Source organism: Cannabis sativa, chromosome 8, assembly GCF_029168945.1.
Source record: "Cannabis sativa cultivar Pink pepper isolate KNU-18-1 chromosome 8, ASM2916894v1, whole genome shotgun sequence".
Lineage (NCBI taxonomy): Eukaryota > Viridiplantae > Streptophyta > Magnoliopsida > Rosales > Cannabaceae > Cannabis > Cannabis sativa.
In genome coordinates, this window is record NC_083608.1 from 38,927,947 (window position 1) to 38,999,744 (window position 71,798).

The following is a 71,798-nucleotide window of genomic DNA, read 5'->3' on the forward strand; positions in this document are numbered from 1 at the left end:
ATGAACCCACCAATCACTTTCACAGAGGAGGATGCCAAACATATGTTTTTTCCTCATCATGACCCCTTGGTCATTAAAACTTGGATAGAGAATAAGAGGGTGCCTAAAGTCCTTGTGAATAACGAAAGCACCGCGAACATCCTGTCCAAACATGCTTTTTTAGCGATTAAACTCACTGATGAGTACTTGTCACCTTGTCTTATCCAACTATATGGCTTTAATGGGAATGCCCTAATGCCAATGGGGAGGATTCAACTACCTATCACCCTTAGAGGAGAAAATAATGGCAGTGCTTACAAGTATAGTACATTTATGGTAGTGGCTTACCCCCACGGTGTATAATGCATTACTAGGACGCCCTGTCTTAGTGGATTTTGGAGTGGTAACTTTAATAACCCATTTATGTATGAAGTTCCCTTGTGACAATGGACACATTGAGACAATTAGAGGTGACCAAAGGAGTGCAAGGGATTATTACAACATCTCTTAATGGAAAATTTTCATGGTCCGGGAGGAGGCACCGATTGCCCCTAGAATGAGAACTCATGCGGGGGTTGAACCTACCTAGGAAAACTTCTTAGGATGAGTTAGATCCCCATGTAGGGACAGAAAGAGTCATAGAGCCGGTGGAGGATGTGGAAGAAGTTAACATCTGCGATAAAGACCCCACCAAAACCATTAAGGTGGGAAGAAACCTGGCTCCAGCAATGAAAGCAAGCATCGTAGATACAGTCAAGAGAAATCAGGATGTGTTGGTGTGGAGCCATTCTAACATGACAGGGATTGATCGCAACATAATTTGCCACGCCTTGACCATCAACGAGGATGCAATACCAGTTCACCAAAAGTAAAGATCGTTGGACCCAATGAGAGCAGAGGCTGTAAAAGTGGAAGTGGACAAGTTGACCATCAATAACTTTCTCCAGGAAGCTCTATATCTAGGGCTGAACATCGGGCGGGTTTACCGGATTTTGGATTCGCGGGTTTCGAGTTCACGGGTTTTGGGTTCAAAAAAATAAAACCGAACCCGGACCCGAATAGGACACAGGTCGGCGAGTTACGGTTGGCCGGGTTGGCGGGTTGACTTGTAATAAAAATAAAAAAAAAATATCTATATTTCTTTTAATATTTTCTCAGTTAATATTTTGACAAGATTCTTGGTTCCTACAGTGCTAGAGATGAGAAAGAAGTTGCCCAATGCATTAATGAGTTAAACTCCCCAAGCTTCCACGCCACAATGGTATCTTTATGGGTCATAGACTCTTTCGAGGAGAAAGACTTGCAAAGAGATCTTTTGGCAAAATTTCTTGTTAATCTTAGAAAGTCTCACGGTGATACTTTAAGTCAGTCACAACTATTTAAAGGGTATGTGCTAGTTTTCTTGTATATATATATATATATATATATTTGGAATGTATTAATAGAAATTTGAACCCCTTTTGTCACTAACGTTTCTTCTAGGTAGATTTGAACTCCTTTTGTCATCATGGAGAATGTGGCTTCTTCAGGCGATGTTCTTGGAAACACCTTGGAGATTATTAGATCTGAGAAAGGAGACAACTGTGTCATAAAAAGAGAAGAAGAAGAGTAAATAATTCATACGTGACTCAAGTTAATATATATATAAACTATAATAAAAAAAATAAAAATATATATAATATATTTAAATTGTGGGTTGGCGGGCGGGTTGGCGGGTTCAACCCGAAACTCGGTACTCCTAAAAACTCAACCCGAGAACCCGCCTGAAGGGTACCGAGTTGAACCCGACCCACCCAAATATTTTTTAAAAAAAAAAACAAATTGCGGGTTCACCGGTTCGGGTTCGGGCGGGTTGCTCAGGTTCGGGTCAAACCCGCTCGAAATGTTCAGTCCTATTTGTTGCCCATCTAGTTGGCAAACCCAGTTATGGTCCCTAAACCCAATGGCACATGGAAGATGTGCATTGAATTCACAGACCTCGACAAGGCATGTCCCAAAGACTATTTCCCTCTTCTGTGGATCGACCAAATGGTCGATACCACGTCAAGGTACCAGTTGCTTAGCTTCATGGATGCCTATTCTGGATACAATTAGATTAAGATGCACGTTACCAATGAAGAGCAAACTAACTTCCAGATAGATAAAGGTGTGTATTGCTACAAGGTGATATCAATCGGTCTAAAAAATGCCTAAGTGACTTACCAAAGAATAGTCAATAAAATGTTCAAGAATCAGTTGGAGAGGAACATGGAAGTGTACGTCGATGACATGCTAGTGAAATCAAAGACTACCGGAGAACACTGTACGGACCTTAAAGAAGCCAGTTCTTCAAAGGTATGAAATGAACTCAATCCCAAGAAATGTATATCTATTGTCTTCTCTAGGAAGTTTCTAGGTTTCATTGTTAGTTTCCAATGGATCAAAGAGAACCCAGAGAAAATCCAAGCTTTCATCGACATGCCTTCTCCCCAAAAGCACAAGGAGGTGCAGAGTGTCACTAAAAGGACAGCTGCCCTCAGCAGGTGCATCCCCTTTTTTAACGTGTTGTGAGGAAATAAGAAATTCGAATAAACTAAAGAATGTGAGAAGGCCTTCTAGAAGCTAAAGGAGCATTTGACTAAGACCCCTATTTTGTCAAAGTCGGTGGAAGGGAAAGATTTGTTTTGTACTTGGTAGTGTTTGAACATGCTATAAGTGTTGTCCTACTGCGAGAAGAAGTAAAAGTCCAGCTACCGGTGTACTACGTCAGTAAAAGATTACTTCACTACGTCTTAAAATTTGACCTATCAAGTAAAAAGCAAACATTAAACCTAGAACTAAAGTGAATATAAATGTCAAACAAACATCTCTGAGGCTATTACAAATGGCCCCGCAGTTAGGGCATTACTAAATTTGTTTCCGCAAAATCCAAGTTATAAAAAGAGAAAAAAAGGAAGAGAAGAAGGGTCAAAAGTAATTCATTGCCTCAAGATAACGCTCAATCCTTGAGCCTTCAGGTGCTGCTAGATGGCTGATGGGAGGTCCCCCCGTGCAATCTCTCTATTGTCTCCCAATGATGCTCACTAATTACATGAATGCCTTGTAGGAGAAGAGCCTGCTCGCCATAGTTGACCTTCAGTAGCTCTTTCTCCTTCTTCAAGTCTTTGAGATCTCTCCTTAGAGCTATTTCACCTAGCAGGCCCTTGTTGGCAACATGCAGTTGTTGGTTCTCAGATTTTACATGCTCAAGTTCTGTGACAAGGGCACCTACTTCCTTAACAGCCCTCTCCATCATCAAGGCTGCCTAGTGCATGAACAAAATGTGAGAGAAAAAATAGTACATAGCAGTAAGAATAAGAATATAAAGGTCAAAGCTCACCCCCACTGCTTATTGTTTGGCGGCGTGGGAAAGGGCGAATGCGTCAGGGCTACAGTAGGTTGCCCATGTCTCCAGGGGCAACTCGGATGCATTGCTGGCTACCTAGTTGAGAAGCTCAACTAGAAAGGGTGCAACTTCCCTCTCCACCTTAAGTGCCACCCGCTTTTCTAGGGCTTCGATGTCCACCATTGGCCCAGGAGGAACAGTTGCAAAAAGATCTTCAGAGGTTTTAGCCCTCTTCATTGCAGAAAGTCTGTTTGCTCTCATGCGCAAATCCTCCATTCTTCCTCGTGTCACCTCCTCAAATCATTTTTGACATCCTTTGCCCTCTACATAGTGACAAATTCCAAAAATCACTATAACTCCCCTCAAGAGACACACTCCCACATGCGTGTGATGCCAACAATCACATGCATTTAAGATTTTGCCCACGTGCCACACTAATAATGCCCACTGCAGTGGCTCATTAACTGACAAAAACTCTTAGAATATGAGACGATCTCAGATAGTCTCACGTGCCATGGGTTTATCTCGAAAAGATGAGAAGGGCTACAAGCTCTCAGACCGCGTTGCGTCCCAAAAGCTTGGGGATAAATGTTATTTGTATTTATGCAAGACATGACACGTGGCTTTTAATGGAAAAGGCTCAATTGATCCTCCATTAGTTGAAGTCCTTTAAAAGGTGCACAGTAGGTTTCCCCGAGTTGAAGAATCATCCAGAGTAGAGAGGTACCTGGAAACCTTCTCGCAGCAAGATTTGCTGCCCAAGAGTGGGATAGGAAATGCCTCTCCCAAACTTGAAAGGGCCTAGTAGAAAGGCTTATTTTAGATGGCTCCCCAAATGCTCACTAGAGAAACCTATTGCGGATACCGACCATCATGGGTATTTGTGGATATTGACTTTTCTCATGAGCCAGGTCACCAAAGGAACGATTATGCTTTTCTTGACAAAGTCTGATCTTGTCACCTACATCTAGACATGGCAATTCGTGCACCCCCACCATCCTTCTACCTGACGGACATTATAGAATACTGCTTGGAAAGGAGCAAGCTTAGAGTGACACGTGTTTGTCACTTTTAAAGGTTGAACCTTTGCGTGACAGGTGTTTGAGTGGTACGAAATAGCCCCCATTATCCATCTACAACATGCACAGGTGTAATGTTACTCACGAGACCAACCAGCTAGCTCATTACCCTAATTGTGGGATTTGAGCAGTGATCCTAGGTAGGTTGTGGGGCGACCCACACCCATCACTTAGCCTATAAATACCCCTTCCATTTTCATGCAAAGGGGTCAAGCAAAAAACACACACCAAAAACTCTGCTAAAATCATCCTTGACCTTCTTCTTCTTCTTAGAAAAGAACTTAAGGAAAAAGAATAAGGGTTTCCTATATAATATTGTAAATTCATCATTATTTCCCAGCGAGGCTATAGACTAACTCGTGGACTAGGGTTTATTAACAGATGAACCACGTAAAAAATCTTCCTCTCTTGATTTTCACTTTACTATTTCTTTAGCTATTAAATATTTTAGTTTTCAAAAATCTCGATAAATAAAGATCACTTAGTCATTAGTAAAACAGTTAGCAACATATTAAAGTTTAGGAATCTTTAATCAGTGGTTTCCAGTATAGTTCATTGATGCCCGTTATTCAGTGCAAGTAATCTCGATTTTGATTACTAGTGTAGTATGACATTTAAGTGAGTGTGTTGTATATAATAGAGATTATATATGACAGGAATCGATATCAATAAAGTCGTCTTTATCAAACTTACTGTTTACTATAAAGACCTAATTCATATCATAAAGATGATCAATAGTAGATTGGTCTGAATCTTGAGTAATTATGAACTCATGTTCATATTATTAGTTTCTTTGATTTACTCATTAAAGTTTCTCAAAGAATATGATTCTTACAACTCCTGCTTTAGAAATATAATAATGTGGATGGCTGAGAACATGATCTACAATTATAGAATCTTAACTTTCTTAACGAATCGAATGTTGGTTACTCTACCATTTTACATCAGCAGCATATATATCAGTTATAATAACCGAAGACATATGCTTAAACGATTTATAACTGATGGTAAAATGAGATATTTTAGTAGTGCACGTTAGTGCTATATGATCATGCACCATTGTGTGGGAAATTTTTTGTAGTTGAGAAAGTTCAAAGGGAAAACTGTACAAGGATCATAGTTCGAGGGGGATAATCCTATATATTCTTTTCAAAGCTTACACAACGATTATAGAGGAAGTAATTTTTTTTAGAAAAAAGTATACAATATATTTGTAAAAGACCAATAGCCCATAGAGTAGTGGGGTGAGATGGGTCATCGCCCAAGGCCCCCACATTGGCCCAAAAATTTCTTTAGATAAAAAGGCTCCAATTATATTTCAAAAATACTATTTTAAATTTTATCACTATTATCACAATAATAAATTAGTTTTTTTAAATAAAAAAATAATCTAATTTATTTTTTTAAAATACTATATTTTATTTTTTATCTAGAAAAAGACCTGATTATTTTTGTTAAAGTATCATATATTCTAAATTTTTTATCACTATATTTACAAAGAAAAAAGTAATCAATAAAAGATCCTATTATTATTATTATTATAATAGGAAATTACACAAATTTTACCAGTTGTTTGCTTAAATATGGTATTTTTAAGTTTGACTAATTTATATGGTTCTTTTTTTAGGTATTTTTATAGTATTTGATATACCATATATATGTAAATTAGGTTTTCAAAGCCTATATTTAATGTTTTTATTTGTTTTGGTAATTTTATTTGTTACTAGTGCCGGAAAAGTCGTTAGAGTTTATTGTCGACGCTGGAAAAGTCATCGGAGTAGCTGTCGCTGCCGAAAAAGTTGCTGGAGTTGCTGTCGGCACTCAAAAAGTTGTCAGAATTAGCATTGTCGCCGAAAAATTCACCAAGAAATTGGTTTCTTCATGAATCAAAAAATTGGGTTCTTAAAACTGGTTTCTTAATGAATAAACCACTTTCTTGGTAATTTTTTCGGTAATTTTGCCAACGACAATGCCAATTCTAATGACTTTTCTGGGACCAGCAGCAACTCCGATGACTTTTTCGAAACCAGCAGCTACTCCAGTGAATTTTCCAGCGCCGGCAACAAACTCCAGAAAAGTCGTCGGAATTGGCTTGATGAAGAAACTAGTTTCTTGGTGATTTTTCCGGCGACAATGGCAATTTTGACGACTTATCTGGTACCGGCAGCAACTCTAACGACTTTTTCAACAGTGGCAGCTACTCCAGTAACTTTTCCGACACCAACAAAAAACTCCAGAAAAGTCGTCAGAATTGGCATTGTTGCCAGAAAAATCAGTAAGAAATTAGTTTCTAAAGAAACCAATCTCTTGATGTAGAAACCAGTTTCTTGGTAATTAATTCGACAACAATGACAATTCTGACGACTTTTCTGGCGCCGACAACAACTCCGGGGACGGTAGCTACTCCGGTGAATTTTTTGGCGCCGACAACAAACTCCAACGAAATTTTCAGCAACAGTGACAACTCCGGCGATCACTGTAATTTCATTTGTTTTATTTTTTTAAAAAAATATATGAAAAGAATTTTAATATTTTTTATGGTAATTCAAAATGACATATTCTATATATGTTAAGTTTTTACTTTAATAGTATATTTTTTCCTATTAAATTTTCTTAACATATTTATATAAACTAGCTTTATATTTTTATATTTACCTAAATATGTCTTATTATTATTATTGGCTACCCTTGTAACCAATGTGTGTTTTTTTTTCTAGAAACCAATATGCTAGATTAATAGTTCTCAATAACTCTGAATAAACTATAATTAGTGAGGTTATATATTTTAAATTTAACCACACATAAAGTATAATTATTATAGTAAGATTATATATTTTAAATTTAACAACTCAGAACAAAATAAGGTGCCTTAAATGCGCCCTTTACATTGAAAATACATAGTTTTGATATCAAAAACACTTACTTTTTTTTATCTAAAGATTGTGAAGTAAAATCTATTGAAGATGACAAAGATGATCTTAGTGACCAAGCCAAAACTTGGTTGGTTCGGTGACAATTGATGAAGACACCAATGCAACTGAATTTCCTTCCATGGAGTTCTTTACACTTTTCAAAGTACAAAATGTGTTTGATTAATATTTTTTAAAAATGATTTTTCTATCATTTTTTTATTACAATAATAATAATATTTCAATATTTCATATCTCAACACAAACCTTGACCAAGCCAGAACCTAGAAACTGATCCCGATACATGGACCCAAACACAAATCTTGGACTCGACCCTAGCCATACCCGGTAAAAATAATGTGAGAGAAAATGTAAATTATATATATTGAAAAAAAAAATGTTTTCTATATAGAAAACAACGTTTGATATTTTTTTATTTTTAATTTTTTTCTTTTAGTTTTAGTAAAACTATTTTTAAAAAATATGGTCAAATACCCTATTGTTTTTACATAGCAATTTTCTATTTTTAAGAAAAAAAAAATTGTTAAGTATAAAGTTAATACGAATATTGTATTACTTGGGAAATTTACATGGTATACTAATTTTTGCCTTTTTTTTATAAAAATATTGCCAGGCGGTATTTTTTACTTTTTTACTGTGTTTTTTTATAAGTTTCATACTGCAATATACTGTGTTAAGTTTCACTGGTGTTCTACTGGTGCTTTACTAGTGTTCTACTGTTGTTTTGAGTTATACTGCTTTGTGTTTTACTGGTGTTTTATAAAAACACAGTATTTTTGAAAAAATTTCCGTGTGACAGTATTTTTGTAAAAGTTAACCAAAATTCCAATATTTTTGTAAGTTTCCCTATTACGCTGATGAAAAGTAGTGACTTATGTTTGTGAAAATTTTAAAGATGGGCTGAGTTAAGCTAAAGGGAACGATGGTTAAAGTGGAATAGCTTGGACATGATATGTATGTTAAAGTCTTTGGAGTTGGGCTTGGGTTGTTAATAGTGCTTTTTCAAAAAAAAAAATATGATTTTTTTCACAAATGATTTTATCGAATTTTTTTTAATGGAAAACAGTATGTAGAATTTTTTTTAATATTGCTTATATTATTATTTTTTTCTGAATTTTCCCATAATACTTTTTTTTAAAAAAAATAAAGTTTACATTTTTGCATATTATATAAAAACTGTATAATTTTTTCTAGGGTGTAATCTAAAGTCCAAACATATATATCATAGCTCCTCATTCCAAAAAGAAAAATTTACATGATATGTCAAAAATTTGAAAAAATTTACAAAAATAAATTAACACGGAAATTTTTTTATTTTTACTCTTTGAATTTTTTTATTTACAAAAATATCACTTCTGTAAAAATACTAAACTATTTTTTTTAGTTATTTTATAGTTTATTTATAGTTGTATTATAGTTGTTATGGGATTTTCTTTTTAGTTGTTTTTATAATTAATTTATAGTTGTTGTGAGGTTGATTTCATGTTATTTTTTAGTTTTTTTTTTTATTATTATTTGCTAAACAAAGTGTATTTTTGTAATTTTAAAACTTTACAAAGAGTATTTTTGTAATTAATAAAATTAGACTGTAAAATTGTAAATAAAATATAAAAAAGGGTATTTTTGAAAATTCCCCTTCCAAAAATAGGTATTTTTAAAAAAATAGGTACTTTTTCAAATATTTAAATTTAAATTATTGTAAGGAAATATAAAATACGTATACAGAAAAGTAAAAGAAATATAAAATACATTACTCGATGTATTTACAATCTCCTCTCATTTTTTTTTTTAAAAAATGGCACTCCTCTGATTTTAAAAGAGCTATTGTACTCTAAATAGATTCAAAATTATTTATTTTCATATTGGGGAAGTATATAAATATAATAAAAAAGAAGCAACATTGGGCCTCTAGACTAAGCCCACTATCATAGCTGCTTAGATAATTTGAGACCTGGGCTAAAACTGGGATCTTAAGAAAGTATCAATCCCATATAGGCGTGAGAATTAACCAAATGGTTGAGATGCAAAATGGTCTTAAATTTGGAAACTAAGGTGCTGTTTGGTAACACTTTTGTTTTTTAATTTTTTAATCACAAAATGAAAGTAAAATTTTTGTTTTTAAAAAAATTATTTTTTAAAAACAAAAATGCGTTCTATAACAACTTTTGTTTTTCAATTTTAAAAACAGTAAACAAAAGTGTGTTCTGTAAAGTTCATTTTTATTTTTAATTTTTTGATTTTATTTAAGTCGGGTCTAGGTCCGGGGTCGGATTCGGGTTCAAGTTAAAAGCTGGGTTTAGCGCCAGGGCCGTAGGGAGGAGATTTGGGTCTGGGTCTGGTCGTAATCTAAAAGATTGATTAAGAAAAAAAAAACTGTTTAAAAAAATATTGAAAGTGATTTTTTTTGTTTTTAAAATTTTGATTTCTAATTATAAAATTAAAAAGTAAAAACAGTTTTATAGAACATGTTTTTGAAAAATATTTTCACTTTTTTACTTTTAAAAACAAAAAACTGATTAAAAAAGTGTTACCAAACGACACCTAAGTTAGTAAATGTCCACTTTTTAGAAAAATTAAGAAAATGGCCAAATCTAATAAATTAGCCAATAAAAATTATAAAAATGTATTTATCACATATTTTTTTAAAAAATTACATATGATAATAAAATTAAATTATGTAATTTTTTTAGTATTACATATTATTATATTGTAACAAAAATAAATAAATATATTAGATCATGCAAATATATACAGCAGTATTAGATATATCGTAGTACTGAAAATTAATATACCTTAGTAATAAAATTATATACCACAAAAAAAATTATAACAATACTAAATTAATACTCAAAAAATATATATATCATGCTAACAAAATTATATATATCAATATTAAAATATGAATACATACCAAAAAAATTATATATAATAAAATAGAAACTAAGTATCATATTAAATAAATGATATATGACAAACAACCAAAACTATATACCATACAAGAAAACGTATATACCTACAATAAAAAAAATAAAATAAAATGATATAGTATTATTAAAAAACAACTATATATATCATATAAACAAAATTATATATCACATTTATGTATACTAAAATAAAAAATGAAATAAAATGATATACTATACAATAAAACTCATATACCATATAACATAAAATATATACCTTACAATAGAAATATATATAATAATAACAACAAATAAAAATAAAAATATATAGGGTGCTAATAAAATTATATATCATGTCAACAAAAGTACAATAGAAAATAAAACTTAAATATTATTTAAAAAAATTATATACCGTATAACAAAAAATACATATATATACCATTCACCAAAACATATACACAAATAATAATAATAATAATAATAATAATAATAATAATAATAATAATAATAATAATAATAATAATAATAATAATAATAATAATAATAATAAAAATATAGATTACTAATATATATATATGTATGTATATTATACTAATCAAATTATATACCAAAATTAAAATATATATATACCATGACCATTGTATATAATAAAATAAAAACTAATTAAATATTATTTAAAATAAATAATCATAAAATCAAAAAATATAAAAATAATAATTAAATATATGTAGCATGACAATAAAATTATATACATACATTAAAATATTTTTATTATGCTAATAAAATTATATACCACTATTATACATATCATAATAAAAAATAAATATCATCTAAAAATAATAATATAATATACAACAAAATAGAAATATACCTTACAACAAAATCTATATACCAACAACCCAAAATAACTCATAAAAAATTAAAAAAACTAACATAACTTTTAAATAAAAAAAGATTTTAACAAAACTAATATAGATATACCATAATGTTTAAATAATTTGCTTCTAATTCTAAAAAAATAAAAAAAAAAATTAATGATTTTGAAATGAGGACATTTACTAACATAATGTTATAATTTAGGGTCATTTGCTATATTTTTTTAAAATGAGGACATAAACTAACATAGTCCTATGATTTGGGGCCATTTACTATAATTTCCCTTAACCAAATTTACCTCTAAATAAAATTTAATTTAAATATACCTTTTCAAAACATAATTAAGACATAATTTCAAATATAATAGATTTGTGTTCTTCGTAGATGAATGTGTAGGTTTGTAGGAAAGTTGGGAAAAAATTTTAATTAGAGAATAATAAAAATTATCGTGAAGAATTAGTAGAATGATTGAAAAAAGAGGTAAACATAATAGATTTTAAAAAGAGAGATTAAAAATTAAAGGTATCAAGTTAAAAGAGGTATGTAGTATAATTTTCTCTGTTCATTCATTATATTGCTCATCGTATATTTAATTCGCGCAAATTTCATATTTTTGTTTCAATCCAATCCATACAATAATTTAAATTCAATTTAATCCAATTCACAAAAGTATAAATTAGATCAATTATTTTGGATTAGTTATTTTTTAATATTTAATTATTTAATATTTTTTAAAATATATATTTTTAACATAACTAACAACTAAATAAAATAAATTATTGTTATTTTATGTCTTCAACAATAAATTAAAATAATAAAATAACAAATAATAAATTTAAAAGAAAAAGAAAAAAAAATGTGTGTATAAAGAAATGTTTAATTTTGTTTTAGAATATAATTTCCTTATATTAAGAATGGAATATGCATTTGATCTATTAAATTTTAAAATATATTTGTATCATATGCGTTGGAATTTTAAATTCATATCTCTTACATTAAAATATTAATTGTATATATATATTTTTAAAATATATATAAATATGTATGGATTTGATTGAATCAGTTACTTTTACATATCAATCAATATCCAATCTGCCCAAATGAAGATTTAGATTTTCCAATTAGCACAAGTGCGAATATTTGCACTTTGCAGATTTTGTTTCACTCGCTCGTTGCACCTCTTACACTATCACTTACACAATCAGACGATGGTTGCAAGGTGGTTGCTACGTGGTTGTGCAATGGTTTCATCAGACGAAAGTTTCAATCAGACGATGATTGCAAGATGGTTGCTGGGTGGTTGGTCGAAAGTTGCATCAGATGAAAGTTTCAATCAAATGAAGGTTACTGAGTGGTTGGCCAAAGGTTGCATCAGACGAAGGTTTCAATAAGACGAAATAATTGTTAGCAAAATATTTATGCAACTTTAATGTAACTGTAATGTAACTGTTATGAAACATTAAAAATCAGAACAGTGTTTCCACGTACGTAACTCTATCTACATGTCTCTTTATAATTTAATATGAACAAATTCACCATTAGAAATTTGAAAAATAACGAAAATATACCAGGATAAACATTTTTTTTAATCCACCAGGATAAACATTTTACTATAGTATTGATGTAATTTTTTTTATTATACTTGAGTTGGATTGTTTGGGAACTCTACTTCAACTTTTTGAGATCTGTCTTTCATGGATCTGAAAAATTGAAGTCAGAACATTAGTTTTATGCAAATTAAACTGGATTTCCGGTTAAATTTTAGTTTCGTAGTAGTTTTTCTACACTTTTTTTTATGAATTCGAAACATCCCATATTTTGATTGATTCTAGTCGTCTTATCAGGTGAAATCGCCGAAATTAATGGTGGTTCTCTTTCTGGTTGAATTTTTGTTTGGGTTGCTGCGTGGTTGCGCAATGGTGGCCCATGAAGCATGGATCATGGGTTGAAGGTGTGTGTAAGTGGTATTTGTGTAATTTTTTTATGTGGGTTGTATATTTGTTTATTTAGCCAGCTCAAAGTATTTTTGTAATATTATTACTGTTGCCCCTAATTTTGCCCAAAATACGTGGACTTGTATAAAGACGAGACGTGGAGCTGAGAGGATCAGCTCTGAAAGAAATCAACCAAGTTTTAGGCAACAGAGGAGTGTCTCTGGGAAGATGACTCCCGGAAAAGATATGAGAAGGATCTTTATGCTCCCGGAGGCCAGGGCCATACTAAGGCAGCTCCGGGAGGTGCTGGACTCTATTGAACAATCATCTCGCATTTAATGCCACATGGGGCAAGACGTATTAAAACTACCATAAACGATATGACTGATGGCGGAACCCCTCTTTTTCAACTATTATGCTGTGATTAATAAGGCTAGTGACGGTTACTTTATGAGGAATCACATCAACCAAGAGGGGATAAAAGATTATATCCACCTAACCCCTAAGATACCTACGGTATAGGTCATGTATTTCCTATCTTGTATCTACTAGGAATATGTGCCCCTATTAAAACTGCACAGAAAGACAAGTGATTCAGTTATAGGGATCCCCCAGAAAAACACTATAAATACCCCACAAACATATTGAGAAAGCGGTCGAGGATTCTGGGTTCATAGGAATCAAAGAGAAAAAATAGGAGAAATATTCACCAAGAACATTCTCTGTAATAAATACTCTCGTTAATAACAAAGACTCGTGGACTAAGGCTCATTAACGCCCCAACCACGTTAAAATCCCATGCATCAAACTTTCTACAGCTTTCTTATATATATTATTTAATTGCTTGTCGAAAACCTCGGTCAATATTTTGGTGCTTTCATTGAGAGTTGAAGGAAGCGTCTTCAAACAGACAACAACCTTATAAACTGAAGCAACAATGGTGGAAACTCGCAACACACGTCAGCTCCGTCCTCCTCAAGATGCTTAAAATCTGGAGGACGAGGAAGTGGCCTCTAGAGTTAACATGGATTATGAGGAGCGAGAGGAGGCCAACGATGACGAGTACGAGGAAAATTTTGACGAATATGACGCCTACAACGAAGGCAGTTACACAGAGCTGCTGCTTTTAAGGCAGAAGGCTGATGATCATGAAGCTGAGATCGCAGCCCAAAAAGAACAAAATAAAAAGATGCAAGAGATAATGGTCGTCATGCAAAAAGCTATGGAGGCAGCAGGGATCCATATACACCCTAAGGCCATCCCAACATGACTTGAGGAAACGCCAGAAGAGTCCTCTCCAAGCACTCAGAAGCACAAGTCCAAGATCACTACTTCCATCCTAGGGAGAAAGAAAAAGGTGCAGGATCTCTAAGTAATTACATATGAATTTCTAATATCCTGTTTGGCAAAATAGTTAGTAATTACATAGGAAAATAATACCAGTTGATCAATTAATTTGAAGTTATCATGAGGATCACTTAATGAAACGACTCTTTAGTTAAAAATCATCATTTTCTTTTTTATGTATGCTTTAAATCTTTTTCGAACATGTCAACAACAAAGTTTTTTTTTTCTTGTATTTTTTGTTATTTAGCTTTTGAAGGTCACACTCCATTAGAAGTTTTTCAAATTATTTATTATATAAATATGTGAAATTTAATAATGAAATGTATTAATAATAATAATGTGTAGCCTGTTGTGGAACTTGACAACTTAAGTATGGTATTTTAAATTTTAACTTATTGAAATTTTCTCTACCTCTATTAGCCTAGTGTTATTTTAAAAGATTAATACTAAAAAGCAATAATAGTATCTAATGCATCTTAAGTCTTATATTGTTATTAGTACAATTAAATATAGTTACTCATATAAATTAATCAAATAATTTTTAGAGAATATCAATAATCGATCACAAGATGTCACTTCTAGATGGTGTTAGGCACTATTGATGCTCAATGACAATGCTCTGTTTGAAAGTAGACTTGTGATATTTTAATTACGAGCATTGTTATTGTGCACCAATAGTGTCTAGCACTTCTAGATATGTCGTCTTGCGATTGGCTAGTGATACTCTCTAAAAGTTATTATATTAAATTATATAGAATCCGATACTTAATTAGATCAATAATAATATTAACACATACAAAAGTGTTAAGTAGCAGCATTTCTCCTAAATTACCCTTAAGAATTAAATCCCATTTATTAAAGTCAGAATAGTTGACTCATGAAAAGCAAAAGCACAGTGTGTTTGAATGTCGGCATCATTAACCTTTTCTTTTTGGGTTTTGATTTATTGAACCATATGTTGTAGTTTCAAATGTTGTTCCGCTCATCACGCTGAGGGGTCCATAAATTACATTCCTGCAAGATTAATGGCTTTCATCAGAAAACACACAACATCATGGTAGACATATAATATTATTATTGTTTATATAGCTTTACTTTTAAGACTTCCAAGTTTAATCATTTGTATTTTTCATATAATTTTCATTAGGGAAGTTTCATAATAATCACTCATCTATTTATAATGTCTTGTATTGCACATAATCCTTTTTTGTTCCCTCGCCCCCTCCCCCCATAAAATATGACTTTTTTGTGGTGAAAATTACAATTGACGTACCAATAAAACCAAACTACAACTTACAAGTGCTGGGACCAAACAGAATATTTATATCTATATATATGTGTGTGTATTGTGTGATTATATGGTAGCGGGAATTTAATGATTTTGAAAGCTTATGTAGAACATACCCAAACTGTACACAGAAAAGCCAAGTAAGATTCTCACTTGTCAGGCTCACATAAATCCAAACTTCACATCTTCATTTGGATTAGTTAAATACGATATCTTAAACAAAAAAATATACAGAGGAAGAACCATCGAAGTTACACAGAAAAAATCAAGAATAGTTCACTTTCATAATTGACACTATAATAATATATCAGTTTATAACTGGAATCGAATCCTAAAAAAAAAACTGACAAATCCTAATTAACTTTAAACTACTTTATTTATTCAATCTTACTTTATTACTATATGCATTCCTTTACTTGCTTTATTTACCTTACTTTTACTTTCAACCCAACTAACTAAAACTGCATAATAAATCAAGATGGTCCAAGAAGGAAAAAGAAGTAGGACCCTGGTCTTATTAATATGGATAGTGCCATGAATGTTGTCCTGTCTATGAGGTTAGGTACAAATCAAGATAAATATGCAATAAAACTAATCGGTTGTGTTGGGTGAGTGTGTGTGTATGTATGTATAAGTGTGTGTGATCACATATTGTTAGACACTATAATCAATTAATAGCTATAGAGAGTCCTTCACCCTCCACATGCAATGCTTTTCATCATTCAATTTAACCTTTCCTCCATTCACGCATAATTACTCGCCCATTTTATAAAATATATTTAAAAAATAAATAAATAACAGTATAAATATTTGGAGAACAAAACACAAAACCCCAAGCCTTCATTTTCCTTATCCAAGCTCCCTCACTCACCAATGGCTACCTCAGCCAAACATTACTTCTCTGTCTTCTTCTTCCTCCTCTTCCTCTTCTCCACTTCTTCTCTAGTCAAAGCCAGAGAGAGCAAGTTCTTCAGCAAAATCACTCACAAAAATGTAGTCCAGTCCAATGTCGATCCACAAACCAAACTCCCTGCAGAGTTATCACCGTCAAAAACTGTAGTACTCTCTCCGTCGTCGTCGCCGGCGCCGGAAACAGTAGTTGAGGTTCGTTCTCCGGCCCCTAGTTCAGTTCCGGACGAGAAGGAAAATGGGTATGGCTTGTATGGTCACGGAGTGGGGTATAACGAACAGTATAGCTCCAAGAAGGAGATTCCGAGCACCACCGGCGCCGGCGCTATTGTCGGGAATGAGCTTCTGAGCGAGGAATTCGCCGAAGATGAGTGGCCAGAGAGTGAAGAAGTTGATGAGAATGAGGGCGAGGATGATCGAAGAGAGGAGAGTGGGAAATATTTCAGTACTGGTCCCGTGACCAAAAACTACCACTATGGAACCAACGGCTACGATCAGATCAAGCCCAGTCAGCAGCAAGGGATGAGTGACACGAGGTTTTTGGAGAATGGAAAGTATTATCATCATGTGAGTAATAATGGGAATAACATGAACGATAATTATAAATATAATTACAACAATGATAACAACAACAACAACAACAACAACAACAACAACTATAATGGGTATGAACAGACGGCTGAGAAGAACACTAGGTATGTGTTTGATTCCATGGAAGAGTATGAAAAGTACCAAGAGAGCCGAGGATATGAACCATGAATTGGTGTGTATTTAGAGGAAGAAACAGATGTTGTGGGTTTAATTTTGATGTACTAAAACATAGAAGAAGAAGAAGAAGAAAAAAAAAACTCTAAATTATATAAGGGGTTTTATGCCATTTTTTTTCTTTATAATTTCACTTTTTTTGTATTGAAATGAAAAGAAATGAAAGAACAATATGTAAGGTAGCTGTTGCTTTTATGTTTATTTTGGGTTGGTCATTGTTTTGAATCATATAGCAGGAAATTAATTGCTCTATATTCCTTTTTTTTTCGTTTGTGATAATTATAGAATATTTTTTTATCTGTAGATTCATTTTCGATAAAATATTGCTGATGCTTTTGGAAACTCACACAATATTATTTTGGCAAAAATAAAAATATAATTTGTATAATTATTATTTTTCTAGGGAAATATCTAATTTTCATTAAATGCGAAAGTATATAAAAATCTATTACAAATGCTCATAAATAGTTAAAAGTTAGCTTAACAACAAGATAGCCAATACACTAAATAATCGAACCAAAAAAGTTAATTATAATTGTAGTTGTTAACAAAAAGCATACCATTATAAATAGTAGGTAATAATAAAATAAAATAAGAATACAAACTCCCCAAATCTCTTACTAGAAAGTCCAAAGTTGAATCAAATTACCAAAATTAAAACAAAATAAAATAACACAATAACCAAAACAATAACAATCAAAATGTTATATATAATTGAACAAAACAACATAAGCTTAAACTGCAAAGCTACGGGATCATAAGAGCCAACCAGCCACAAGCTCCACACTTTCGGCACCGATCCAACTCAAGGAGCAAGTGATGGAGATGAGTCTGCCAAAACTAGGTCCCATGCCTTAACGGAAAGAAAAATGGTAAGGGGCATCTTAAGATTGTCAAGCACCATAAAACGTAACATACTGTTATTGGTACATTTTAATTTAATAAAAAAAAAAATACATAATAAACTAAAAATTTAAAAAAGTTTACAAAAATACATCAACACCAAAAAAAAATTATTTTTACTCTTTGAATTTTTTTATTTGCAAAAATACCTCTTCAATGAAAATAATGAACTATTTTTTTAGTTGTTTTATAATTTATTTATAGTTGTCATGAGATTTTTTTTAGTTGTTTTATAGTTAATTTTATAGTTGTCGTGAGGTTGATTTCATGTTATTTATTTATTTTTTTTTTGCTGAATAAAGTGTATTTTTATAATTTTAAAACTTTATAAGAGTATTTTTATAATTAAAAATTTTAGGTCGTAAAATTGTAAATAAAACATAAAAGAATAGTGTTTTTGAAAATTTTCCTTTAATAAATGATATAAGAAATTACTAATTAATTATAGAACACCGTGGTGGGCCAAATATCAATACTCTAATGGAAAAGGCAAAAAAAACTCTTCCATCAAATTTCGTAGAGTAGCAAATTAAACCCACTCCCTACCGATGGCCACCACCTAAGACCTGACAATACCCTCCTTGATACCCCCAACAACCCCACCAATGAGGCGCAACCATCGCCCTCCTCCAAAGACGCCTCCAATAGCTCACAAATTATAGATCTCCAACCTCTCGTCAAAAGAGAATCCACCAACATCAACACTTCTCCTTGACCAACAAACAAATACGGCGACAACTTTCCTAGCCAGGAAGAGAAAAAAAACTTAAGTTTGGGAATTAAGTTTCAGGTTCAATTAGTCAAAGTTCATTATATAATTACTACTTGGAATTTAGACTTAGCTTGTATTTTTAAATAAAATATAATTATTACATACACTATTTAGTAATTACATTGTCAAATAAATTATTAACTTTTAAGTACAGTTTAAATTTTAAAAGATTTTGATCTAGCATTTCCTCCCTTCTTGTGTCTCTATAACTAAAGAACAATAAAAAAAAAAGATTATTACTGTATTTTGTTAACATTAAATATCAATATGGTAAAATATACAGAAACCTCCCACATTAAATTATCATTGACTTGAGCTATTTGAAGTAGAATTTGAACAATCAGCTTCCTATCTCATTCATCAAATAAATCTACTGATTATCCCACTCGCCACCTTCCCCTTTTACCAAGTTACTCTTACTCACCTTCACTTGGTTCAAAGCAGGATGGTTTGATCTTACTAAAGGGTCTTCAACGTTAGGAAGCCACGATTCACCCAACACGTTAGTGGAGGAGCCATTACCAATACCCCAAAATTATTGAGATTTTATGCTTTATATAAAACTTATTTTAATATAATTTTATTTATTAATAAATAAATAATTAGACATTATTACTTTCATAATTATATGTTTAATATATAAATTTTATTAAATCACGAATATATAGTTATTCATGATTATAGTGTTGTCTACACAGTAAAAAATAATCATGATTATATGTTTCAAACTATTTAGTCCTACGATTTAATAGTGCACTGATTTACACTGACGTGATAATCAGTGATGTAGTTTACTTACACTTGTATAAGTAGAATGTCCTTTTTAAGGTATTGGCAAAGTAAACTAGTATTTGTATCAGGTGTATTGGCTATACATCAGACTAGATCGATTGACAGTGGAAAAGATATCGTAAACTTATTGTTATGTATTTTCTAAGTTGATATCACTTAGTTGATCTTAGGTCAATTTACTACTAAAAAATTGGGTTTTTCGACTATATTAAACAGTTGGATAAAGTATTCTAGTCAGTCTCTAAGACCGTCGCCTATTCGACTATCAAGAAAATTGGGTAGAATAGGCAACGATGCAAAAATGTCAAAAAAAAAATTCCAACTATACAAAACTGTCGGGGATACTAAGCATTATAGGAGACTATTTATAACAGTCACCTATATTATAGGTGACAGTGTAAAATTGTCACCTATAGTTTAAGCGACTGTGCAAACCCGTCAGCTATAGCACATTTGGCTATAGCATTACATAGGAAAAAAATCTTAAATTTTTACAATATGAACAATAAAAATAATATACTATACAAATATAAAATTCTAAACTCATATACACAACAACTTTGTATATATATATACAATAGATAAAAGAAACATAATAATAAAAGAATGATCCATCATCTTCTCCGACAAGAACTCAAAATGAGAGTTTCGTTTGGCCTTAAGAGCCCTGGAGATCCGAGATTCGGGTAACGGCTCCTTTGAAACCACAACCCCGAGATACCTGATGAATACGATTAGTGAAATACAAAAATCTCAAAAATACATAAATTCCAAAATAAAAATAATAGAGATTAATTATTTGTAAAACTACGATCACCAATGAGTAGGAGGCCCCACTAACACTCGAGATTTACTATCGCGCTAAACGAGAGAGAGAGAGAGAGAGAGAGAGGGGTGAGAGAGAGAGAGAGAGCTCTGTGGTGGTGGTGGTAGTGGTGGGTTCCATTGCGAGTTTGAAGACGAGAGAGAGAGAGAGAGAGAGAGAGAGAGAGAGAGAGAGAGAGAGAGAGAGAGAGAGAGAGAGAGAGAGAGAGAGAGAGAGAGAGAGAGAGAGCTTCATGGTGGTGGTGGGTTCCATTGCGAGTTTAAAGATGAAAGGGAGAGAGAGACGAGAGAGAGCAAGATCTGAATGTTTGAACAAAATGAAAATTTTTGGGTTTTTATATGTTTAACATGTTATCCCCGACGGTTCAAAACCTTTGGGTATACTATTATTGCTAACAGTTTAAAACTGTTGGCTATAGTATATCCAACGATTTTAAAATGTCAAAAATACCATTTTTAACTCGTTTTTGAATTTTAAAATTGTGACTATTTTACACAGTCGGTGATTCTAAAATGATTATTTAAAACCGTTAGGAATAGTGGAGTATTTCCAACGATTTTAAACAATTACTTAACTTTATTAGCGACGATCCTCGAAAAAAAATTAATTTACGAACCAACAGGAATAAGCTTTTTTGTAGTGTTGTCTACAGAGTGGAAAATAATCAAGATTATATGCTTCAAACTATTTAGTCTCATGATTTAGCAAAGTACTGGATTTACAGTGGAAAAGATATCATAAACTTACTGTTATGTCTTTTCTAAGTCGACATCACTTAGTTGATCTTAGGTCAATTGATCTCAATCATAAGATGGTTAAGTTCTAGCTTAATTGTACTATACAGGTTTTTGACTTGTTCATTACTAGCTTAATTGTAGGACTAGTCCATACTTACATCTTGGGAATTCCGTAATGCAATTGAGTGGGAGCATTAATCATAGGTATGAAATCTATAGCTTCCATAACTATTTAGAAGTGAAATAATGGTTTCTTTTGAGCTTGCCTAAACGCGATAAATGATAGAGCACTCATTTTAGTAGTTATATTAGTTTACAGGAATATCATTTACAAGTAGCTAAGTGTTTTAAGGATAAAATACATTGAAAAGTAAACCGGTAAATTTGTCCCTACTCGATGTTAATCGTCTATAGAGGATCATTGATTGTTTAGATTAAAACAATGGATGATTCATATGTTGGGTTTTATGCCCTAAAAAAAACTCTATTTCAATGTAATCCAGAATATTCAATATCAATAAAGTAACAGAAGTATTTTTCATTCATTTGTGTATGTTTTGGTTCACTTAATCAATTGTTTGTCTATTTGATTTATAAATTCATCCAAACCCCTTTCACATACTTGATCATGTTTATTGTGTTGTCAACACAGTGGAAAGTAAACATGACTATGTGAATAAAGTATTCCTAGATTTATCAGAACACTGGGTTTTACTGATATGACAATCTACAATAGAGTTTACTTGCATTTGGAGAAATTCTATGTTCTTTCCAGAGCATTGGTTAAAGTAAAGCTCAGGTTGGATGCATGGAGTATGCATTGGAATGGACCGATATTGAACTTTGAAATAGATTTATGAAACTTACCGTAAATATCTATTCAATTCAATATCACTAAGTTGATCCTAGATCACATGATCGAAATCCTGATATGTTTAGGCTCGATTTCAATAGTGTTATTCGTGTTCTTTGATTTGTTAGTTAAGCCTACTTTTTGGTCAGGGTAATACATACATTTTGGGAACACGGTAGTGCGATTGAGTGGGAGCGCTAACATAAATATGGAATCTATAGCTTCTATCTGGCGAATAGTAAGCAAAGGGTGATTTCCTTCGAGCTTAACCAAACGAGATAAATGATTGAGTACTCATTTCACTTAGTTGAAATATCATTTATACAGGGTTAAGTGTTTTAAGGATAAAATACATTGTAGGGTGTTACGGTAATTTAGTCCCTTTACAGTGTAAATCATCCATATAGAGGATCATTAATCACATTAGGATTATAACAATGGATAACTAATGATGTGTCTATATGGTGGAACATATAGAGCATTCTATATACTGAGAGTGCAATTCTGAGTTCTATGTGTGGATTCAACGAAGAATTAATAAGTCAGTGAATTTAAGTAGTAAATTCTAGATCTGCTTATTGGAAGCTCGGATATATAGACTCATGGTCCCCCCACTAGTTGAGATAATATTACTTGTAAGACTCAATTAATTGATTTTAATTAATCAATTATAATTCTCAAGATAGACTGTGTCTATTTGAGAATTTATCACTTATTAAGGGCAAAACAGTAAATAGAGATTTTGAAGGGCATATTTATTAATTAGGAAACTTTAATTAGTTTTATTATTAATAAAAATAAATGACAATATATTATTTGATAATTATTAAATAATTAGATTTGACATTTATGTGGTTGAACAAAGGAATTGGCAGTTTTTGACAAAAACAGGAAACTATTAATGTAGGAAAAGGAAAGTTGGAAAAGTGGCAAGCCTTGTTTCCACAATGCCTAGGCCGGCCACTCAAGCTTCCTTTTCTCATTGATTTTTTCAATTTTAAATGTCAATTAATTCAATCATAGCCCTGGGTGGTCTTCTATAAATAGAAGGCAAAGGCTTCAGTTTTCAACAACACATTCACAACATTATTCTGACAGAATTTTCTCTCTGAAAATTCTCTCTAAGCCGCCACCCTCTCTCTCTCTATTCCTTCACTGTTTCGAAATCTATAAGTGTTAGAGTAGTGCCCACACACATCAAGTAATACCTCAATCATAGTGAGGAAGGCTGTGTAGAATTCAGAAACAACAAAGAAGGACTATCGGGCTCAGATCTTGATTATACTCTGCTACAGAAAGGAATCAAGGGTTAGAGATCTGAGTGGGAGGAGACATATATTCCGCTGCACCCAATGTAAGATTTCTGATACTTTTATGTGTTTAATTTTCCATCGTTTTAGAAGTTCATATTTAGGTTGTTAAATCAACATACTCGTGAGTAGATCTAAGTTCCTGGTAAAATAACTTCCAACATCATAATGTATTTATATTTGGTATATAGAGTGTTCTATGTAATCAAGAGTGCAATTCTGAATCTATAGTGGATTTAGGATCTACTTAATAAATTTCGGATCTACTTATTAGGAGCTTGGTTACATAGTCCCCATATTGTTTAGGATAATATCATCTTGTACACTCAATTAATTAGTTTAATAAGCCAATTAGAATTCAAAAATAGACCATATCTTATTTGGGAATTTTCACCAAGTTCGGGTAATTTTGAGAAAAAAATAGAAATAGGAGTTTATTTGTTAATTAAGACACTTTGCGGGTCTAATTAATACATATATTTATATATTTTATTCGATAATTATTTATAATTATTAAATTAAAATTGGTATTTGAATAATTAGATGAGATAATTGGTAAATTTAGGAAAATACATATTGTTTCATTTGAATAAAATAAAGTGGCAAAAATCAAATCCATTGGCTTCCTTTACTGAATTTTGGCCCTAGGTTAATTTTAAGCTCAATTATCTTTATTTTAGCCCATCTTATCTAAACCTACCCCAAGTGGTGACTATATAAAAGAAGTGATGATAGAGAGCTAGTTAATTGATTCTAACCCTAAAAAGCTCTCTTATTCTCTCTTTATGAAATTCTAAAGTCAACATAGCCTTTTCCTCTCTCAAAATTTGTTCCAAAAGTGATTTGGGTATCAATTCACACTATTCAAGGTGATATACTTAGACCTTTGTGAAAGATTATGAAGAATTGTCTTTTTTTATGGATTTAAAGAGGAGATCAGGTTTAGTACTTGTTACTACTCTGCAATAAAAAAGAATAAGGGTTAGACTACTGAATAGAAGGAGACATTATATTTTATTGCAACCAATATAAGGATTTCTAATCTCTTATGTATTTATTTATTTTATGATTTTTATATCTAGGATGTTAGATTATAGATTTATAATCAGCATACATGATTAGTAAATTAATATCCTGGTAAAATAAGTTCCAACAAGTGGTATCAGAGCCATGGTAATGATTTACTTTCATGAAATAAGAATTTAAAATGATATGTATTGTTTTGGGTGTGATTTGGATGGTTCATGTTGTGTTTATGTGAGTTTGATGATTTTTATGTGAAAGTATGAGATTTTGATAATAAATAATTTTATTATGTGACTAAAATTATTTTAGAAATATTCCTTACAAAGTCTTAAGCAATTTAAGGTTTTATAAAATCGAATTTGGGTCGAAACTGAAATTAAAAAACAATTTTGAAGGTTGGAAGCCATGGCTGTTGAGACACCATGCAAACAACCTTTGTGTGCCATAATTCTCGGAGATGTGGCTCGTGTTCCATGTGAAAATGTACGAACAAGCGGCCCCTCATGTGTGCCTCCTGTCTGAATCACATACCTTGCACACAAGGTATCGCGCGCATATGCTCAGACAAAGATCGAGTTTCTCGACCCTCAGCACCCATGTCCGCGTGAGGAAGAGGCTGCCTGCAGCTTGGGGCTCGAACAAGGTGACATTGTCACCCAGAAATTCAGGTTTTGTGATTTTTTCAACAAAATTTTGATTTTCTGATATTTAAAACCCTAAAAATCCTATATAAAATAGTATTTTTCATGTTTAAACATAAATATCATTTTGAAATTAATAATATTTAGTTCATTTAAGAGGTTATTATTAATTTTTGATATTTTTATGTTTAAATTCAAAAAATATTCTTTTAATAGTTTTATATTATGGTTTAAATTTAAAATTTCTTCAGTCTATTAATTTTAACATTGTTTTGGTGGCATTTGCTAACACTTTCGTAATCAATTTTTTGTTTTTAAAATTAGAAAAGTGAATTTTTTTTATCAAAATCATGTTCTATAAAACTGTTTTCACTTTTTAATTTTTTAATTGAGAATCAAAATTTTGAAAATGAAAATAAAGTCGCTTTCAATATTTTTTTAAACAGTTTTTTTAATCAATATTTTGGACTACAACTAGACCCAAACTTGGCCCCGACCCTGGCATTGAACCCAGCCCCTGACCCGGACCCGGACTCGATCCCGGACCTAGACCCAACTTAAATAAAATCAAAAAATAAATATGAAAATAAACTTTACAGAACACACTTTTATTTTTCTGTTTTTAAAATTAAAAAATAAAAGTAGTTATAGAACACATTTTTATTTTTCTTCATTTTGTGATTAAAAAATTAAAAAACAAAAGTATTACCAAATGACACATTAATTTATGAGATTAAATATTTTTAAAATTAGATATATTTTAATTAGAAGATAACATTATCTTTTAATTTAAAATATTATATTCTTAAATATCTTATATGTTAATTAAATATTAATAAAATTTGAAACTAACTTAGATATTTTATCGATATCTTAGCTACAATATTTTAAATTTAAAAATTGATTATTTTATTATATAATTTATTATTTAAAAATCGTAAGTTTGAGAAATAATATTAAAGATATAATATTATACCATTTTACTTACCAGAAACTTATAAATAATAAAATATATATTTTAATAAACTAAATATTTTTGTAGAAATTTGAAAAGGCTTAAAGTAGAGATATTTTAGAATAATTTGATATAATTTTGAAATTTATCATTAATTTATTATTTTATTTATAAAATAATATTTTCTTAACCATATTTAATTTTAAAATTAGTTTATTTCATTATTTTAATTTATTAATTTATAAAATTATGTTAGAAATATCCTAGATATTATGTCATTTATCTTGTTAGTTATTTTAATTTATTAAAATAATTTAGATATTTTTGTTAAGATTTATGCCCTAAAAGCAAGTAATTGTTAGATGATATGTTACAGAGTATATGAAACACAATTATAAGATAAATGAATACATTAATTATAGAAGTATAATTAATAAATATTTAAAAATTTCTTATTCATATAGAGAAGATATAATCTTGTAAGGATATACAAGAGAATTAAGATTATACCATCTGAATAAAACTAGTCGGTAGTGTATTAAAGTAAAAGAATCTTTAATATAGAACTAGTAAGTACAATTTACTATACACTATACTCTAGTGTGTGTGATTTTGATTCAGATCACATATGCGAATAGACATGTAGTAATTAGTAAAGGTGTTGTGTATGATTTGATACTGATATGTAATAAAATCTTTCATTAACGTGTTGTTTACCATAAAAGAGTTATTCATATCACAACGATGGTCATTAGTAGATCAGTCTAAATCCTGAGTATGCATGAACTCCTATTTATGTTCATTGAGTTCTTTGATTCACTCGTTAAAGTTTCTCAAAGAAGATGATTCTTACAACTTCTATTTTGGGAGCTTAATAACATGAGTGACTAAGAACATTTTATATAATAATAGAATCCAAGCTTTCCCAACGGATCGAATATTAGTTCTCTTATAGTGTTAACTCTGAGAGTGCTAATAGTTGGATCCAAATCTATAGTAAGTTATGGATTAACTGTTCACATTGAATTAATTGTACATAAGGAATCAAGAGATAATTAGAAGGGTAAAACAATAATTTTGACCTATTCTAATTATGAACCTAATAATTAGAGGACGAACTACTTATATTGATTATATCAATGGACTACTATTAAGAATTCTGTACATATCATTTTAAATTGTTAAAGAGTGCAATTCCATATTTATAATAGAGTAATAATGAAATTAATAAACTGAATTATTCTATTGATGAGATCAATAATAATCAAATGTAATGAAATCGTGAGAAAACTATACAAAAATAAAATCAAAACTAGAAAGTACCATTAAAGAAAAGGATTAAAAGAAAAACATAGACAATTCTAATCAATGACGCTAACATTAACAACAAGCCGGCCATAGTCATTTCTGTATTTGACAAGAGCCACTCTTTCGATCTCCACATACTCTCGAACAACTACAAAATTAAACAAAGAAAGAAATATACCAACATGAGTGATTATAACGATGTAATATGTAATGCGAAATAAGGTTGTACAAAAAATTTCGTAAACTGCTCAAACCGAATAACCCGTCTAAACCAAACCGAAAAAGCCGATAAAAATTACAAACCGAAATAACCCGAAAAAATTACAAACTGCCCAATTAAGCTGAATGACCCGACCAACTCAATTTTAGATTTTAATTTTTTTTTACTTTATAGTTTTTATTATATATTACATAAATGATTAAATATATACTAATATAAAATTATATACTTTTTTTTTGAAATAAAATAAAATTAAATTATATACTTAATTGTTAGTTTTAAAGTCATATATATTGTGTTGTGCTTTGGTGGAATGCGATATTTTTAATTTATCTTTTTAATTTTTATTGATTTTGACTTTGAAACCAAAAAAAAAAAGTTTGGCCGATTTGGGCGGGTTAACCCGACCAAACCGTCCAAAACGTTGGTCGGTTTACAGATTTTTTTTTTTATAAAATTGGGCGGGTTACACTTAAATTTTAACAACTCGAATTTTAGATTAGGTTAGAAAATATATAGTTTAAACTGCCCAAATTGACTGATGTACAACCCTAATGCGAAAGATCAATTTAGGTATAGAAGAGAAAGCTGTCACAATTTTGGATGAGTGTTGTGTGAAGGTGAGTGATGTAAGAGGCGGAAGCAAGAGGACGAAGGTGAATATAAAGTGTTAAGGGATAAAACTAGAGAAGGTGGGACCAAGCTCCATATCTCATAAAATTGGAGCTCCAATAGAGAGAGCGGTCCACCGAAGGAGAGATACAATCGAAGGAGCACACCGAGCTGCGAAGGCGGGAGGCAAAGAGAATGCAACAGTGAAGGAGATAAATGCATGTTCGAAGGAGAGAAGAGAATTTTAGTGAGTTTCACTCTGACTACCGATCATCGAATGTGAGGATCGCGGATTGCCGAATGTGGACCTGGTAAAGGAAGATGGGTAGTAGAGCTGTTGAGGTGTGGGGCATGTAGGGTTTCATGGTTGAGAAGAAATAAAATTTCTAACTTTTCTAAATATTAAATATCGACTTTTGAAAATTAAATTTACATTTATATAGCAAAGAAAATATTAAAAAAAAGCTTAAAATTAAAATATACTATAAAAATAATTAAACTTAAAATTGCCCTATATTTGTGTAATAAAGTTTAAGAAAAACATGTTGAGTATAGTTTCTTTTAAAAAAATAAATAACTCTTGTTCGAAAAAAAAAATGAAAGGCAAACTCGACCGGCTTGCTAATTGGAGCCAACCTGACCCGATACTGAAACAAGTCGGGTTTGGAGAAAAAACAAATTTTCTGAGTTTTTTTTCTTTTTAAGTTTATTTATTTACATTTAGTTCTAAAAGTGGGGAATATAAAAGAGCCCAGCTCTGAGCGAGAGAGAAGTAGGAGTAAAAGAGGTTTTCTTGTAGAGGAGGAAATACCTTTCTTCGCTCATCTGTATAATCTAGGGTTTTCACGACTTCATCAATAACTATGGCGCCAGATCCGAACAGCGCCGGCGGTAGTGGAAGCGCCTCACGGACTGAGTCCACCGTCAAGGCCCCAGCCAAAGACCTCAAAAAGGACGAGGATTTGGTAATCTTTCTCCTCCCAATTTCTTTTGACTCGGATTTGCTTTATTTTCCTGTTTTGTTGCCATTACAGCGTATGGAAGAAACGAAGTGAATAGCATTTTTGGGTCAATGTTAAATTTAGGAAGTGATACCTAGCTGACGAGCTTTTTTTGAAAATCCATGTCCTTGTTTATTATACATTCTCGAATTCACTGCCTATTGATTTCAATATTGAAGTTTTATTTTTTTTGGGGCTTTGAGTTATGATGTGTATTTGTAATTTATTGTTCTTGGCACAGTCCGATGAGGATTTGGCTTTGAAGCAGCAGCTGGAGCTGTACGTTGAGAGGGTTCAGGATTCTGATCCAGGGTTGCAGAAAGTTGCTCTTGAGAGTATGAGGTAATTTCGTTTTACTAAAATTTCACTAAGTATGTGTAAATTATGCTTTTTCCCTACTACTTTTTTTGTTTCACAGTCAGTTCAATAAGATAGAAAAATACGAAGAAAATGAACCGAGAAAAAACATGACCCCAAGTCTTCCTGTGCTGAAGATATTGTTTTTTGAAACATTTGTGGAAGTTTGTGTTCTTAATCTTACCTAGTTCAAACTTCAGATTTCATAGTATTTAATTTTACTTCCATTTTCTTTACAACGTCTGGGATTGGCAATGGCCTGATATTGTTTGCTACAATTGTGGAGATAATCCTTTCAGTGTTGCTTATGTTCTGAATGAAGTTTTAGCCACAGTGCATGTGTAGATACGTTTCCTGTCTTATGACTTTGCAATGAATGGAATTTTATTATACAGGCAGGAAATTCGTACTTCAACAAGTTCAATGACTTCTGTTCCAAAACCACTAAAGTTTCTTCGACCCCACTATGGAACTCTAAAAGCTTATTATGAGCAAATGGCAGGGTCAGAGTTGAAGGTATGGTGCCTATAATAGGTTCCTTCTTGTTCATTTACTGTAGTTTTATTAATTTTTTCTGTCTTGTATTGCAGAAATATCTAGCAGATATATTATCTGTATTGGCCTTGACCATGTCCGCTGAGGGAGAACGGGTATGCTTAATTATCTTACACTTTCTCTTCAATAGGTGGTCAATTTTCACTGTGTTCGGATGTTTATGCATTCTTTACAAACTTTTAATCTGAATGCTCGTTTTCAGCAATTTAACTTACTATTTTTATTGATGAACTATTTCAGGAAAGCCTGAAGTACAGATTGCAGGGCTCAGAAGGTGATATTGGTTCATGGGGCCACGAATATGTCAGGCAAGTTTCAATTCTTTGAAAAGAGTTGTTCGGATTTGGTGTTCGCTGTTGTGTAACCAGTTTGTTTAGTACGATATCTCCTATGTTTTTACTGTTGGCATATTAAAGTTGGTTTCAACTTTCTCTTTCAATAGAAATAATATCAGATTGCCAGTCATAATGGTTTATTTTATTTAATTAGGAATTTGGCAGGAGAAATTTCTCAAGAATATGCTAAGCGACAGGTTTGAAATCTATCTTATAAATGTACTCAATGTTTGTTAGTAAAGAAATGAAATCCTGTATGTTTTGAGAAGTTCCTCAAATCTTCTTTTCACTTGCTATTGCAGACTGATGAGGAAGCTATTGATGATCTAATGGAACTCGTACAGCAAATTGTTGCCTTTCACATGAAAGTAAGTCCAATGATGAATTCTTTATTAATTGTTTCCATCTTTCATGGATAGGAAGAAAAACAAGTATTTCTGTGGGTTAATACAGATTTTTGGTGGAATTTATTGTATTAACTTGGATATAATTGTACAAGGGAAGCTAAAAGCCTAATATATTTTTATCTATCTACATATATATAACCTTTTCTATCAATTTATTCTGTTTTGCAGCACAATGCTGAACCTGAAGCTGTTGACCTCTTATTAGAGGTCAGATGACTTACTACTCTGTTAATATATCATTATTAAATATTGCTGTTCTTTTTCGGCTTGGTAGCTTATGAGAATTTGTGCCATATGAAATCTTTTAGGTTGAAGACCTTGATTTGTTAATTGAGCATGTTGACAAGACAAATTTTAAAAGAACTTGCCTCTACCTCACTAGTTTGGCACGGTATGTTGAAATGGGAATGTTTGATGATCAGATTGTTCTGTGAAATGTAGTTTCTGCTTATTGCCTGCGGCATTGCAAAAGTCCTCCTTATTACCCTCTTGTATCAACTCAGTTTGTCCATTTAATGTTATACTGCAGATACGTACCTGGCCCAGATGATATGCTGGTTTTGGATATTGCATACACTATATATCAAAAATATCAAGAATATACAAGTGCACTTCAAGTTGCTCTTTTCCTTGATAATTTGCAGGTTCGTACACTTCTATTACATTTCCTTTATTTCTCTTTAAAAAAATCTGCTGCTTGTTTCTAATGAAACTGCAGTAACTGTGTATAAGTGAGTTAAATGATTTTGTATTAGGTGGGAATGGGACGTCTACATCTTTGTAAATTGTAATAAACAATGTGATATGATTTAGTTGTAATTTTGTCAATGTTATGCTGCAGTATGTAAGGCAGCTATTTGAGACCTGTCCTGATCTACAACGAAAAAAGCAATTCTGTTACATCCTTGCTCGACAGGTAAGGTTTTTGGTTTACTTTTTTCTTTAATGGAAACTATTTTCCTGTCTTTTGATAATAAAAAAAATTGGTTGGATTTTAAATTTGTGTTTGATGCTGCTAGTGGAACTGGGATGAAGAAGTTAAGGCCATAGAAAATTGTGTTTCTTCAAATATGGATGGAGTTTGCTAATATTTTTTCTGTTATTTGAAGGGTGTCCCGTTTGTGCTTGATGAGGAGATGATTGCAGATGATGAGGAACGAGAGGCATTGCAGGATATTATCAACAATGCAAAACTAAATGAAGGCTATCTAAATCTTGCCCGAGATATTGAGGTTATGGAAGCAAAAACCCCTGAGGATATTTACAAGGTTAGAAGTTAGAACATTTTGAGTTATTTAGTGTGAGATATTGATCTCTTTTGATATATATATATATATATCATATCAACTCTATTATGATTTCATGTTCTGTAGAATTAACTTGTGTAATGAAATAAAAATATTCTGCCGTAGAGATATTGCACGGTATTTAAGACATATTGGGCCCTTTTATCTGGATAAATATATTCTTTTGGATTGATTGTTTTCATTGTCAATGTGTTAGTGTGTTAATATGATATAGTGTAAGAGTGGTATATAAACTGTAAGCCCGTTGTTGTATTCGACATATTCAATGCCTTCTGAGTACCTGAAAAGGTTGTTTATGCCTTTAATGCAGTTTCCTCTTTTGGAAATGGAAACCCCTTCTGCTTGATTTAATATTTCAGTGTCATCATCAACTTTTATATAATCCGTCCTGAAAATGGAGCATTTTCCTGACCTTATTAAGGAGCACTTTTCTTTTTTTGCATGATTTGGTCTTGTATTGTTGCATATTATACATGATTGATGAAAAGCTCAAACGTTTTAGGTTATGTTTGGAAGTTGGATTTTGGTGAGCAAAGAAAAAGGTAGGGAAAAAAAGTGGAAAATAAAAAATAATAAATTCTCATATTTGGTATGGAAAGAAACATTGTATTGAAAAACAGTCAATTCAACAAAATTTTCCATATCAAACTTGAAAAATGGATTTATTTTTTTGTTCTCCACATATTTTTCCCTACTTTTTATTTCCACCAAAATCCAACTTCCAAACATAGCCTTAAGGAATGTGTGGATATCTCCTGGGATTACATACTGACCTACTAGGCATGTCCTAAAATGTAATTTCATTATCGTCACTTTAGCTGCTATGTAACAGTTTTAACATCCATACATATGTTGTGTGAGCCACTCAAGACTGGCTGAAGTGGTTGGGTGTATGAAGGGTGGGTTAAAGCCCTCATAATGTGAAAAAAAATACTTTTGCTGTATCACTATTCCTGAAGTTAGTTGATGAGTGATTTAAACGTGAATTTGATGTATCATAATTTACTTGGGTGTTTTTAGGCACACTTACTTGATGGCCGGGCAAGTGCTGGTGCTAGTGTCGATTCAGCTAGACAGAATTTGGCTGCAACATTTGTTAATGCTTTTGTAAATGCCGGCTTTGGTCAGGTAAGTTGTTTTTGGTTAATGTACTTCCAAAGTTATGTTTGAATGTTTAGTTAAATGATAGTCATATTTGTACTCCAGGATAAATTGATGACAGTCCCATCAGATTCCTCAAGTGGCGGTTCTTCAGGAAACTGGCTTTTTAAGAATAAAGAACATGGAAAGACAAGCGCTGCAGCAAGTTTGGTGCGCTTCCATTTTCCTTTTTAAGTAATTTACTAGCTGTGTACTTATATTGACAGCTTATATTCTGTTTACTTGTAGGGTATGATTCTATTATGGGATGTGGATTCAGGACTTGCACAAATTGACAAGTACTTCCACAGCAATGATAACCATGTGATCGCTGGTGCCTTGCTAGGAGTTGGGATTGTTAATTGTGGCATCAAAAATGATTGTGATCCTGTAAGTTGCCTGAATGTTAAGAACTTCTGGGAAGCCTGTAGCCTCTGATAGTATTTCTAAATCTTGTTTGTTTTCTCAGGCATTGGCACTTCTAAGTGACTATGTAGATAAGGAGGATCCTTCTATTCGAATTGGTGCAATTATGGGCTTAGGAATTACCTATGCTGGCACTCAGAATGAGCAGGTGAGGTTTCTTACATTTTGGCAGTATAAATCTGATCAGCGACAGCAACTGTTTTCTTCATAACAAACATGCCCTTGCTTTCTTTTTGTCTTTTGTTCAAATGTTTAGTCTGAGCTTGATTTTCAAAAATATAGCATCAACCCGCCTGTACAACCATGGTCATTTCTGGTTCATTATAAACAAACACTTATGCAGCATAATTGTCTTGACATTGAAGCTAACTTATCTCTATTTGGTCAGCTACGATACAAGTTGACTACCATACTTAACGATGCAAAAGCTCCACTTGATGTGATTGCATTCACTGCAATCTCATTGGGCTTGATATACGTTGGTTCATGCAATGAAGAGGTTGCTCAGACAATCATATTTGCATTGATGGACCGAAGTGAATCAGAGTTTGGGGAGCCTCTTACTCGGTTATTGCCTTTGAGTCTTGGTCTTCTATATCTTGGAAAGCAGGTTAATTTCTTAGACTTTGAGGCAAATGTATTATGATTGTTTTCCTTTGAAAATATGTGTTTTTCCCTGCTCAATCTGTAATTAATATGTGATATATAGATTTCAGGATTCATATCAGAGCCTACAAATAATTCTCTTTGCATAGAATCTTTTATTTTTTCAGGATACATATTTCTGATTTTTTTTCTTCTTTTGGAATCTCTTTTTGTGTGCCTCTGCAGGATAGTGTGGAGGCTACTGCTGAAGTTTCAAAGACATTCCATGAGAAAATCAGAAAATATTGTGATATGGTTCTGCTTTCTTGTGCTTATGCAGGAACAGGGAATGTTTTGAAGGTAATATTTTCAATGTTATTGTTGAGATACCTTCTAAAATCTCTCTTGCATATATGAAGCAGCTGACTTTTGTGTCATGCACAGGTTCAACACCTTCTGAGTCAATGTTCCGAACATCTTGACAAAAGTGAAACCCACCAGGGACCTGCTGTACTTGGAATCGCTATGGTATCAATGGCAGAGGAATTGGGTCTTGAAATGGCAGTTCGCTCTTTAGAGCATCTCTTACAGTATGGAGAACAAAATATCCGCCGAGCGGTTCCTTTGGCACTTGGCCTCCTTTGCATATCAAACCCAAAGGTAATCTGGTTAGGTGAAATAAACTTAATCCTCTGCTTTATGAGGTTGTCTGTCATTGGTAAATAATTAATGTGTCCATTTTATGTGTAAGATGTGATTCATACTTTATTGTATTTTTTATTGATTAGGGTTCTTAGTTTATTCAGAACTCTTTTTTGGATTTTACTTTGCATTTCGAACCCAAAGCTAATCTGATTAAGTCAAACAAACTCAGCATCCTTGTCTTGAAATGATTAGATTTATTCATTTTCTTTTTATTGTAGGATGCAAATCCTACTTTATTAGATTTTAGTTGATTAATGTTCATAGTTTATTCAGAAGTCTTAGCTTTTTTAGACCAATTTTATTTGAGATAGTCTCCTGGTTACAAGAGTCTTATAAAATTCTTTTGTTTTTATATTAGGATTCCTAGTTAGATGCCCATTAATATCTCTTGTGATGTATTGCCAATATCTTCTTGTGTGTTTTGACCAGGTCAATGTTATGGACACATTAAGCAGACTTAGCCATGATACAGATTCAGAAGTAGCAATGGTGAGATAATGCTGCATATATGTTAAACAATTCTGCTAAACTTCAGGGCTAATTTATTCTTCTGGTTTATGCTTCAGGCAGCAGTGATCTCTCTAGGTTTGATAGGTTCAGGGACAAACAATGCCAGAATAGCCGGCATGCTTCGCAATCTGTCGAGCTATTACTACAAAGATGCTAGCCTTCTGTTCTGTGTAAGGCATCTTATGAATTGTCTTTGACCTTTTGCTTGTATACCTGTGATTGTTGCCGTGTTCATTTATATCATTTGGCCATTGTTTCAGGTGCGTATTGCTCAAGGTCTAGTGCATCTGGGGAAGGGTTTATTGACCCTGAATCCATTCCATTCTGATCGTTTTCTGCTATCACCGTAAGTAACTGGGTAGCTGTGCAAGTGTTAAACTAATGCATCATCTTCTGAATAATTTAATCATATTTTATTTTTCTTCTTGATCTTGCTTTGAGTAAAAGAAGGTATTTTTTTTCAAGTTCTACCACCAGCACCTCTTTATAAATTTCTATTTATTGGTGCAGGACTGCGCTTGCTGGAATCATAACCATGCTACATGCATGTCTTGATATGAAAGCCATCATCTTGGGGAAATACCATTATGTTCTTTACTTCCTTGTTTTAGCAATGCAGGTTGTTGTCTGTCTAATCACTAGAAAGTTCTCTATTTTAGGCAATTTAATTTCTTCTTGTGGTAATTTTCTTTTTTAATTGTGATAGCCGAGAATGTTGATGACTGTGGATGAGGATCTGAAACCATTGTCTGTACCTGTTCGAGTGGGCCAAGCTGTTGATGTTGTTGGACAGGCTGGTCGTCCTAAAACGATAACTGGTTTCCAGACCCACTCTACACCAGTTCTTCTGGCTGCTGGTGACAGAGCAGAGTTGGCTACCGAAAAGTACTGAGATAATCTCTCTAAAATTTGCTGCATAGTTCTTTTGCTGTTCTTCATTCCACACCCCTTATGACAAATGCTTTGTATTTATGCAGGTACATTCCTCTATCTCCCATCCTTGAAGGGTTTGTCATCTTGAAAGAAAACCCAGACTACCAAGAAGATCACTAGTGTTTCCAACCATGACATGAGCCAGGGATGGGTTACGTCTCTCCACGCTTCTGTAGGCCATATCGACACCAACCTTTGTGTGTTGAAAGTTGTCTTGATGCAAGGGGGCCCCAATGTACTTTTTTCTTTCTCCAATTGGGCCCCCAAAAGAAGCCAGAAAATTAATGGAATTAGATTATGGTTTAATTTTTGAATTCTGGAACAGGAAAGAATGCGGGTGGACCCTTCTTCCATGCTAAAATTTATTAGTTTGCTGCAAGGGAGCATCTTTTTTTTTTTTTTTGTCACTTTGTTATACTGTAATATGGCTACTAAGTTAGGTGGTACTTGCAAATGAATCATCACAGTGAGATAATATATTAGTTTCGAATTAGTCCACCATGAAATTGGCTTCATGAGATGCTTCAGGAACCTTTATTGTCTGAAAAGCCGCAAATGGGTAATGATTTTTGCTCGTAGTGTCCCAATGTTGCTTCCGCATTGGTTATTATCTTTTTTTTTTTTATTATTATTTCCTTGCGAAAATCAAATAATGCAACTTGCTGATTATCCCTCAATTTTTTAATTCCTATGTTCAGATTACAAAATGAAAACCGAATATAGGTGTTAAATTTGAACTCAATTAAGTTTGTGAGCATATCATTACATGAAATTGATGTCTCAAATTTCACAAGGGAAATTTGAATTTCTATGTTTACATTAGGAATAATTTTTTCCCTAAACTTAAAATAGGGAATATTGGTAGAATGGGATAACATTTTCTTAATTCCCACAATACCCCCCCCCCCCCCCCCACCACCCCACATATTTGAAACCATCAACCCTCTCTCTCTTTCGCCTCTCTTTCTTTCTTTCTCCACGCCGTCGACGCTCAAACCATTTCACCGCCCCCACCTTCAAATGCACCACCACGGCTCACCTCCACCACCCACCCACTGTACCGCCCCCTTTCACTCTCTTCGTCTCTCTCTCTCTCGAACAGGAAAAAAAAAAAAAATATGGTCCGATGGTCGGACCACATGGTCCGATGGGGTCCGATACCATATTCTTTTTTTTTTTTTTTAAGGAAAACGAAGAGAGAGATGGACATGGTCCGATGGTCGGACCACATGGTCCGATGGTCGGACCACATGGTCCGATGGGTCCGATTGGTCGGACCCCATCGGACCATGTGGTCCGACCATCGGACCATATGTTTTTTTTTTTTTTTTTTTTTCTGGCCCGAGAGAGAGAGAGAGAGACAAAGTAGATAGAGGGGGGTATTTTTGGAGTTTTGAAAAAAGAGTCATATTTTTCATAGTGTAAAATGTATTGGTTCAAAAAAGAAATTTTGAAAATTTTTAAGTATAGAAAATCAAATTTCCCTTTCACAATGGTGTTTTATGGTGAAATGCACCAAATTTTAGGTTGAATTGTGAATCTTTTTCGGAGTTAAGATTGTTGCAACTTTAGTAAAAAATTTGCAAATATATGAGATGTATTTTATCATTCAAAGTTTGGAATAATTTAATTGAGCATTATTTAAAATTTTGCTAGAGTACGAAATAACATGACGTATTTTATCAATTCTTTTCTTTAAGATAGCTTCTATAGCATAATTAGAAGCTCCACACATTCACATTATTTCAAAATGAATGTTTCAATTAGGATGTTAAATAATGGGTGCAATAGTTAACGTAGTTTTTTATTTCTCAAAAGCAATATAAAAATCGTGGTTGAAAACAAGTGCATTATCTTTCTCAAGTAAATGGCATAGAGGTCGTGAAATTTTACTAAAATCTTTTATGTGATAATTTTGACTTAGGGTTTTGAACCCTATTCACTAGTAGAGAGTTAGCCATCTCCAAGAGGTAGGTTAGGTGTATGTCGATCATAGTGCATAATAGGAAGTTGAGCACTGATATTGTACAACTAGACTTAGTAGACTTTGATATCATTCTAGAGATGAATTTTTTGTCTAAGTATGCGGTTAGTATTGATTGCAAGAGAAAAATGGTGACGATTCAGCCTAAGGGTGAGGAGTCATTTGTTTTTGTGGGATTGATTCAGGGTTTTCTAATTCCAGCCTGAGGGTGACGATTCAAACTTTGATATCATTTATTAAATTGTTCTTCATCTTCTGATTTTTCTTTCAAAGTTAATAGTATATTTTATAAAAGTTCAGTCATGCTTTTCTTATGTAAGTTAGGCTGTTAATATTTTGGTATATCTATTATAATGTATGTCGTTAACTGCATTCTGCCAATAATAGTATTTTATCGATTTATGATATATAATATAATATGTTGTCAAGTTAGAGGTGAGATTCAATTTATGCAAGATCAATTAATTTGCGCTTTTATTATATATAACTCTCAGTTGTAATTAATGGTATAGAATTGCAACTATTTTTTGAATTAATATCAGTATTAAAATAGAAATTGCATAGCTACATATCTACCTTACCAAACTCTTTATCTGATTACCCCCTTTCACTCATCATTTTATTATTTTTAATTTATTTATAATTCTACATTTTTCTATTTACTAAACTAACCTTTAGTGGTAATTTGTCTCCCTATAGATACGACAAAGTCCGTTTACTAACGCGACTGCTGTGTAACAAATTGGGTGATATCATCGTCATTTAGTATATTTCCATATTGGGAAGATACGATCCTCGGATGAAATCTTAAGAGTTAAGTTTTGATATTGTAGGATCTTATAATTAATGAGTATGATTATGAGTTGGATGTCTGGACGCTCGTTGATCACTTCTTTAGATGCTCTAACTGAGGTCTTGCATATACATGTTGTATATGAGGGATGACTTACTAGGATGAGATATCTGTCCAACATCCAGAAGACATGACTTACTAATGGATCTAGTCCATTATATTGGTTGGGTCTGTTGTTAGGCTTGAAGTAACTAAGTTGTATTACTTTTGGTATTACACGTGTCTTCATCCAGAAATACAAATTACACTAAGTTATGTATATATATAATATATAAGTAATATAAATAACTATGTATATAATAATTATACTATATGGTATAATTAGTAGAATAATTGTCCTAACTTGGATTAAAGGGGATTTTTTTTCTTACAGTTCCCCGGAAACGACACTAAAAATATGTTGCACCAAAAATGGTACGTTTTAAATTTATCAACTAGCAAGCACATGACTCTTTTATTGCAGTGTAGAGATTGTGAAGAACGAGGTTGAACCCATGAAAATTGTGTGAAATCAAAGAAAATACTTTTTGTTTACACCAAAAGTAGCCTTGATGATGTGGACATCAATGTTTGACATGTGACAAGAAATATGACATCTTGGAGTTGAGTAGTCCTGAGTCATAGCAAGTCGACCTGGGAGGGGTCCCTAGCCCTACGCCCAGGTTGACTTTGAGAACTCCAGAATGGAATTTTAGACTTCAATAGCTCGTTTCCAACTCACAGTCTTTTAATATTTTGTACATGAAGACATGGAGTAACCAAATCCAAGCCTCGGGAGCTAAAAATACATGAACCTACACCTTAGAAGTCAACTTGGGCACTTAGGGTTAAACCCAGCTCCCAGGTTGACATCCTCAACTAGGGTTTCAGCTTTTAGAACCATCTTAGTGAAAATGGGTCAAACATTGCATGGGGACATGAACTATACATACCATAGAAATATTTCAAGCATTAGAATCAAACTCGGAGAAAGTTCATTTTTAAGCACCCAGAGCACTCGGTGCCCAGACACCCAGCTCCCAGGTTAATTTGTCAATCTAGGCTCCTTCCAAGTATCAGATCGATGATATAACTTTTGCAACTTCTTTGTCTTCATCAAAAATAGAAAAATATGTACTTTTGGGGAAGAAACAATACTTCCTGGGTGTCAGAAGCAAGGCCTAGCGCCCAAGTTAACATTTTGTCAACTTGGACCGATTCTAATTATGTTTTATGAGAAATCTTCCAAGCATGTTCTCCGTTTGCAGCAAGGATTAAGATTCAACTATTTCTAGGGACCAACGAAGATTCTGAAGGGCCATAAAGGGGACCTAACGGCTAGGTTGACACTTGGCACTAGGGTAAGCCCCCAGGTTAACATATTGTCAACCTGGGCTGTTTCCAATCAAATTCTCAAAAAAGTGTTCCAAGAATTTTTTTTGTCATCTAAAATAATGAAGATTCAAGAAAAATTAGAGAGAAACTACAAACCCGAGCCCCTAGAATCAGAGCCCAACGCCCAGGTTGACTTGGTGCTCGGCCTGGCGCCCAAGTTGACAATCAATCTGGTGCGCTGGTTTGAATTATTCAAATGACAAATTTGATTCAACCATTCAATTTGGAATGCTCAAAATGGGGTAGGAGACCTTGTCCTCAAGTTCTAGAACCTAGGAAGTATCAAAACGACATCCACAAAACTCAAAGATAAGCACTCAATGCCCAAGTTGACAAATGGCCTAGTGCACTGGGTTCTGCTTATCCGATTATGATTTCGTCTCGACGGTCTGTCTAGTTTTTCACAATAATTAAGATCCATGAAGTCAGAGAGGTAAAATTCACAACTTCTCATTTCTCATGTCCAACATGGGAAGAACACTCGAAAATGAAAAGTTTTGAGTCTCTCATTTACGTAGAACAACAACATCTTCAAGAACTGGTGACCAACTTTGCCAGAACACAAAAATAGACTAAGTGATGTTAAAATATAACTTAGGCATCATAAAGTATATTTCCTTGACGTTTTATTACTTACCCAGTGTCCAGGTTGAAGTCATATGTCAATCTGGGTGCTGGGATGTCAACCTGGACGCTCGATGTCAACTTAGGCACTGGGTCATGAACAACATTTAGTAAAACGATCATAACTCAATCAATATTAATCTGATTGACGCAATTCAACCTGGATTTCAAAGCTAGTTGATTTCTCTATCAAGTCATGTATCGCTCTTCAATCGGAATTCTAAAGTTATCAACTCCAAATTTGACCCCTAAGAGAGTTACAAAATAAGCTTTGACTTACCCGGAGCGGGTCCCGCCGTCGCGACCCGGGATCCAAAAATTGATGATCTATCTCAAAAGTTTATTTTCACTATTAGATCATCATCTACGGTCAAAAATAGCCAAATTGTATTTTTTTTTCATTATTTTATTCTTATTTTCAAGGGCCTCATTTACCTATAAAAGGAGAGCTCCCTTAGTTCATTTTTGATATTGAGCATCTCTCTCTAAAAACCAAAGCTTAAATACTTGGTCTTTTTCTGTAATGCCATCTCGTGAGAAATAAAAACTCAAAGTAGACATAGCGAGGAGTGAAACTACTATAAATTTTGTGTGTCTCTCTAAATTATTTACTTAAAACTTATTATTCATCTCACTAATCTAGCAAACTGGTGTTGACCACTTTTCAACATCAATATTTTGGTGCTTTCATTGAAAGCCACAATACCACTCCTGGTAGCCATGCCACTACTCAACAAGCAGCAGGCATTGGGATTCCCCATAAGGAAGCCAACTTTGAGCGAGCATCCAAAAGGACTTAGATTAGGGAACTTGGATCTATGGGTCCTCTACCTGATATGGGGTAGTCACTTGTTAGGGAAACGAGCTATGAGCAATCATCCGAAATGACTCTAACTCAAGATCGCAGACCTACCGGTCCACCACACACAGCTGATAGGACCAACCACAATTCTGCTCAAAGCAATTTGAACAATGTGAGAAACCAATCTCTTCCTGGGACTCTCTTCACAAGTCTAATGACTCTAGACCACCTCGTGACCCTATAAAGGGAAAGTGACCTATCTACCACGAAAGTGGAGAGTATGAGATTTAGAGGGTAAGGATTAATGAACTACTCCACACTCAAAAGTACTCTCGAGATGAACAAGTAGCTTGGTGTAGGTACTTCGCCCGAGGTCCCGATGACCAACAGTACGAATACTTCCCATTGGTGCATGGAGACATGTTGAACTTGAGCAATCAGTCCAACTCCCTCCACACATGTCACTCTAAGGAAGAATATTTTGAAGGAAATAGTTGGTATAGTACTGTGAGTAGCTCTTCATGAAGTAAACGCTCGAGAGACCACTCTATCGTCATACAGGATAAATCCCCAAAGTTGTCATCAAGGCCACACGATCAGGAAACAACCACAAGGCCTAGGTCGATCAATGCCTTTGATCGACTTGGAAGACAAAAGAGCCTGAATAACAACATCAACAGGAAGCGGCCAACTGATACACACATCACCACAGTGTGTTGGGCCAAATTTGACACTCTGGTTAAGGGTATCACTACTCAAAAGCCAATAAAGTATGAATTAGATCATGAGCGGTGTTATCCTCTCTCAGATCGAATTAAGGCTTTGGAGATCCCCTCAAATTTTAGAAATCCAGTGTGGCATCCATACACTGGCAAAGAAGACCCTATCTCTCACATACACAACTTCGAAGTACAGACTGACCTGCAAGGTATTCGAGATGATTCTCATTGTCAAGTCTTTCCTGCCACACTATAAGAAGTAGCATAGTAGTGGTATCTCAAGCTTTCTCTAGGATCTATTGATTCTTGGAAAATGCTTAAGCAAGCATTCTATGATTGATTCTCCCTATCAAGACACAGACCAATCGAACCCAGTGATTTGGTCTGCATTAAGCAACAAGACAAACCTCTAAAGGATTACCTACAACAATTCTTAGAGGAAACCATGCAGATGAAGATACTCAGTAAAGATGGCACGGTCATGGCAATGATAGCTGGACTAACAGTAATGAGTCCATTCTAGAAAGACTTGAAACTCAAATCAGCATACACCATTCAAGAGTTTCTAGATAGAGCTAACAATTTTAGCAAGCTCGAAGAAGTCGTCAAGAAGGTCAGAGGAGTTGCTTAACCAAATGCAACTGATTACACTGCTTATCTATAATCCACAATCAGTAAACGAGACAAATGCCACACACAGATGACAAGCAGTAAACGAGATTGCAAAACTATAATCCACAATCCCCTTGAGGGTACTAGAACACAGGGCCAGCCTAAAGGAGTCCTCAACATAAGGAGAACTAACAAAAGTATAGTCTCACTCTAACAGTTCCAGAATGGAAGAAAAATGATATTTTAGAGTTTTTTTCAACCATTTAATGGTGAAATTCCACATAAGCTCTTTCATCAAGATGAATAATAATTTTGTTTGTACTATGTTGTGGTTGTGCCTCTAAAGGCTTGTGTTGTGCCGAAAAGTTTTTATCACATTTTATGATTCTATTTGATTTAATTTTTATATTTTTCTTTTCAAAAAATAATATCAAATTTGTAGAAGTGTTTAGATAAAAAAATAAAAGTCATTCTATTAATTCAAAGATCTTTTTTTTGGGGGGGAAATTTGGAAAAAAAAAAAAAAAGAAAAGAAAAACAATGGACTATTAGAATAAATTATATAATTTTCAATTTATTCATATATATTTTTATTTTTAATAATAGTAAATATAATTTGAAAGAACTTTCCATTAATTTTATTTTTAAGTAGTTTTGCAAACAACAAAAATAAATCAATTTTTTTTAAGCATTAACACACACTATAATAAATTTTGTTTATCTTAATATAGAGCGCTTCACAACAATTTTTCTAAAATAGAGAAATTTTTAAAAAATTAAAAAATCGTACTAAAAACATGCTACAACAGATGATTTAAACTTTTTCTTCATTTTAAAGTTTTTTTTTTTTTTTTAAATTTAATATTTATGCTCTATAAATATATAGATCGAATACTATTCATTGCTTTAAATATCTATTCTATATATAATGTGGGTATATAACAGAATTTTTGGTTTATGAGAAATTATTGGGTGACTTTTTTTTTCAATAAAAAAAATAACAAATTATTAGATGTTGCCACGTAAAGGGTTTAAACCTAAATATAACTAATCCACCTAAAGTGTTACAATTAATAATAAATTTGTTCATATTGTTTAATTTTTATTAAAAATTATTTTCAAATTTTGATATTTAGAATTATTTAAATTTTAAATATTATTTTAAATTAAATTTGAATGTTTTGATAGTTTAACCAGATGAACATTTTTCATTAATTCTGAAGATAAATTTAGGACGAATAATAATTTTTTTTTAATTACTATTACAAAATATAAAAGTAATTTTTATTTTTATTTAAATCACTATTATGCTTTCAAATTTCAATGATTATCACTATATTGAATATTATTAATTTTAAAATTATGATATTAAAAAAAATTAAAAACTAAAATAAAATTAACAGGCACGTAACATCTACCTAGTATGGACATGTGTATAGATTAATATTATATATTTAAAATGAATAAAATATAATATATTTTTTTTAAAAAATAGAATTTTGTTAATGTATTTAAATAAACTAATATATTGTGTAATTTAAAATAAAAAAAGTAAATTTTTTATGATATATATTAAAAGATGGAATAAAAAAACTGTTGGGAGTGCTCTTAAGAAAAAATAAAAAATTGCCTTTTTTTTTTTTCTAACAAAAAATTGCTTATCTTAATTGCAATAATAAAAATATTTATATATAAAAAATAAAAAATAAAAGGGTTTCCTAAAAATAAAAGGGTAAATACTATTTTGGACCCTTTGTTTTATAAAAGTTACCAATTGGACCCTGTGTTTTTTTAAATGACAAAATGGACCTTGTATTTTCTAAAATAGTACAAATAGGACCCTGAATTGATTTTTTGTCAAAATAAAGTTTAATTATAATCCGATCTAAAAGTGCTATAACAAAACAGTTTACATTTTTGGTATCTTTTCATATTAAGCGTTGTCTTCAAGTTGGTTGTATTAAAAAAAAAGTTGTCAAAAATTAAGCTCAGTGTCTTTTTTTTACTATTTTAGAAAATACAGGGTCCATTTTGTCATTTAACAAAACACAGGGTCCAATCTGTAACTTTTGCAAAACACAAGGTCCAAAATGGTATTTACCCAAAATAAAATAATAATATTAAGAAGAAGAAAGGGCTTAAGCCTTAGGCAGGGTTTTTAGCAAAAGGAGGAACGCCTCTTAACTCTAGCACAGCCATCGCTCGTTCAACAACCTTATTTTCTTCTTCAGAAACTGTATACTTAGTAGGGTTTATACCATCCCTTGCTTCACCATTGTTCGCAACTACACCAACTATGAAGGTCAAAGTAATCTCTCGTTCCACAGACGAATTCACTCGAGAACGAAGCCAAGATCTTCAGGTGAGGTCTTGTTATCCACTCGATATATTTAGTCTACTTTTCTGAAAATTTTCTAACTTTTTGCTATTATGATTAGAGGGTATTCCGTAATTTCGACCCCAACATTCGAAGCCAAGAGAAAGCTGTCGAGTATGTTCGGGCTCTCAACGCCGCCAAATTGGAGAAGGTAATTTGTACCGGCGATTTTATGTATTATTATTTTTTTATACTTGGGCATGTTGGGGGTTTTTACTCTTTTTTCTTTTTCCTAAAGATATTTGCGAGGCCGTTTATTGGAGCAATGGATGGGCACATGGATGCTGTTTCGTGCATGACCAAGAATCCTAACCACTTGAAAGGAATTTTTTCGGGCTCAATGGATGGAGGTATGTTGATTATTTTATGACAATGTTATTGCTTTTAGTCTCTGATTGGCAGCTGAGAAAGCTTTGTTAAATTAAGAACAAGTTAAAGATGGTTGAACAATAGGACTAACATTGTCTTGGTTACCGAAGATGATTCTCTTTTCCCTCATCTTTCAACTTTGACTGTGATATCACGTTGTTTCTCCTACATTTTATCTAGCTGGGGTAAGATGATATTAGAAAAGTGAATAGGTGATTGTGCTAGCTCCTTGCCAGGACAGAAGTTGGTGATTTCTGACATTAACAATATAATTTTGACATGTAGTGAACAATTTTATTTATTTATTAGTTATTTATTTAAGTTGATAAAAAAGATAGAATCATTAGAAATTAGATACTGCGTCCTTTATCGGTGTGCAGAGAATTTTGAATAATATTTAAACATCTTAGCGTTGAGAAACTTGAGATCCTTGACTAAAGTAATATGTGTTTTCTCATCTTTGCAGAAATTCGTCTTTGGGATTTAGCTACAAGGTATGACACTGGCACTATGGACTGGGTTTTGTTTATTCTTCTAATTGTTCTTTTGTTGCTACTTTGGGCATAATTTGATGTAATTTACGTGCAAATGCTTTGTTGTATTAAAAAGGCAAACAGTTTGCAAATTTCCTGGCCACCAAGGAGCTGTAAAAGGTGTAGCTGCATCTACAGATGGACGCCTCCTTGTTTCTTGTGGCACTGATTGCACGTAAGGACAAAATCTTGAATGTGTCTATCTATATTGTCTGATACTTTAAAAATTAAAAGAACCATATGTACCCCCCATACTCTTATCATATCGTGATTTTTCATTCTTGGAATAATAATTCTTTTGGGTCTTGTATTTAGTGTCAGGCTTTGGAATGTCCCTTCTTCTGATGTAGTGGAACCAAGTGACTCAACTGAAAAATCTACTCAGGTGGGTTTTTTTTTCTTATTTTGTATGTTGATGTATGTATTGAGTTAAATTTACTTTTATATATTTAGCTAACAAGCTATATTTCATGCTTCCAGGCCCTGGAAGAATATGTTTGGAAGAACGCATTTTGGTAAGCATCTTAATGGAATTTCTGCATGTAGTAGACTAAATTTTCTTCCGATGCAATGTTTTAATTTCCAATTGTTTTTTTTTTATTTTTTTCTACAGGGCTGTTGATCACCAGTGGAATGGTGATCGCTTTGCCACTGCTGGAGCAGGAGTTCATATATGGAATCACAATAAGTTCTGATTCAACCTTGTTATTCTCTTTAAGAGTGATAAGTTAGTAATATTGTTTTTCTCCATTGTTGCATGACATGACATTGTATATACCTATGATTTACAGGTCAGTGCCAGAAAAGATATTTGAATGGGGTACAGACACGGTGATATCTGTTCGATTCAATCCTGGAGAGCCAAATGTCTTAGCAACAACCGCAACGTACGTATAGGATTCTGTTAATTAGATATATGCTAAAAGTAGTAAATTATGCTATGATTCAGCTTCAACATGCCATATACTTTTTAGATCAAGTATTCCATCAATGCAATTGACCAGTGTTAGTGGTGTGCATATGTTTGCTCACTCTAAATTATGTGGGGATGAGAATAAAATCTGGTCTAAGTGAATAGAATTAGACAGCTTGTGGTGATTGAGTTGGTCAGAACTCAGAAGGAAAAAAGGGGAGCCGGTTCATTTTGTAGCAGTGCAATGATGAACTAGTAATTTTCTGAGGATTTAAGTCTTAATAAATGTTTAATTTTGTGTTGGACACTCTTACCAGTCTTTGTTTCAGCTACTTGGGTTCCTCTTGCAATTTCGCAATGGCTAGGTTTTTGGCATTTCTATTAGTTTATTGGATTTGGTGTGAAGGGTAACTTATGAGCCTACTATCTTTAGTGATAGTGGAAGCAAGTTGAGCTGAATGCCTCTATAAAGGCACAGCACACATTGTAGCGTGTAAATATCATATAGTTAGCCTTACTTTCACTTATGGGTAATAAAGTTGGTAAATAATCTCCAAGGATCAATTATCACTTTGGTCTTAGCTTCACTTCTATGGTCATTTTTTCCTTTTTAATATTGTTTGGAAGCATATTCTACTACTAAATAATTTTATTATATATTCTTTTCCAGTGACCGCGGTATTGTACTGTATGACTTGCGGACGTCAAAAGAAGTAACAAAGATAATAATGAGGGTATTTATGGCACATCTCACATTGATATTCACTATGATTATTTAATGATGCCCAAATTATTTCCAACTATTCTTACCTTTTATTTTATTGTGACAGACAAGAACCAATTCCATTGCTTGGAATCCTATGGAGCCAATAAATTTCACTGCTGTAAGCACATTTATTAAACTCCTGCGGTTTAGTAGTGCTTCTGAATTTGTTCATTTTGGAGGTTTTAGATCTCTATGTGCATATCATACTTATGAAATTGTTTTATAATACATTTGTAGTTTTAGCTGCTTCTGTTGTTGGAATAAGGGTTGTGACTTGTGTGAAATGTAGTCTAACTTCATTTGAAAAGGTTTTTTTTTTAGTACTAAAATTGTTTAACTTGATAAAAAATAATTCTCAAGTTGAATTAAGTAAATAAATAATTGGGAGTAAAAGATGTGGCATTTAGAAGGTTTCTCCCTCATGTAGCATGTAGGCATGAGCATGACCTTCATTCTAACAAAATCATAGTAAGGTTTGATAGATTCTTGTTGTAGTATCCTATGGTATAGAATATACAAATATAGGTATATCCTCTTGTTTTTTTTAAGAATACTCAGCTGTTATGCATATCAATCCTTTGATTAATCAGGCAAATGAAGACTCCAATTGCTATAGTTATGATGCTAGGAAGCTCAGTGAAGCTAAGTGTGTACATAAAGATCATGTTTCTGCAGTGTAAGTTGCTAATGTAATATCTTTGTTGAATTTATATTTTACACCTCAAGTTATTTCATATACGAATATGGCACTTTTTTTCACATTTCTTTTCTTTTCTAGGATGGATATTGATTATTCTCCAACTGGTCGGGAATTCGTGACTGGTTCTTATGATAGAACAGTGAGTACTGCATTGATGAGTCAATTATGCTTTCTTCGGACAGTAATTTAGTTAATAAACGGTCCAATGATTCTATTGAAAAATTTCTTTGTGCAGGTAAGAATTTTCCCATTTAATGGTGGTCACAGCCGAGAAATTTATCATACAAAGAGAATGCAAAGGTTTGAACAGTTTTCCTTTTTGAATTCAGTCATGCTTCTACTTTTTTAGCTGCCCGGATTCTTGATATATTATAAGCTGTGTCTAAATTTTCTAAGCAATCTTATCTTTTGTATCTGGCCTTACCATTCCTATTTGCTTCCTCTTTTACTGCAGGGTGTTTTCTGTTAAATTCAGCTGCGATGGAACTTATGTTATTTCTGGTAGTGATGACACCAACCTTAGACTTTGGAAGGCTAAAGCATCAGAACAATTGGGAGTTGTAAGAATCACTTACTTTATTTATGTCCTCACTGTTCAAACTGGATCAAGCATCTTGATTACTGCTAGGCGAAGTGGATAGACTTGATAAAAATTTGTAAATAATGTCTTAAATTTGGCAACATGTTTTTAGCCAGTCTGTAGCATAGCTCCAAACAGTGTGTCCAACTTGTTCTTTAGGATGTTTCTTTTGTCAAGTACCTACTTTTAAGCTCTTAACTTCTAACCATTTGTTACTGTGCAGCTTCTTCCGAGAGAACAGAAAAAGCACGAGTATCAAGAGGCTGTCAAGAACCGCTACAAGCACCTACCCGATGTCAAGCGAATTGTGAGACATAGACATTTGCCCAAACCAATATACAAGGCCACTAATCTCAAGCGCACCATGACAGATGCTGAAAGAAGAAAAGAAGAGAGGAGGAAGGCACACAGTACCCCTGGAAGTATTACCACACAGCCCTTGCGTAAAAAGAGAATCGTAAAAGTAGTAGAGTAATGAACAGAAGAGCGGTCGTTTGGGGGCGTCTTGGTCACAGAAAACAAGAGATAAGCCCATTTTCACTGCTAATTGAGTGAAGACATTGCAGCAGCAGTAGGAAAACAGTAAACGGAGTATGAACCTGACTTTGTGGCAGATGCTAGCAGAAAATATACGAGGGTCTAGCATGGCTCCTGGAATCCAATTTTGTAGTTTCAACGAAAGTTTAGTCTAATAATCATTTGTTGGGATGATGGTATTCGTAATTAAATAGTTTGTGTTTTGAGTCTGATGAAGAGACAGTGGGTGTTAAGACTAAATGTATGGCATGATTAATGTTTTAAATTCAATTTTAACGGGGGCTCCACCCTCAGGCAATGTTTTAGATGTAGCATAGCAAGTAGGGGTGGCAAAACGTGTCATCGTGTCGTGTTCGTGTCATATTTTATGTGACTCGTTTTTATATTTCGTGTCAAACGTGTTGTTCTGTTTTTTGACTCGTGTTTAATTATCTCAACTCTAACTCGATCCGTAAAAAATCGTATCGTGTTTGTATCGACCTACTGTGATTTGTTTTGCTATTATTGAAGCTGGAATTGTAAAGAAAAATAATAAATTTAAGTTCCATTAAAAAATTTATATACATTTGTATATATAGTTTGTTATATATATAATAAAATTTAATAAAATTAAAATATTTTTAATTTAATATTAAAGAAAATTAAATTTAAATTTTTTTAATTTTACATTGAATATATTTTTATATAATTATATTATTATTATTAATTTTTTTTATTTTATTATATTTAAAAAAATCGTGTCAAATGTGTCACATTAAGCGGGTCGTGTCGTGTTCGACCCGTTTTTATTTCGTGTCAAGTCGTGTTGATCCGTGTTTAATTTTCCTGACCCTAACCCGTAAAATTCGTGTCGTGTTTGTGTGCCGTGTCGAAACCCGTTTTGCCACCCCTAATAGCAATAGCAAGTTCTATTTCCAATCCAAAATATTAGTGTATCGATGCTTCACTCGCAATTTACATGACACTATAACGTGGATGGATTTAATTTTATTTTCAAGCGAGTGAGGACTACATTTTTAGGAGTTGAGCTTAAATTCTTTCAATCAGTAATTAGTACTGTCATTTAAGTACTTCAAGATCGTAAATTCGTAATGAAATTACAAGTGACTTTAATAGAAAAATGAGGAGATTTCTACTACAAAGTGCTTGGATTTCTGTGACTCGAGTACTTATAACTGAACAGCAATAATCTGGAAACAAAAGGATTTGGTTCATTTGGCATAAAATCACTGTGTTAAGACATAATCGATAGTCTCAGTTAATCGCCTGCTTACTGTAACACGACCAAATGCACAAACTAAGCTATAAAAATTAACAAAAATTTAATGTTTTGAAGTTGTTGGTAAGATGACAATGAATCTTGCTAGTTTCGCCGCTTTCCATCATCTTCCTCTTCATCATCGGAGTCACCGCTCTCGCGAAACCTCGGATTTTTCTCCTGCGGAACCAAATAAATTTAAGGTAAACGAACCAAGAATGGAAAACACATCTCAAAAGAAGAAAAAAGAAAGATAAGTGCAACCTGCGGCCAATCATATAGATAATCATATGATAGAAGGTTTTAACCAGACATTTCTTTTGAACACTGTCATCTATGTCAAACATGTTTTAAAAGGCTTTTTCAGCCTTGAAACCGTTTTCAACAGTGAAGATTAACATATTTGGTATATTAATTATATGTGGGTAAATGTAGTTTACCATCTTAGTTTTAACAAATAAACACTAAACATGATGAGCTTCCAAACTTTGTTGAGGAAATAAAGGTGAAAGGTGTCACTAGAAATTACCGGTCGGGGTTCGTGATCAGTGTTCTTCCGTGAGTCATTGTCGGAGTGTCTCTTGGAGCTCTCATAACGACGATCATCATCTCGATATCTTTTCCGATTATAATCTGCTTTTCAAAATAAATATTAACCAGAAGTAAGAAAACACGAAAAACAGGTTTGTCAGATATTCAGATTACAGAAATAGGTGGTCAGAATAACTACCTCTGTTCCGATAAGAACCCCCATGACCATGATTTCCACCTTGTCTACCAACTGGAGGAATAAAAGGCGAGAGCATATTACAAATATAGTACATAATATTTACAATTTCACCTCTACACATTCAAGAGTTTTTAAAAAACAAACAAAAATGAAAAATTAGCTCACAACTCTCATGTATATAAAGAAACTAACGACAATTTGATCAAGCCAAACAGGGTATGTCTTCAACCAAGTTCACTGTACAAATATAATTTTATTACTATCCTTGTCATAACCCAAGTTATGGAATATTGACAACAATCATACATTTAAAAACAACTATAAACTAAGACATTCCGACCTTCACAACTGGTCTTTGTTACAAATGGAACTTTAACTTAAACAAGACCTTATTAAAGCAAAACATAAATACAATTTAATATCTTTTATGAAAAGGAAAAGAAATACAGCACATCATTCCATGATATTCAAATAAACTTAAGGATGGTGATGTGTAAAAATTGGGTCGTCTAATCCTACACAGTAGCATCTTAATGTAACTGAAACTAATAATTGTCTATATCAAATAAATTAAATGAACAAGTTTGGGAAATCTGATCATACACCAGCATATTGGCATGACTAAAACTAAAATAGTGTGGAAAAGAAAAATTCATATGATAACTTGAAGCAGCATCTGCTTCTTCAAAAGCTCTAGTTCTATAAGGTAAGTGAAGATAAGTATTTGAGCAAGAAATAAAAGTTTGAAGCTTTGAATTATAGGTACATGCAATTATACTATAAAAGAGCTCTCCACAACTTACATGGAGGTGCCATGACAGGTGGGAAAGTGCCCAACGACCCAGCACCATAATCCACAAGCTGCCTCTGAGCTTCCAATTCTTTCTGAACTAGTTTTCCATAGCCCCCTCTACGTATTACATATTAAGGAAACTAAACAGTAGAAAGTTTCAACTCAAAATTTAGATATGCAATTTTTTCAAACACAAACATTAGAACATCAAGCAAATAAAAGTAATAATAAATTAGAACAAGGCCACATTTTTAAATATTGCCAAACACACAAGAACCTAACAATTTTTATAATTTAATTAAGATATAAATATCCATAGAGCATTTAGCTCATATTGGTTAGTTGATTATCCATATCAAAACTTTAGTTCTAACTAATCAGGCACAAAAGATCGAAATTGGTTCTGCTTTAAAATCCCACCAAAGTACTATTGGCAGGATGAAAGATGGATTATACATAATGCCTTTCAACTGTGTACCTAATCTATATCCTTATCATGTTCCTTTTACTTAAATTTAGGCTTATTAATTAGCCCAGTTAATTAATAAAACTTATTATATCTCATCTATTCCATAGGGTCCAAAACAAACCAATCCACCCATCTGTCATCAAAATCAAGCATATCTCCATAACAAACTGTGAGCTATGAAGCTTACTTCAACACTACATAATGTTTTTTTTTTGGTAGCAATTCTATGGTTAACTGTACCTACTTCTTACGTAATCATGTGAAAACTAAAACCAGACAATAGGAGCACTCTACAAAAACTGAATGTTATGACAAACACATAATTTTAATAATTAATCAGTGTAGATTGCATGAAAGATCAAGATGCATTCTTTGGACTCAGGGAAATAATAGAAAATGACAATGCAGACACTGTAACAGACAAATTTACAAGGATATCTGGATCATAGTCTGTACGATATTCGTCACGGACCTGCATAAGTACAAAGAAGAACAACTAAATAAAAAGACGTATAAATTAGTAACTGGTCAATGCAGGAAAAAGGAATAACAATTCACCTGTCCACCACTTCGACCTCGGCCCCATTGCCTGCCTTCTTGGAATCCCCAATCAAAATCCACACGAATAGGACGATCATCAAGAATTGTCCCACTTATATATTTGACAGAATCCTCTGTATCCTCTCTAGAATAGTATCTGCTAGGACAAATTTATAAACTCAAAGACATTAATAAATGAACAATTTCGATATATAAAACCAGGATAGAAATTAAAATACTCAAAGTCTACTCCTATCAATGCTATACAAAATTTATAAGAAAATTGCACACAACATGAATGTTAGAAACAAATGAAATGTGAAAACAATGCAGTATCATGATTCTAAAATTAGCTTCAAGATACACGGGAACACATGGTGCACTCCAACCCTAAAGAGCATAATGATTGAAGTTCAATAGATAAAGAAAACACAGCAATCGGTACTATCAGCACATGCATGTCATCAGTATCTATCAAATGATTATAGATTAAGTGTTTCGACATAGAAAGTATATATAACCTTGACTTGCAACAAACATTTTTCAGAGATTCCATCTAATAAAAATAATTTATAAACTTTACTTGGTTAAAGATTTCAAAGGCCGAATTAATATTGATTATAAGGAGAATGGAGCCCTTACATTACAAAACAAAAACCACAAGGTGTTTTTGTATTCTTATCCAATCCCATAATAATCTTCTTAATTTCTCCGGCACGGGAGAAAAGCTCATAAACTTGCTCTTCAGTTGTATAAAAGGACATATTCCCAACATAACAAGTATTCGATGCCAAAAGTGCTTGTTCGAATTCCTCTTGCGAGCCGGGAAATCTTCTATCCCGATATGCTGAAAGCTTTGTTAGATCCTAAGACAAAATTAAGAAGAAACAAATTAACTAAATACGCATGTAACAGAGTACTAATAGTCCAATGCACAATACATTGACCACTCATTAGGGTAATGATTTCATAAAGAAACCAACATTCTGTCTGGTATCCAAATAAAATTTGAAATTGTTCTGAGTACATAATTGCCAATAAAAAAAGTCCCAAGTATAAAAATATTATTATCAATAATACACCATACATAGTCTTCACGGAATGTTATATGAAGCATGCATAAATTCCCAACATGATGAGAAACTATACACCATCACTACAATTAGCATATCATTTCTGAAAACCCTAAACCCTTAGCACATCTTTATTTTAAGCAAATTTAATTTTAGATAGTTAATTCTGACCACCTCTATGACATTCCCATTGCAATATTCTTCCGACCTTTCAACCAGTATTACCATTAAAAAAATTATACGAGAAACTAAAAAAGCTTACCTTGAATAAAGAAGCCATGGCGTTGTGTGACTTGGGAGAATCCCACTAAGCAGAATTTAGAGAAAATCAGTTCCACAATACGCAAAGCTACACAAAAACAAAACACAAACCAAATGGTCAAAAGCACACCCAGAATTCATAGAAGGAGATCGTACAAACACACAGAATACCAAATTAGAGTGGAGATCGAAGTGGGGAAATAATGAAAGGAGAATAGGAGAAAAATGGGTTAAAGGAAAGGAGAGGTTTACTTGAGGCTGGCTCCACTTCGTCTGGTTCTATGGGGTTGTCGGACCCTCCTCCCTTAACTCTCTCCTCATTCACCACGGACGGAGCCCTCTCAAAGCTTACACAGCCGTAGCGGTAGGTCTCTTTGTCTCTGTATTGCTTTTGGTAAGCCAACAAACGGCGTCGTATGCTTTAATTTTTTGGCTTAATTTATAGAGATTTTTTGCCAAAACTTTTTATTTATAATACTACAAATTTAATTTTTTTATTAAAGTTTTAAAATTATAAAAATATAACATTTTTTTATTAAAAAAAATAGTGTGAAAAAACAACATAACATCAAACACGCTACAATATGTAAATCAACTAGAAATAAATTATAAATAAACTATAAAATAACAAAAAAAAAAAAAAAAACATCGAAAAGCAACGAAAAACAAAAAGACATATCAACTCCACTACAATATGCAAATCAACTAGAGCTCAATTGTAAATAAATTATAGGCTAATTAGGATTTTTGCCTCCTGAACTTTGACATGTATTAAATCATGCCCCTGAACTTTTAAGATCGTTAAAAATGCCCCCTGAACTATTAAAATTGTTGTATTGAAAGACTTTTGTCAAATTTCATTCAGTGTTTTTTGAAAAAGAGAACGAGGCCAATGTCTCAGACTAGCCCCATCCCCGATATGGATAAGAATCCTCACTTGTGGCGGAGGAATACCGTGGTTACAAAAATAGAATAGGTTCCACATCTTTAACCAAAGCTAGGGAAATTAAAGCAAACCTCACTGCCCTGTCTTAAAACAAATAAAACTTCTGACTCCCTAGGGGACAACCGCGAAACTGACTTTGAGGCTGCACTAGTGCATCTTACAACAGAGTTCTCCAATCTCTGATTAGGGTTTAGGGTTTTTCATTCAGTTTTACTATTTCAAAGATTGTTTATGTATTAAATTATGCTCCCAAACTTTGATATCTACCAAATCATGTCCCTTGAACTTTGACATGTACTAAATTATGCCCTCTGAACTTTCATCCATGTTAAACTTTTTTACTAAAATTGGAAAAAAGTCCTTAAATCCAACAATCTCAATAGTTCAGGGGGCATTTTTAACGACCTTAAAAGTTCAGGGGGCATGATTTGGTATATGTCAAAGTTCAGGGGGCAAAAATCCTAATTAGCCTAAATTATAAGGAAACAAAACAATATCAAAAAACTTATAACTGTTGTCAACCCGAAAAATATTTAATTGACGCGGAGTCACAAAAACAACGTTAATTACGATAAATAAAATGGCAACAAAGATGATATCAATATCGACACTCGATTTTTATAAAGGTTTAACCCCTATATCTCTGTAATAACTTGATTCCCTTTTAGTTGTATTATCTTTAATTCTACACTCAAGATCATAAGAAACGTTTAAGTGAGTTTTTTTAGAGTAGAAAGACTCACTAGTTGTATTATCTGCTGAGTTTTTGCTTACAAATGAAATCGCCCACCCCTTTCATTGTGATGGAAGGATTATATTTACAGGGAGGGAATTAATTAGCATTTATTGTCCAACTCCGCACGCCAATCAGTTTCCTCAATCGGTGGGATTTGATTGATCTTAATTCTCTAGCAATCTTCAACATTAAATGAAGATATCGGCTTGGTCTTCACACTCGCGCGCGCTAAGGGGGAGCCTTGATGTATGCAACCTAGGGTATACATGTGCTCCCAGAACAATACTTTGTTGTCTTATTTCCTTATTGCGAGGCATGTCTTATCTGTCAAGAAAATGCTACACACAAGGGTTGCGCTACGGGATTACAAGTGCAATTGAGATAACTCTTCCTTTGTAACATGATTGTACGCCGCCTAGGTGTATACTTAGGGACAAAATCTTTAAGTTGTTGAGACAATTAAGTTAATGTGCTTAATCTTCTTTAGAAAGGTATCTGATTGTGGAATGCGAAAGATTAACTTGATATTAGAAAACTGCACCCGAAAATCCTCCCAGGAAGGATGAGTATGCTACTCAGATGTGTATTCCACACATGGGCACCCCGAACTTCACTTTTTTCTTTCTACGGAGTGTATCAAACCACTTTCTACGAAATGAAACTTGGAATAGACAAATTGCACCCAAAAACTACCTGGGAGACAAGTTCATGCTGCCCACGATTAAAAATTTCTTCTTGCGCAACATGGTGTATGCCACCCAAGGTATGAAGCTTCCTCTTGGGTGGCGTACCTCATACTGCCCAGGCGGTTCATCCCGAACTTGTCAAATTTTGATTCTTGTCTTGTGCGGGGTGTACCTCACAAACCTTCTTCATGATGACGTATCCTTTCTTTAATTATTTTCCACATCACTTAGCGAAAATATTGGATACCAACTCTGCTTTAATATATGTAAATGAAAATATAATAAAGCTAAACATCATGACAATTACATATAAAAGATCAACTAAATAATAAAAGATCAACTAAATAATAACTAAAAAACATATATATGTTCACTTTAATATAGTTCAATAAAAACACTAAGAATTTATTCAACTTAGTGCAATAACAAAAAGATTTAAACTTAATTAAAAATAAACTATCAACTAAAAAATATACATATACTTATTTTTTTTTATGTAACTAAATATACAAGAACGAATAACTAATTAAACAATAAGTACAATGTAATGACTAAATACCTAAAATATGAAATTTGTAGACAATTAATATCAATTATTTGTAAATTATAATTATGTGTGTATTATGTCATATGGAATCTATTCGCAAGAAATATGCATTTGATAATTTATAAGTTCCAAAGATTTTATTGAATTCTAAGTGTATCATAAAAAGCATACATGAAACTTAATATTTTCATATTTTATGCCCAAAATAGTAGACATATGACATACAACCATTTTAGTCACATAGATACAGTTTAGTATCAAGTATTTCACAAAATAATATTATTAGATATTTTTGAATATCAGGCTAATAGAATTGAACTATTTTACCCCTAGAGTTACAAGCTTATTTAGCAAGTAAGTAAAGGGCAAAATAGTAATTTTACATCATAAGCTTAATCACCCTTTTATTTGATCCATATGGAAGCGCCGAGGCAGTTGAGTGGGATGTGTGGGCTTGTAAAAGCGCCAGTGGGCGTAAGTCACACAAAGACATCGATAGAGATGCAAAGTTGTGGAATGAATGCATCAAAGAAGCCAGTAGGGCTAAGAAGACCGAGCGCAAGTGTTAAGATGGCGCTAGAGTTTGAGTAGAGGCCAGATGGTCGTGCCAGTGAGACTTAGTAGTCATGTGAGCCTGCGAAGTTCAAGAAGGGTTTTAGAGTTTGCATGAAGGCCAGAGGGCTGCATCATTGGAACTTAGTACATCGTGGGAGCCGGTAGGGCGTGATGCAAGTGTGAATCAATTGGATGGTTGAGTGGATAATGCATGCATATGGAAATCGACAGGGGTGCTATCTGAGATAGTTGACTCGTGAGTCACATCCTGTGGGATGCACTTTTAGATGGCATGGTGTGCATGAAGAGTTGGGCGGTCAGGCATTCGCGTGTAAAGTCAAGAAGACTCGGGACACAGGCAGTGCCCGTTATCTAGGGTGAAAGTTTGTAGGACTCAGGTACTAAGATAACACCATGGCAATGTTTGCCTAAGGTGAAAGTCAGCAGGAATAAGGTACTAAGGCAACATTGAAATGTCGAGGGGCGAAGAGTCAGAATGACGAGACATTAGTTCAACATCTTCATCAAAGTGACATTTAGAATGTAGGGACCGTATGCGAGTATGCGGTTAGCTTGCGAGCTATATCTTGAGGGGTATTCCTCTAAGAGAGAAGTGTTGGGTTTTATGCCCTAACTCTTTACAATCTGATTAGTTATCAATATAAGAAATTTGAAGTGATTTATGTTTGCATGAATTTTACATGCTAATGGTTTAATATGTTTATTACTTTTATACACAAAATCAGTTAAATCCAGATCATATGTTTATTCACAATTACAGTATCGTCAACACAGTGGAATGTGATTGTGATCATATGAATCAAAAGAATTGGTCCATGTTTCATCAGTATTTTGGATTTACACTAATGTGATAATCAGCGATGATGTGTACTTACACTTGGAGTAAGTGTTATGTTCTTTCCAGGACATTAGTAAAGTATACTAGTTTCGAATGTATGGAGTATACATTGGACTGGACCGATATTGCAACTAAGTTAAGATATTACAAACTTACCGTTATATATATCTTTCCAAGTCAATATCAGTAGTTGATCTTAAGATTAAAAGAATCTAAATCCTAATATGCTTAGGCTCAACTCAGGAGTGCTATTCATGTTCTTTGATTTATTAGTTAAGCCTACTTTTAGGTCAGGGTGATACGTATATTTTGGGAACATGATAGTATGATTGAGTGGGAGTGCTGAACATAAATATGGAATCTATAGCTTCTACTGGTGTATAGAAGTCAAGTGATGATTCCCTTCGAGCTTAGCAAATAGAGGTAAATGGAGGAGCTCTTGTTTAACTGACTAATTATTAGATCACTAAACACCATTTACAGGTAGCTAAGTATTTTAAGGGGCAAAATACATTGAGGGGTGAGAACGGTAAAATTATCCCATCTCGATGTAGATCATCTATATAGAGGATCTTTAAATCACAATAAGATTATAACAATGGTTAAATGAGATAGCATATTGATATCGTGGAACATATAATATGCTCTATATAAGTCTGAGAGTGCAATTCTAAGTTCTAAGAGTGGATTCAACGAAGAATTAATAAGTAGGAATTTACTTGGTAAATTTGGTTCACTTATTGGAAGCTCAGCATATAGATCCATGGTCCCCATTCTAGTTGAGAACATTCTGCTTGTAAGACTCAATAATTGATTCGTGATTGATCAATTATAATTCTAAAGTTAGACTATGTCTAATTTATGAATTTTCACTAAGCAGGGGTGAAATTGTAAAGAAAAGAGATTCTAGGTTTATTTATTTATTAATGGACTTTATATGTCTAGTTAATAATTAAATTAAATGACAATATTATTTAATAATATATTTTAGTTATTAAATAATTAGTTTTGGCATTTAAATGGTTAGAACTGGAAAATTGGCATTTTTGAGAAAATAGAAATAAAATTTGTTAAAACTGCAAAATCAAGTGGTGCCCATTATCACACCATGGCCGACCACTAATTGTGGAAATTCAAATTGATATTTTCATTATTTTAATGCCAAATAATTCCTAACCTAAACCTAGTAGTTGCCTATAAATAGAAAGTGATGGCTCAGTCAAATCATAAGTTTTTCACATGCTTTTCATAACATCTTCTGACAGAATTTTCTCTCTTCAAAAAAACTGAGCCTTCCCTATTTTCTATACCTTGGTCGAAACCCTCTTCTCTTTTCCTCTTCCTAAATTTCGACCCTAGTGAAAGAGTAAGTGCCCACACACAACAATCAGTAACTCAATCATAGATTGGAAGACTGTGAAGGATCAAACTCAAAGAAGAAGGACATTCGGGCTCAGATCTTGATTATACTCTACGACAGAAAGGATACAGTGGTTAAAGATCTGAGTGGAAGGAGACATTAATTTTGCTACATCAATGTAAGGTTTTCTTAACTTTATATGTGTTTAATTTATCGTTTTAGAAAGTTCATATTTAGGGTGTTAAACAACATACTTGTGAGTAGATCTAAGATCCTGGTAAAATAAATTCCAACAAGAAGTTCTTCCCAAGTTGAAGTGGGGAAGCCCACTAATTCATATGTTTGAAGAATTAGGGTACTTGCTCGGTTTTGGTGTGTGAATCCAGAGGGAAACACTACGACAGATGGGTTGTTCAGTGCGAAGACTTGCATGATTGCTACAAGCTGTAGATAGACAATATGCAAGGGCGTAGGCTGAGATCAAGATTGAGCTAGTTTGCGGCATGTATGGGCATGTTTTGTGTTTATGGGGACACTAGTGTTGCATGGGACATTGTAAGCCAAATGGTTCAGAGAGCATATGTCGATGTGAGATAGCAGATTGGGATGGCTTCAAGTCTTATGAGTAAGACTTTGTGTTATCAAGTTTGTCTAAAAGTTAGCGAGTCATCAGAGGATGCAGAGTTGATTTTGGGAGATGGACTTGTGACACGGTTTTGAGAGCCGACACAAGCAGAAGCCATAGGGAAATTTTGTGGTTTTGGGTGATTGTTAGATCATTAACCGCGTGAAAGTAGCTCAGAGGAGTAAGTATGCAGTGGGTCAGATGGGCATTTTGCATGAAGTCGTGGGTGTACGGTAGGGCCAGAGGGCCAATGTTGAGAACTTCGTGAAGAGAATTTGTGCAAGAGTGCACTTGGTGCTGCATTGGGTGCAGTTGGCTTGCGAGCCTCGTCCAGGTGGGACGCACCAAATTTTATCTTGCGATCAGAGTGTCTTGCTCAATTACCATTAGGAGGATGGTGCGCCATGGAGTTGGCATTTGAAGTTTCTAGAGGGACTTGGCTTCAGTGGAAGCGTGTTCTGTAGGTATCATTGGGTACGGTTGGTTTGCGAACCTCACCCCAAGAAGTGCACCATACTTTGTCCTTGTTGAAAGGAGTATGCATGGGACAATTGGCGGGTGAGCTGCTATCAGAGGATGTGTTAGCTTCAGGGTAATTGTTGCAAGGGCTACTTGGTTGACTGGAGGGACATTGTGAGGGACTTGGAGGAGTTCATGTTGGGGGAAGTATTCTAGTGCAGAGGCACTACTCCATGGGTGATTTTGAATAGCGACAGTAGAGCAGGTTCTTTGATCAAGTCCAAGGTGGGCGAGAGAGATCGTAACCAAGAGGATGGTTCTATGGAGATAGAGGGATAAGTTCAGACTTAGGATTTGGATGAAGCTTGGAGTAAGCTTAGGAGTCGAGATCAGGAAGATTTGCCTGCCGTCTGTCGATGAGGGAATCGACATGTTGAAGTGGGGGAGAATGTAATGTACGTGCCAAGATGGCACGTTACAAGCTAAGTGATGCCCACAAGTTGTCCAAGTGGTGGTCAAGTGGTGGCGCATGTTGAGGTGCATGTTGATGCTCAGTTTATACGGCAGTGGCATTTTCGTAAATATCTTCAATATTATCTGGATTGGGACAGGACTTGGTATTCGCCATTTATTTGGGTCTACAAATATAATGGTGCAATCAGTTTGGAAAAACTATGTGAATTGGTATATGGTTCGACCATATGTCTACAAAGCCAAAATCATGTATGTTCCTAGTAAGAGGCTAAAAGCTCATAACGCTCTTTAAGGGGGTACTCTGGTGTCAGCTTTCTACCACCCCCTAGCACCTTGGTGCTAAGTGAGCTACTACTAGTCAGTGGAGCTAGTAGGGCGGGCATATGAGGACCACGAGGATACTCATATGTATCCATGAGTTGGAGTACTCATGGACATTATCGGGCCGACCCGGTAGTGCATTTAAGAAGCTGCCAGAGGTTAAAATGTATGTTTTCTTTGGCTTGCTGGTATGCCGCTTGCACGGGACGTGACCTAAACCTCCAAGAGACGTTGTGGTGTGCCTTGGCCACGAGTCTCAACACGAGATGACACGGGTAGTCATTCGTGGGCTAGTTTGCATACACGTATGAGACAGATGTACCATGCTGGAAAGGGACAGAGGTCTAGTGTATGCAACTAGTTTGGCGGCTTGTCTTGAGAGCCTGCCAACATGCGTGGAGGCATGGCACCTTGAGGATTGGTCTGTGGACGTATAGGAGTCCTTGGGCTAGGTGGGAGACTGTTTGGACAGTATCGAATGGGGCATGATAGAAGCGTTGGCACGTTGGCTTGGCATCTTGCCACACATGCTACCTTGGTCACGAGTGACAAGATGAGCGTCGGTGTTGGGATTTGCCTTATCGTAGTGAGAACCTATGGACAGTGCGAGTGTCTTGGCTAAAGAGCCTCGATGCATGGATGCATTCATGGATGCTTGCGAGCATGACTCGACGGGAGTTGTTCGAGAGACGGAAGTGTGTACGAGGCAAACAGTGGCGCGAAAAATGAGCCCATTATTACTCTGATAGTTGGAAAGTTGACCTTGGCTTAGAGAAGTCAATGTGTTGTACGAGTGTTCCGCTGCCTGAAAAAGTGAGCCTGTGACACACCGTACCATACTACATTTTTGCAGTGTAGTTTTCGCGATTTTAAAGTTCGGGTGCAATTTGAGAAATTGAAAATTTTACATATACAATTTAGTTTGAAAAAATGGCCAAAACTCACATCGCCGTCACAGCGAACACCGCTACAGATTGAATGTTATTTACTAGAAGTCACTAAAAATGAATAGAGTTATTCTAACCACGGTTAGGATCTTGACTATATGTACTCCCAAACATACTAGGTTCGGGTAGATAAACTAAACCCTAGGCTCTACCGAGTGAAAACCTCAAAAACCCCGAACTTGAGTGAGGCTCATTTCCTGTGATTTTGAACAATATACTGCAAATTTAGATCACCAATGGCCGCCTCAACCGCTGCCAGATCCATTTTCCGGTCGATATCTTCCCGTGGGGGAACCGCTGCATCGTTTATCGCTTCCGAAGCCAAAGCGGCTCGCCCTTCCCCATTTCGTATTGGAGCCAAGACACCTCTTTCTCAACGCTCTCTCAGGTATCTGTCATCATAATTGTATCAGTATCTTCGATATTGTAATATTTAAGTGTCATTTCTAATTTCTCACACTTTCTTAGCAACCAAACATAATAGTAATGGTGATTTTTTAATGAAGGTGTCCCGTTGAGTTGAGCTTCTGCGTAGAGTCGATGTTGCCTTACCACACTGCCACTGCTTCAGCTTTGATGACTTCAATGCTTTCCGTCACTCCTCGCAGTTGTGGTTGGCTTCCAGAAGGTGTTTGAACTTTAAACTCTTCACAAATTTGGTATTAACATTTTATCAATATAAATAAATTTTATATTCGTGGTTGAATATGTTTTAGTTTACTAGATGGTTTCCTTTAGACTTGTATTTGTTGTTGCATAATGATTGCGTATCCCTAGCTCTATATGATTGTGAATTTTTAGCCCAATAGGTTGTTTAGTGATATGTCCCTGACTGTTCAGATGCTCTTATATAGGTTGAACTTAAGGATAATCATATAAGAACATAGAGAGTGAAAACCAACGTTCAGATGGTAATTGAATAACACTTTGGGAAAGAATTGAATGAGTGAGTTAATAGTTATTTCTACTGAATTTCGGAATTCACCATGGAATTTTAGTTTGTGTAGTAATTATAATCCGAGCGAAAGGTTGGGGTCCTTGTCTTATGGCACGAATTGAATTTGTTTAGCACCCTCCTTGCAAATCAAATGAGTATATTTTAACTATCGGCAGAGATTTTTGTTATAGGAATCCAGTAATTAATTGATCTTCTTCATCATTTATACTTATTGGACTGGTTTTGTCAAGGAAAAGTTTATTTTGTTTCATTGTTAATGCAACTTTGCTTAGGGCATCAATGCACCTATAGTACTGATCTTCTTGAATAGATATAGTGTCACGTGTATAACCTCGTTTTGGCTAACAAAGAGAGTAATCTATAGATTTGGTATTGCGGGATCATCTTTGGTCCCAGCTTTCCTCTTCTTAGATATCTAGGTTCCTAAAATGTTGCATATTTTCTTGGGTGCAGTAGTCTTGTTCCTTGTTTTCATCAAAACCTAGCTTTGCTTCTAAGGCTCTTAATCAAGTGTTTTTTCCCCTTGAATTAGGTATCTAGCCAACATTTGTAGGACCCCTTGATGTCATTTTCTTCCTTCTCATTTTTCTGGTAAGTTAACGATTGTAATAGTGGATTTTATAATGAAGTACTGGAAGAAAAAACAATTAAATTAAACAGTAGGAGTGATTCACATGATATGCATCGGCGGTGCTGACATGGAGATTATCTTCATTAGAATTTTTATATAACTATTTTATGATCTTTACTTCTTCCATTCCTTTGCCCATTATTCCATGGCTAGATTTCCTAGTCAAGCCTACTGGTTTTTTGGTGCTGCATCCCTTTCTCCCTTTCTACTTTTAATTAGTGATTTGATCCTGTATTGTTAGTGAAAAGGACCACTCCTCTTCTTATGTTGTAGGCCAAGACAAGACTCGATGAAGGTCAAGAAGCGAAGATGGAGTGGCACAGTTTCTTAACATTCTCAAGCTTTTAAATTATAGGGTGATATCCTATTAATGGATCGGGCGACATAGGTTTATTTTTGAGAGTAATCATTCAAACATCATTAGAAACAGTAGAATTTTTTTTACTTATATATAAAAAAATGTCATGTTCTGAGAGGATTCATTGATTTAGAGATACATACTGATGTTTTCCACAGTATGTTAATGTGGAATAAGCTTATATTGGCTTTGAATTTATAACTTCTTTCATTTGATAAGCTATTACATGTGGGCTTGACTGTTGGTTTTTCAATCTATGCTCTTAAATAAGTCATTGGCGTTCCAAATTCTTCATTATGTAATTTTCTTAAACTAAGAATGTTAGGATTCGATGAGGTTGTCACTGATCTATTTTATTTAATCAGCTTGCAATGATGATGTATGATGAATGTTCTGGGGTTCAAGAAAAGCTTTTATGTGCTAAATTCTTCAGTCTCAAGCTGTGACTGGTGATAACTTTAGGAGTAAGAGGCTGCAGAAAAGATCCTAAGACCACCCCTCTTTTTATATGTACTGCAGAATACCAGATTTTTGTTATTGTCATAATATAATTTGGTTACAATTGTCATAATTTAATTTGTTTACAATTGATATTTTGATATCATCAAAACAGGTCTACTAAATTACTTTGCCATTGCCAATTTCCAATAGCTTTGTCTGGTCTAATAATATACTTAAACTTTCTTCTTCTGGTTCATTAAGATTGAAGTTGACCACCTCTTTTTTGGTTTTATATTTATACTTTTTGTCTACTATCCGCAGATTCGTGATGAATGCAAATTCGTTCCTTCAATGTGTTGGCCACCTCGGTGTTATAAATTGTGGCTTTTTTTTTCCGAGATAAATACATAAGGCACTAATTTTTATAAAAGAATTACAATTTTACGTTTAAATAATTTTTTTTACATTTTTACGGTTTTTAATGGAAACATCACAAAAATAACAGGAAAATTACAATGAATATGACATCTAAATAATATCAAAACAATAACAAAAAATAACATATAGATAATAAAAAATCAATAACAATTTAATAAGAGTACAATATAAAAAGATTGAATTTTTTGTAAATAAAATTAAAAAATAGTAAAAATGTTTAGAATTTCTTGAATTTTTTTTGTAATTTTTTGGTTGTTTTTGTGTATTTGTGAGAGAAGACCCTGTTATTTAAACTAATTAAAAAGCTTATTATGCTTCCATTCAGGATAATAAAAAATACATTAAATGTAAATCAAATCAAATAAATAAATAAAACAAACTTGATGGTGTTGTCTTTGGATCATCAATTTGGGTTTGTTTTTTTGTCATATTTTGGGAGGGTGATGATGTTCTCCATGTATGTGCCAACGTACGAGAGGATCCAAATGTCACCATCACCAATCTGAATAAAATGTTTGTGTTGGGTTCTAGTGTCAAACAAAATCTTCTTATCCCCACTGATAACCAAAATAATATATTTACTCAAGAACCCTAAAGCCTTGAACTTTCTATCTAAATTAATGCTAAACTCTAATTTAGTCCAAGTATAATCTATGGAATCAGTCTTCAACATCCACACATTACAACAAAAGCTCATCAAACCATCATTTTTGTACTCAAACAAAGTAAGCAAACCATCACGATCATCAACACAATAGGCAAGACTCACATCACTGTCATCTGCCACCACGGCCAAACTTTCCGGCAATGCAATTAGGCCAACCGAATTCTCCCTCACATCGAAGAACAAGATACTCCTAAACACATCCCTATTGTTGTCCTCGAAGAAAACAAGCCAATGAATCTTATTCCCGCCTTCTAAATTCAGCGAACGCCAAACAAATTTGACTAGTTTGTAAGGCAAGAGGGAATAATTATTGGGACTATTGTTGTATCTCCATTTTTCTTTTCTTAGCGAGTACAAGTCAACAAACAAAGGACTATCATGCGAGTATCGAAAATTCACCGCTTTGTAATCTTTAGTACCAGAGTCATATCCGAATCCCAACATATGAATTTTACGATCTTTGGGTCCAATATCGATGCATCTAGATTCTTGCAAGCTGGGATTCCACAGGATCAACTTCGACTTATGATCATAGGTAGGATAGTAGAAGCAGAGGATCCCATTATGTGAACCAACTTTTCTAAGATACGTTGTTCTTTCTGTTTGGGAGAATTTTTCATCATTGGGTAGTGGTGTGAAGTTCTCTGATTTGATGACACCACCGCTATGAATGTAGTAAAGTACTTTGTTGGTAGTATTGTTATAGCATCTAAATATTTTCTTTTGTGGAGTTATTCTTAGCTGGTTCTCATAATGTTTTGGGACGAATTTGGGGTTACATATATTCAAGTTCCACTCTTTGGACACGGTTTTGAACCTCATGAGTGATCTCACCGGAAGTTTCAAGAGGATCTCGGGAATTACGTGGGAAGGGAGGGACCACTCTGTCTCCTCCTTTTGAGGAAGATTTTCATTCGGAGAAGACATAGTTTTTTCTTTTTCACTAGAAAAGTTGGGGATGGAGACTGGCCTGGAAAGTAGGAGGATTATAACGCAAGCTATTTATTTATTTAATTTTAAAAGGATATGGATTGAGATATTTAGTAGTTATAAATTTCAAATTTTAAACATGGAAACATTAATAACAAAAAAAAAATATCGTTGCTTTCAAAAAAAAAAAAAATAAATATCATTAATGATTTGCTGAAAAAAACAAAGGAAATATCATCGTTTGTAAAACAATAAAGAAAAAGGAAAATCTTGAAAGAAGAATCGGATCTTCTTGCGGTAGTGGGGAAGAGTCACTCAAAAAGAAAGCCCATATAATTATAAATTGAATGGTCATTTGAATTTTGAGGCCATAATACTAAAATTGGATAAAAAATAAAGGGAAATTTACACAGTTTACTTTTCCCATTTTCTTTCTTTTATACTGTTACACTCCAAAAATAACTTTTGTACTGTTTTTTTTTTTTTTTTTTTTTTTTTTTTTTTTCGGCTGCCAACTTTTTTTTTTTTTAGATTGATTGGGACATGGGCTCAATTATTTATTTAATTTTTTATTTTAATGGATATAAAAGTTATTATTTATTATTTTTAATATTTAATAATTATTATTTTTTGAGATAATTTAATAATTATTATTTTGATGAAAAGGTTGATGGGATGTGTCATAAAAGTGACATGTTTTACTTTTTCTTTTATTTAAATAAATTTAAAAATCACACCCCATGTCTCATTCTTTTTTTTTTATTATTTAAATAGATTTAAAAATCCCACTCCCATTTCTCACTATTCATCTTCTTCATCATCTTTATCTTCTAGCTTTTCAAATAAATCTCACCCCCATGTTCTAATATTCATCTTCTTCTTCAAGTTTTTTTTTTTCTTCATCTTTACCGTTGTTTTAGTATTGTTCTACTGTTGTTTTTCATGATTTTTTTTTTTTTTCATGTTTAGTTCTTCTTCTTCTTCATCTTCTTTTCTTTTCTTCTTTTTTTTTTTTTTTTTTTTTTTTTTTAATTTTTTGAAGTTCTTAGTTATGTTTTTTTTTGAAAATATAAGAGTTAGTGTGGTTTTTTTTTGTTCTAATTTTCTAGAACTTTTCTTGCAAATATAGTGCATTTAGTATTGAGGATGTGCACAACATAGTTAATTTTTGATCATTTTTTTCTTTTATTGTTTTTTTTTGTTTTACTATTGTTTTAGTATTGTTTTACTGTTGTTTTTCATGATTTATTTATTTGATGCCGATTTCACTGCCCTTGCTCCATCTCGCTGGAATTAATAGGTATTTTCTGGGTGTTCTCGTGTTGTTGTGATGGTTATGTCTGTGAGTGTGGAAGATGGAGGCTATAAATACATTTCTTCTTCGTTCTCTTTGGCTATTTTTGTGGTTTTTTTCTTTTGGTTCACCTATAAATATATTTGACGAGCTCACTCACAAGAGAGTTTTGAGGTGTGTGTTTCTTTTATATTTTTCTAAGTAGTTATATTTGCTTCATTTGTTTTTGTGTTGTTTCAGTGTTGTTTTAGTAGTTTTTTTTTTTTATAATTTTCTAGGAATAGACTTGCAAATATAGTTGATTTTGCATCTGGTGTTGAGGTTGTGCAGCAGATTGTTTGTTTTTTTTAATCATTTTTTTCTTTTGTTTTGTTTGATTGTTTTAGTGTTGTTTTACCGTTGTTTTGCCATGATTATTTATTGACGTCGATTTTACTGCTTTTGTTTATTCTTGTCGGAATTAATGGTTATTTTCCGGTGTCCTGGTGTTGTTGTGGTGGTTATGTCTGTGATTGTCAAAGATGGAGGCCTCATACTTTTGTTTTGTTGTTGACAGTATAAAAGAAAAAAAAAAGGGGAGGACAGTATAAATGTTAATTCTGCCGTGTGGCAGTAAAATTGAAAACAATTACCCCAAATGCAGTATTTTTGTAAAATTCCCAAAATAAATGGGTTAATTTCACAAATGCACAAAAATAACAAAAAAACAATAAAAATACGGTTTTACGGAATTTTAAACATTTTTACGATTTTTTTGATTTTATTTACATAAAATACGGTCTTTTTATGTTGAAATTTTGTTCATTTGTTGTTAATTTTTTGTTATATGTATGTTATTTTTTATTGTTTTTTTTTTTTTGTTGTTATTTTCATGTTACTTTTATGTTGTTTTCTTGTTGATTTTATGTTGTTTTCGTGTTATTTTTTGGAAAACCGTAAAAATGTAAAAAAACATTCTTTGAACGTAAAAATGTAAATATTTTACAAAAAATAGTGCCTTATGTAATTATTTCAAAATAAATTGCGGTAATAATAGGGAAATTTACATGTTATACTAACTTTTATCATTTTTTTACAAAAAATACTATTTTTTACTTTTTTACTGTATTTTTTTATAATTTTCATACTGCAGTATATTGTGTTAAGTTTTCAACTGGTGTTCTACTGGTGTTTTACTAGTGTTCTACTGTTGTTTTAAGTTATACTGCTTTGTGTTTTACTGGTGTTTTATAAAAAAACAGTACTTTTGAAAAAAAATTCGTGTGACAGTATTTTTGTAAAAGTTAACACAAATTCCAGTATTTTTGTAAGTTTCCCTAATAATATAATGTTAATATTTTATGGGGTTTTTATATGGGCTATTTTCAAAAATATGAGAAAAATTATTAAAGTTATGATAAATATGGCATAAAAAGTAAATGCCACTAAATATGGCATTATCTAACCAATCAAACTAAAAATATGGTCTTTTTTTAGAAAAAAAACCATATAAAACATTAAAAAGAAATCTGAATTTAAAATTCATAAAAAATAAAAACTTAATTAAATTACCATAAAAAATATTAAAATTCCATTCATATATATATATATATTTTTTAAAAAATAAAATAAATAAAACTATAATGATTGCCGAAGTTGTCACTCGTGCTGGAAAAGTCCTTTGGAGTTCTACCGGCATAGGAAAAAATCGTCGAGTAGCCGCGTGCGGAAAATTCACTTTGGAGATCTTTGCGCCGAAAAAATCGTCAGAATTAGCATTGTCGCTGGAAAAATCACCAAGAAATTGGTTTCTTAATGAGGTGACAATGCCAAGTCCGACGACTATTCTGGAGTTTGATGTCGGTGCCGAAAAAGTTGTCGGAGTAGTTCCTGGTGTTGGAAAAATCGCCGGAGTTATTGCCGACGTAAAAAAAGTCGTCAGAATTGGCATTGTCGTCAGCAAAATCATTAGAAAAATTACCAATAAAGTAGTTTTTTCATCAAGAAACTGGTTTCTTCACCAAGAAAGTGGCTTCTTTATCAAGGAACTAATTTTGTTACACAACAATAATAAAGATTATGAAAACAAAACAAAAATATACACTGAAAATAATTGAAACCAGTTTCATC

The 71,798-nt window shown here is 33.2% G+C and overlaps 6 protein-coding genes across 10 annotated transcripts; 4 read left to right on the plus strand and 2 right to left on the minus strand.

Annotated features, from left to right (window-relative positions):
* The first annotated feature begins 16,573 nt into the window (after positions 1-16,573).
* LOC115699516 (protein E6) lies at positions 16,574-17,368 on the plus strand. Its single transcript, XM_061103401.1, has 2 exons — positions 16,574-17,176; positions 17,285-17,368. Exons 1-2 carry the CDS (start codon positions 16,574-16,576, stop codon positions 17,366-17,368), a joined length of 687 nt encoding a protein of 228 aa, XP_060959384.1.
* Positions 17,369-29,046: 11,678 nt separating this feature from the next.
* On the plus strand, positions 29,047-37,168 carry LOC115701317 (26S proteasome non-ATPase regulatory subunit 2 homolog A). The gene is made up of 25 exons (XM_030629076.2): positions 29,047-29,294; positions 29,572-29,672; positions 30,083-30,203; positions 30,278-30,337; positions 30,483-30,550; positions 30,732-30,774; positions 30,880-30,945; positions 31,153-31,191; positions 31,293-31,375; positions 31,514-31,628; positions 31,826-31,900; positions 32,094-32,252; positions 33,312-33,419; positions 33,498-33,602; positions 33,681-33,821; positions 33,901-34,005; positions 34,246-34,467; positions 34,689-34,802; positions 34,887-35,102; positions 35,577-35,636; positions 35,714-35,827; positions 35,918-36,003; positions 36,168-36,276; positions 36,364-36,542; positions 36,635-37,168. Exons 1-25 carry the CDS (start codon positions 29,193-29,195, stop codon positions 36,708-36,710), a joined length of 2,667 nt encoding a protein of 888 aa, XP_030484936.1. The 5' UTR covers positions 29,047-29,192; the 3' UTR covers positions 36,711-37,168.
* An 8,511-nt stretch (positions 37,169-45,679) lies between these two features.
* Positions 45,680-50,812, plus strand: LOC115699717 (uncharacterized). The gene is made up of 16 exons (XM_030627245.2): positions 45,680-45,920; positions 45,997-46,086; positions 46,174-46,285; positions 46,771-46,798; positions 46,914-47,012; positions 47,153-47,222; positions 47,318-47,352; positions 47,451-47,525; positions 47,629-47,724; positions 48,421-48,484; positions 48,581-48,634; positions 49,107-49,192; positions 49,295-49,355; positions 49,452-49,516; positions 49,671-49,776; positions 50,020-50,812. Exons 1-16 carry the CDS (start codon positions 45,855-45,857, stop codon positions 50,269-50,271), a joined length of 1,359 nt encoding a protein of 452 aa, XP_030483105.2. The 5' UTR covers positions 45,680-45,854; the 3' UTR covers positions 50,272-50,812.
* A 712-nt stretch (positions 50,813-51,524) lies between these two features.
* Positions 51,525-55,888, minus strand: LOC115700793 (nuclear cap-binding protein subunit 2). The gene is made up of 9 exons (XM_030628441.2): positions 55,710-55,888; positions 55,459-55,545; positions 54,766-54,989; positions 54,142-54,280; positions 54,022-54,055; positions 53,125-53,235; positions 52,322-52,372; positions 52,121-52,224; positions 51,525-51,771 (listed from the first exon to the last, which is right to left on the minus strand). Exons 2-9 carry the CDS (start codon positions 55,474-55,476, stop codon positions 51,697-51,699), a joined length of 756 nt encoding a protein of 251 aa, XP_030484301.1. The 5' UTR covers positions 55,477-55,545; positions 55,710-55,888; the 3' UTR covers positions 51,525-51,696.
* Positions 55,889-64,046: 8,158 nt separating this feature from the next.
* On the plus strand, positions 64,047-68,428 carry LOC115701204 (protein NUCLEAR FUSION DEFECTIVE 6, mitochondrial). Of its 5 annotated transcripts, none has more exons than XR_004008523.2 (4): positions 64,099-64,360; positions 64,479-64,600; positions 65,463-65,521; positions 66,285-66,344. XR_004008523.2 is itself a non-coding variant. In XM_030628930.2 (3 exons), the coding sequence occupies exons 1-3, from the start codon at positions 64,209-64,211 to the stop codon at positions 65,852-65,854; spliced, it is 294 nt and encodes a 97-aa protein (XP_030484790.1). In that variant the 5' UTR covers positions 64,047-64,208; the 3' UTR covers positions 65,855-66,616. The 5 variants fall into 5 exon arrangements, 3 of the variants coding, with proteins under 3 accessions (XP_030484790.1, XP_030484792.1, XP_030484791.1); XR_004008522.2 differs by lacking the exon at positions 66,285-66,344 and adding an exon at positions 65,835-66,043; XM_030628930.2 differs by lacking the exon at positions 65,463-65,521 and having other exon boundaries at positions 64,047-64,360; positions 65,835-66,616.
* LOC115700235 (F-box/kelch-repeat protein At3g23880-like) lies at positions 67,087-68,392 on the minus strand. The gene has a single exon (XM_030627803.2). It carries the CDS (start codon positions 68,390-68,392, stop codon positions 67,202-67,204), a length of 1,191 nt encoding a protein of 396 aa, XP_030483663.1. The 3' UTR covers positions 67,087-67,201.
* Positions 68,429-71,798: the final 3,370 nt, after the last annotated feature.

Bases quoted from the DNA above. Each gene is read 5' to 3' on its own strand.
- LOC115699516 (XM_061103401.1), top strand. From the start codon at position 16,574: ATGGCTACCTCAGCCAAACATTACTTCTCTGTCTTCTTCTTCCTCCTC. The intron at 17,177-17,284 runs GTGAGTAATAAT...GGGTATGAACAG, and splicing joins ATGGAAAGTATTATCATCAT to ACGGCTGAGAAGAACACTAG.
- LOC115701317 (XM_030629076.2), top strand. From the start codon at position 29,193: ATGGCGCCAGATCCGAACAGCGCCGGCGGTAGTGGAAGCGCCTCACGG. The intron at 30,946-31,152 runs GTAAGTCCAATG...TCTGTTTTGCAG, and splicing joins TTGTTGCCTTTCACATGAAA to CACAATGCTGAACCTGAAGC. The intron at 35,103-35,576 runs GTAATCTGGTTA...TGTTTTGACCAG, and splicing joins TTTGCATATCAAACCCAAAG to GTCAATGTTATGGACACATT.
- LOC115699717 (XM_030627245.2), top strand. From the start codon at position 45,855: ATGAAGGTCAAAGTAATCTCTCGTTCCACAGACGAATTCACTCGAGAA. The intron at 46,286-46,770 runs GTATGTTGATTA...TCATCTTTGCAG, and splicing joins TTCGGGCTCAATGGATGGAG to AAATTCGTCTTTGGGATTTA. The intron at 47,223-47,317 runs GTGGGTTTTTTT...TCATGCTTCCAG, and splicing joins CAACTGAAAAATCTACTCAG to GCCCTGGAAGAATATGTTTG.
- LOC115700793 (XM_030628441.2), bottom strand. The intron at 54,056-54,141 runs GTGAATTGTTAT...GTACTTATGCAG, and splicing joins GAGGTCGAAGTGGTGGACAG to GTCCGTGACGAATATCGTAC. The intron at 53,236-54,021 runs ATATCCTTGTAA...AATATGTAATAC, and splicing joins TCGTACAGACTATGATCCAG to GTAGAGGGGGCTATGGAAAA.
- LOC115701204 (XM_030628930.2), top strand. From the start codon at position 64,209: ATGGCCGCCTCAACCGCTGCCAGATCCATTTTCCGGTCGATATCTTCC. The intron at 64,361-64,478 runs GTATCTGTCATC...TTTTTAATGAAG, and splicing joins CTTTCTCAACGCTCTCTCAG to GTGTCCCGTTGAGTTGAGCT. The intron at 64,601-65,834 runs GTGTTTGAACTT...CTTATGTTGTAG, and splicing joins TTGTGGTTGGCTTCCAGAAG to GCCAAGACAAGACTCGATGA.
- LOC115700235 (XM_030627803.2), bottom strand. From the start codon at position 68,392: ATGTCTTCTCCGAATGAAAATCTTCCTCAAAAGGAGGAGACAGAGTGG.